The sequence below is a fragment of the Dipodomys spectabilis genome, unplaced genomic scaffold, assembly GCF_019054845.1.
Source record: "Dipodomys spectabilis isolate Male_0828 unplaced genomic scaffold, ASM1905484v1 ptg000043l, whole genome shotgun sequence".
Taxonomy (NCBI): Eukaryota; Metazoa; Chordata; class Mammalia; order Rodentia; family Heteromyidae; genus Dipodomys; species Dipodomys spectabilis.
The window spans coordinates 35,531,496-35,603,164 of record NW_024870720.1 but is presented as its reverse complement, the minus strand read 5'-3'; the positions used below and the strand labels follow the sequence as shown (position 1 = coordinate 35,603,164).

The 71,669-nt window shown below is 40.9% G+C and overlaps 2 protein-coding genes across 4 annotated transcripts; one reads left to right on the top strand and one right to left on the bottom strand.

The window, feature by feature from the left end:
- Window positions 1-16,661: 16,661 nt before the first annotated feature.
- On the bottom strand, window positions 16,662-45,477 carry Enoph1 (enolase-phosphatase 1). Its single transcript, XM_042678498.1, has 6 exons — window positions 45,156-45,477; window positions 30,878-30,979; window positions 29,253-29,455; window positions 27,630-27,762; window positions 24,840-24,963; window positions 16,662-17,696 (listed from the first exon to the last, which is right to left on the bottom strand). The coding sequence occupies exons 1-6, from the start codon at window positions 45,237-45,239 to the stop codon at window positions 17,557-17,559; spliced, it is 786 nt and encodes a 261-aa protein (XP_042534432.1). The 5' UTR covers window positions 45,240-45,477; the 3' UTR covers window positions 16,662-17,556.
- Window positions 45,478-46,289: 812 nt separating this feature from the next.
- On the top strand, window positions 46,290-50,999 carry Hnrnpdl (heterogeneous nuclear ribonucleoprotein D like). 3 transcript variants are annotated; one of them, XR_006147251.1, is made up of 9 exons: window positions 46,290-46,742; window positions 47,523-47,691; window positions 47,787-47,948; window positions 48,294-48,425; window positions 48,536-48,650; window positions 49,060-49,230; window positions 49,498-49,589; window positions 49,954-50,058; window positions 50,752-50,999. XR_006147251.1 is itself a non-coding variant. In XM_042678496.1 (8 exons), exons 1-7 carry the CDS (start codon window positions 46,303-46,305, stop codon window positions 49,566-49,568), a joined length of 1,260 nt encoding a protein of 419 aa, XP_042534430.1. In that variant the 5' UTR covers window positions 46,290-46,302; the 3' UTR covers window positions 49,569-49,589; window positions 50,752-50,999. The 3 variants fall into 3 exon arrangements, 2 of the variants coding, with proteins under 2 accessions (XP_042534430.1, XP_042534431.1); XM_042678496.1 differs by lacking the exon at window positions 49,954-50,058; XM_042678497.1 differs by lacking the exons at window positions 49,060-49,230; window positions 49,954-50,058.
- The last annotated feature ends 20,670 nt before the right edge of the window (window positions 51,000-71,669 follow it).

Sequence of the window (71,669 nt, the reverse complement as noted above, 5' to 3'; positions counted from 1 at the left end):
AAAACCTATGTTAATACTTTAAAGGTTTAATTATTTCTGACAGAGAGGTAAACTGTTACTATCTGTACTATTTGTTTAGTTTTTTATCCTTCATATAAGAAAGTCAAGCTTTCATATCCTGAAATTTGTCATCTACTGGTCATAAATGGAGCTTGGAACACTATTATTTATTTGTCCTTAGGCTCTGTGTCAGGACAGGCTGGGTCTTGCTATGGCAAGATAAAACTAACAAAGTTAAAGTTATTGCTCATACTGGTGTTGATCAGAGTCAGCCAGGAGTCTTGTCTGAGTGACAGAGGCTTCTTCTCATGCTTCCACAACTGCTCGCAGCCCAGAACATGGGACAGATTGCTTACTGGCCCTTAAAGTGGTAAGTATTACTCAGCTTACATTTCATTGGCTAGGGCATGGACAACTATTACTTGGCTTACATTTCATTGGTTAAGTCAAATCACATGGCCACATCTAAAAGTGATTTAAAAAAAAAAAAAAAGCATTTGTAAGCAGCCTAATGACTGCTCACAGGATTCCTCCAAGCTTCTTTGGTCAGTGTCATCCCTTGAGGTGGGAGCTCCAAAGAGTCATCAAGAAGAACATCAAGGAGAATGGGGGAAAGGGCCCATCTATGGGGCCAATATCATTCACTTCCTCACCTTCATAAGAAGCACCTCACATTCTGACTGTCCCTCTCCACATCTACCTGCCTGAAACATTTCTCCTAGGACATCTCACCCAATTCTTTACATTGCTTGCTAGACCACATCCTCCCTGACCCTAACATGGGAGTGCCCCTCTCTCCCCCCAGCTCAGACCTTGGAACTGTTCTTGCTTATCTACAGTCTCTAGATGATGTCTTCCAGAGCTCTAATTTTAAATTTTCCCATGTGCTGACCTTTCCCAAGTTCTCTAGCCCAGATCTTTACTCTAACTGCCAAACTGGACAAGTGTCTACCTTCATGATCCCTGCAGTGGCACAGGTCACATGTTTAGCCATCTGATATCTTTCAAACTGTCTGCTCAGACTGAACTCGTTCTTCTTTTACATGCCACATCTGATCTGCTATACCTTCCAAAAGTACTATGATTGTCTATCGCCACCATCTGGTCCAAGTCAAGACCATCTCCCCTGAATTTTTATAATAAATAACCTACAGAAATTGCTTCCATCATTTGTTCTCTTCACTCTGTCCTCAAGACATATATCAAAATGATCTAGTTAAAAAGCTATATGGGGGCTGGATGTAGCTTTGCTAGGCAAAGCACTTGCCTAGCAAAGGCAATGTCCTGGGTTTGATTCCCAGTACCAAATAAAAAACAAACAAAAAGCTATATGAGAGCTGGAGGTATGGCTCAAGTGGTGGACCACCTACCTAGCAAGCACAAAGCCCTCAGTTCAAACTCCAGTCAGAAAGAGAAAGGAAGGAAGGACGGAAGGAAGGAAGGAAGGAAGGAAGGAAGGAAGGAAGGAAGGAAGGAAGGAAGGAAGGAAGGAAGGAAGGAGGGAGAGAGGGAGGGAGAGAGGGAGGGAGGGAGGGAGGGGAGAGAAAGTAAAGGAAGAAAGAAGGAAAGAAAGAAAAAAGCAAGCTAAATTATCAATGGCTTCCCTTTACTTAGACTAAAAATTCAAATCATTAAAATGCTCTCTAAGGCTAGTAAGCCCCGATTTCACACCTTTCCTTCTCTCCCATCTCTCAGCCTTCTCTCCCATCTCTCAGCCTCCTCCTTCTCCTCCTCCTCCTCCTCCTCCTCCTTCTCCTCCTCCTCCTCCTCCTCCTCCTCCTCTTCCTCTTTCTTCCTTCTTCTCCTCCTCCTTCTCCTCCTTCTCCTTCTTCTCCTTCTTCTTCTTCTTTCTTTCTTCTTCTTCTTCTTTTGTCTATTGTGGGACCTGAACTCAGCCTGGGCACTGTCCCTCAGCTCTTCAGTTCAAGGCTAGACCACTTGAGCTGCAGTGCCACTTCCGGCCTTTTCTGTTTATGTGGTGCTGAGGAATCGAACCCAGGGCCTCAAGCATGCAAGGCAAGCGCTCTACCACTCTACCACTGAGCCATTCCTTCCAGCTTCCCCTCCTGTTGTTTCTATCTCTCATCTTCTCTTACTTTAATGCTATGAAGCTTCCGAATTCTCAGGTTCAGCCTCTCCAAATTTACCCTAGCACCTTCTTTATACCTTTATTATATTCTCAGGTGTTTGGGGGAAAACAATAACCAAAAACATGGCCTTGAAATCAGTTAAAATTCCAATATACATAACACTGTACATTTTATTTACTTGTTTTGACACTGAAGCTGTCTTCATCCCTAAAATGCAAATTCAATAAGGGCAAGGATTTTGATCTACTTGGCATCTAGAAAAGTGTGTGGCAAAAAGGTATGGAGTCAAAAAATGTTTTTCTAAAATAAAGCTGAGGTGATAGTTCATGCCTGTAATTCTAACATTCTAGAAGTTGAAGCAGAAAAGAAGATCAAGTGTTCCAAGCCAGTGTGAGGCACATAGTGAGGCCCAGTCTCAAAGAATGTAACAGAAATATTATACAAAAGTAACAGAAAATATTACATAAAATTTATAAAGGCTTATTAGAATATGGCATGTTAATATGTTTATCAGCATCTATAAAATGTGACATCAATGTATTAAGAATAATTCATGTATAAACTGGGCATAGTGGTGTAATACCTGTAATCCCAGAACTCAAGAGGCTGAAGAAGGAGGATCAAAAGTTCTAGGGCAAGCTGGGTGATGGTGGTTCACACCTATAATCCTAGCTACTCAAGAAACTGAGATCTGAGGGACCAGGTTTGAAGCCAGCCTGGGCAGGAAAGTTCATAAGACTCTGTTATCTCCAATTAGCCACCCCAAAACTGGAAGTGGAGCTATGGCTCAAAGTGGGAGAGTACTAGCCTTGAGCAAAAAAGCTCAAGGGCAGAGCCCAGACCCTGAGTTTAAGCCTCACAACCGTTAAAAAGAAAAAAGAAAAAAAAAATCCAGGGCAGCCTGGGTTACTCTATATGAAAAACAGACAAACAAAAGAAAAACATATCTGAAATAATTGACTATAGAATGCACCTGTGCCTTTATCTAAGTTTAGTCAGATTTGAACAACTCAACATTTTAGCTATTTAAGAAATACTACTATACAGTCAGGAATTGTCCTGCTTTCCTAACAAGCAACTTTCTGTGTCTCAAAGTGAAAGTTCTAGATTCTTAGGATGTCTGCAGCCGCCAGTACCTTGTCAAATACCAAATTCTAAACAAGAAGTAGCCTTATATAAACTCAGTCAGCATCTGATTTCCTCTTTTTTCCTTTTATTTTTTATTGTTATAGTAGAATTGATATGCAGAAGGGTTACAGTTACATGAATCAGGTAATGGGTAATGTATACAATTCTTTTTGAACCAATTCTTTTTGAACCATGTATGTAGCTTCAAATAAAATCATGGGAATAACTGAGTCCTTATCTGAGGAAAAAAAAATATTTCATGCTTCACTTTTTTTCCAGTTAGCATACATTAGTTGTACTAAGTGGGTTTCATTGTGACACTTCCACACATGTGTATAATGTACCCCACTCAACCTCATCTCCTCACTCTATCTCCCATCTTAGTTCCCTTTCTCAAACAATTTCAACAGGTTTCTTTGTTCTGTTTCCATAGATACAAACAAATTCCTTGCACTATATTCATTCTCATTCACACCTCCCCTTGTTAGCCTAACCTCTTCACGCTGGTAACCCCCTCATCAAAGAAATGGGTCTATAGTTCCTTTCTTTTATGAGTCCCTGCCTGGTTTTGGGATGAGGGTTATAATGGTTTTATAGAGCGAGTTTGGTAGTGAACTTTCCCTTTCAATTTCATTGAAGAGTTGAAGGAGTATTGTGTGAGTTCTGCTTTGAAGGCCTTGTAAAGTTCCGATGTAAATTCATCCAGTCCTGGGCTTTTCTTAGATGGGAGGTCTCTTATTGCTGTTTCTATTTCAATGCTTGATATGGGCCTGTTAAGGTTTAACTCATCTTGGTTTAGTTTTGGCATGTTGATATTTGCTAGGAAATTGTCCATTTCTTCCAGGTTCTCAAACTTATTAGCATAAAGGTTTGAGAAGTATTCCCTTATAATGTTCTGGATCTTGGTTTTCTGTGTGGTGATGTTTCCATTCTCATCTCTCAGTTGGTTTATTTGGGTGTGTTCTCTTCTTTTTCTGGTAAGTTTTGCTAAGGGTCTGTCAATTTTGTTAATTTTTTTGAAGAACCAACTCTGTTTTGTTGATTCTTTCTATACTTTTTTAGATTCTAATTTGTTTAATTCTGATTTAATTTTAATTATTTCTTTCCGTCTAGTGGATTGGAGTTTAGCTTGCTGCTCTTTTTCAAGGAGGCTCAGGTGTCTCATTAAATTGTTGGTTTCAAATTTCTCCGATTTGTTGATATAGGAACTCAAAGCTATAAACTTGCCTTTGCTATGTCCCAGAGGAGCTGGTAATTTTTGTGTTCATTTTTGTTGAATATCATGAACATTGGAACTTACTTTCTAATCTCTTCCATGACTCACTGGTGATTCAACAGTGTGTTGTTCAGTCTCCATATGTTACATACAGGGCTTTCTTTGGTGGCTTTTGGTCTTGAGTTCTAATTTTATTCCCTTGTGGTCTGAGAGAATGCAGAGCATAACTTCAATGTTTCTGAATTTGGACAAGTTTGTTTTGTAACCTAAAATGTAGTCTATTTCAGAAAATGTTTCATGTGTTGCTGAGAAAAACATGTATTCTGATGCAGCTGGGTGAAATATTCGGTAGATGTCTGTTAAATCTAGTTGATCTATGCAGTTGTTTAGATCTGCGGTTTCTCTGTTGAGTTTTTGCCAAATTGACCTATGTAGTGGGGATAGTGGTGTGTTAAAATCCCCAACAATTAATGTCTTTGGACTCTATGTGAGATTTGAGGGAAAGTATTATTTCTTGGATGAATTTGGGTGCTCCATTGTTTGGTGAATAGATATTTAGAATTATAATATCTTCCTGAAGGAGAGATCCCTTAATTAGTATGTAGCGACCTTCTTTATCTCTTCTCACTAATTTTAATTTGAAGTCTATTTTATCTGATATTAGGATTGCAACTCCTGCCAGTTTATGGGGGCAATTTGCTTGGTAGATGTTATTCCAGCCTTTCACTTTCAGAATGTTTTTATGGGCAAGGTGTGACTCTTGCAGGTAGCAGATAGAAGGATCTTGCTTTTTTTGGGGGGGGGGGGGGAGGGGGTCCGGTCATAGGCCTGAACTCTGGGCCTGGGCGCTGTCCCTCAGCTCTTCAGCTCAAGGCTAGCGCTCTACCACTTGAGCCACAGTGCCACTTCCGGCTTTTTTTCTTTTTGCTTATGTGGTGCTGAGGAATTGAACCCAGGGCCTCATGCATGCAAGGCAAGCGCTCTAGCACTGAGCCACCTTCCCAGCCCGGATCTTGCTTTTTAATCCAACTAGATAGTCTGTCGCTTAATTGAAGAGTTTAGTCCATTAATGTTGAGAGTCAGGACTGAGAGGTGTTTGGTAGTTCCTGCCATGTTATCCACCTTCTTGGGGGCTGCGACAGCTGGGTTCTTCCTATGGTTCTTGGATTCTCAGTTTGGTTGTGGTTTCTTGGCCTTTATTGTGCTCTTGTTGGTTTTCTATGTGTAGGACATCTTTAAGTATCTTTTGTAGGGCTGGTTTGGTGGAGACATATTGTTTCAGTTTTTCTTTGCTATGGAAAGTTTTTATTTGACCCTCTTAAAGGAGAGTTTAGCTGGGTACAGTATTCTTGGTTGATAGTAGTTTGTTTTTTAGGGAAGGGCATACATCATTCCAGGCTCTTCTTGCTTTAATTGTCTCTGCTGGGAAATATGAGGTGATTCTAATTGGTTTCCCTTTATTGATCTTTTCTCCTTGACAGCTTTAAGGATCCTTTCCTTGGTCTGAATTGATCCCGTGTGGATTATAATGTGATGGTGGGATGTCCTATTCTGGTCTGGTCTATTTGGGGTTCTAAAAGCTTCTTGTATCTGAATAGGCCTATCTTTCTGCATGTTTAGGAAGTTCTCTGCTAGGATCCTGTTAAATAAATTTCCTAGACCATTAACTTCTGTCTCTAGGTGCTCCTCTACACCCGTTATCCTCAGATTAGGCCTTCTGATGGTGTCTTGAATGTTGAATAGATCTATCATGTCTCTTGGATTTGTATTGGATAGTTGTATGTTCTTTCTCTATAATATCTAGGCTGTCTTCAGTCCTCGAGATTCAATCTTCTGCATGGTCTAACCCACTGTCAAGACTCAATTTGTTTTTTGATTTCCTTTCCTTCTAATTGTTCAGTTTTAATGGCTTCAAATTCTTTGTTGGAGCTTTGTTTTAGATCTTGTATGAACTCCTTTACTTCCTTAATTTGACGTTCAGTGTTTATTCTCAAGTCACTTAGTTGATTGGTTATGGTTTCCTTGGACTCCCGTTCCTTCTTTTGGGCTCCATTCAGCATTCCCTTTGTGGTCTCCCTGGATTCCTTCAGCTGTCTGTTTATAGATTGCATGAGTGCCTCTATTGATCTTTGTCTATTCTCATCCCGCTCTCGAAATTCCTGTATTACTGAGTAGCTTCCTCACGCTCACACATTTTCTGTATTTCTCTTTCACTCTTCTCAGCCTGCTTGCACAATTCCTGTATTACTCTTTGACTGTTCTCTGCCTGCTCACACAATTCCTGCATTAATCTTTGAATACCTTCCTCAAGCTCATGAGATTCCTGTAGTAATTTTTGGTTAGCGTCAACTTGCTCGTGAAGTTCCTGTATTAAACTTTGGTTTGCCTTGCCTCGCTCCCTATCACACTTGCACTGAGTCCTTTGCAGGTTTTCAATCTTTTCATTCACCATGTTTACCAGTAGTGTTTGTAGAGCTTTTTGGGAACTCTCCTCTGGATTATTCATTAACTGTTCTGTCACCTGATTATCATGAATGGGAGTTGAGATACCTGGGCTTGCCATTTTTCTTGTGTTTCTCCAGCTTGTTCTGCCCATTTGGTATGAAAGTAACACCAATTCTGTGGTAGAACACTATATTAAGGCTAGCATCAACCAGAGTCCTGTATTGCAGTCAAAATGGCTGCAGATATAATCTAGTTTAACAGATTCAATCTATTCAACATCAAACAAATATGGATTAATGAGCTAAGAACATCCAAAAGGGCTTCAGCAAACCAGAAATTATTAGGTTTAGGGAGAATTGTGGGGAAAAATAAGATTAGAGGAATGTGGAGAGGTAAAAGGAGAGTGAATTTAATCTAGTCCTAATCTCAGACAGGGAAATGGATAGGACAGAATGATAGGACAGAGATTTTTAAAAACAAAGAAAAGAAAAAGGAAAAAAATGGAAAAACAAAAATTTAAATTAAAAAATGAAACACTTAAAAATTATGTATGTATAAAGAAATGATATTGTGAAAAGAAAATGATAGGATGAGAGAAGAGGAAAGATAAAAAGGAAAAATGAAAAAATAAAAAAAATTTTTTTTTGTGGCAGTTGTGGGGCTTGAACTCTGGGCCTGGGCACTGTCCCTCAGCTCTTCAGCTCAAGGTGAGCACTCTACCACTTGAGCTACAGTGCCACTTCCGGTTTTCTAGTGGTTTATTGAAGATAGGAGTCTCACGGTCTCTCCTGCCCAGGCTGGCTTTGAACTGCGATCCTCAGATCTCAGCCTCCTGAGTAGCTAGGATTACCGGCTTGATCCACCAGCGCCCGGCTAAAAAATAAAAATTCTTAAAATTGGAATACTTGAAAGTTATATAGGTATAAAGAAATAATACTACTATTAAAGAAGTTAAGCCTAAGAGGTTGTGAATTGAGTGATAAGTTTTTGGATTAAGTATGTACACAATGAGGGATAAGGTCTAATAATCAACATCGGGTATATATCTGGTGATGAGCAGAACAGCAATTAAGTCACACAAAAAAAGAAAGAAAAAGAAGAGAAAAAGAAAAAGAAAGGACCAAAAAGGTCAAAAGAGATTTTTTTTTTAAAAAAGCACACACATACACTCCTAAAATAAAAATTATGCAAGAAAAAATAGAAAACAATTTAAAATAATAATAAATAAGTAGAAAAGAGTTCTTGGATTTTTTTGTGAGGGAGGGGGAGGAGGAAGATCTTGTATCTCCCCTGTGTCTGTACCAGTCTCTTGGTGGTGTTTCTGGTCTGCTTGTGGTGTTTGGTTTTCCTGTGGCTTGATTGGTTTCTTAAGTCAGTTTGTTTGAGCAGGCAGACAGCTCTGCCTTACCCAGGACTTTGTGATCCTCCTCCCAGGCTAATTCAGTGGGAGGGAGATCTGCTTTGAGTATCACAAAAGAGGAATATGGCTGTTTCCTCTAGTTTTGAGATGCTGTGATAAGTCTAGGTTCTGAGTAGGGTTGAGGCCTTTCAGCAAACAGTAGCTTTTCCCTAAGAGGCTAGCTCTGAGACACTCAGAGCCCAGCTTGGAGCCATTCTCAGGGTTTATGTTTACTGAGTTTCAATTGTCTAGGCTGCCATGGGGAGGGGCAGCCTGTGGCTCTGTTTACTCAGTGAAGAAAGTCACTCCTGGGGGGGGGGGGCAGAGTTTCTTCTGCCTGGGTGGGGTGACTTTCCCCTGGGTGGAGCTGAGCCTGGTAGGTCAGGTCAGGTTTCTGTGACCTGCTAATGGCTCCAATTGTTTCCTGCCAAGGCCTGGGTTGGAGCTAGCTGCTGGGCCAGCCTTTGTCAGTATCAAAGATAGAGAGCTCTGGTGGTGGGGGAGGGGCTGCCTTCCCACTGGGAGAAGGAGTGAAGATGTCAGGGATCTACTCATGCCAGACTCTTGGTTCTTGGGCTGCCCCTGTTCCGTTCTTGCTGGTAGTGAGTAGAATCCGATTGCATGCCACATCTGGCACCTTTGTCCTGGACTTTCTCTGTTGGTATGATGGCTGGGGCCACAGCCACTGCAGCTGTGGCTACCGGTAAGTGTTCAGATCTGCCTCCTTGACCAAGCTGCCTGGATTTTCCCTGTCTGGCCAGACTCTCTGTACTGTGATGGCACACTTGGTATGATTCTCTAGCCTAGGACTGTTCACTGGAACACTAAAACTGCTTTCTATGCAAGAGTTTGTTTAGCCTCCAGCTTCTCCTCCACGATCTTCCTCTGGTCTCCTCTTTCATAGACTCTTGTCTGGGGAAATAGAGTGTCAATTTTCTAGTGACCAGGACTTTGGTTATACTCTGATTTATAAGCAATTCCTTCTCACTGTGTCTTCATGTGGAATGGATAGATGCAGGGAGGAGAAAGAAAGAGAGAGAGTTCTGTTGTCTCTTCTAATAAAGCCATGAATCCTATTGGATTAAGGATCTATCTTTATGACTTCAGTTAATCTTTATCTCCTAAATCCTTATGGTCAAAAGTAGTCCCATTGGGGATTAGGGCTTCAACGTATTTCCACAATTTAGTCCATAGAAATCCATAGGAAGGAGGGGCTTACACAGCTTGCCTTTATCTTGACAAACCTATAACTGTACCAATATTCTGACAGCCACTCAGGATCCTTTGTTGCAAACCATCCAAAAGATTTAATGTATAATTAAAGTGAGATTACACTGGATTCCTGTATCCAGTATGGCTGGTGTGCTAAAAGACAGACACACAAGAAGAATTCAATGTGCCATGCAAGTAGAGAATGGAGCAATGCCTTTGTAACTCAGGAAATGTCACAGAATGCCAACCATCATAAACCAGAAGGTCTAGAAGATTCTCTAGTGCCTCTAGAATGAACTGACCCCACCCACACCTTGATTTAGACTTCCAAGATCCACAAATGTGAGGAGAGGATGAGTGTAGGAAAGAACAGCCCCAGGAAACGAATACTGTGGGTATGATACCCAAAACTACAACACCTGGATCAGGTCCTTTGTCTCCATGATTTTTAAGAATTTATGGACAGAGAAGAAGACAGCACAGACTTACTGAAGGAAAAGATGAGCAGAGCTCCTACCAGATGGGAGGGGTTCCAAGGCAGGGTGCTGTCTGGAGTGTATCCTGCATGGATTAATGACTAATGTGTCTCTAGTAGAAAGCTACATGACTCTCATGATTATTAGACAACCTGTGGGTCAGAGCAGTCCCTAGACCCAATCAGAGGCTTCATGTAGCCTGCAGGAGTTCTCCATGTGTTGTTTAGCCTTTTTGACTGGTGGCCTGGTTCCAGCACACAACTCTGGGGTCCAATCACGTTGTTGTTCATGTATAAGTCTTCCAGGGAGCCCAAGGGCTCAAATGTACACACCATTCTTTAAGGCCTTGGTGAAGAACGCAACACTTCTGTGAGAGGTGGTCTTTGCTCTGATTGCCAAGTCAAGACCTTTTTCTGTTCTCAGGTAAATATTAAAAGTCAATATAATTGTTGAGTTTTGGGAGCAAGTTGGGGCTGCCTTTCTGGGGAGGCCAGGGCTTCAAGCCATGGTGGCCTGTCCCGGCTCTCTTCGGGGATGTCCAATCCCTCAATGGGCCAGATCTTGCTCAGGGACCAACTCTAGGCTTGAAGAAAGCTAAGAACATCCAGAGCCTGCTCCAGGTCCAAGAAAAATGTTGCGCTACTGGTAGAAGCTAGTCCCTTGCATTGTGGAGCCAGCCAGGCGGCCACACAGTCTGCTTTGCCCTTTGGTGACCATTGTTTTCTTTACTGAAATGTCTTGCAATAGGTGATAATACTGTTTACTCAAATTTTCATGGAGGAACAAAAAACAACTACCTCTTGAGTGACATCCTGGTCAATTCGTCCCTGAGGAATCCTGCAGGAAAAGAATTGTGTGGCTTCTGAGTTGTTTAAAGGTTTCTGTCATGAAAGAAGCCATGCCTGCCCTGTCTGTTCTTTTTTGTCTGTGTTGCCATCCCAGGGGTGTGATAGGGGCTAGTGGCCATATTGTAATGTCTGGGCTGATTGGGGAGCCCTTCCCACCTGTCCAGCAAGAGACAAGGCTACCACCTCCAAGAGACCTCCATCCCCTTCCTGTACTCCAGGTATAGTGAGAACCACTTCCCACAAATACCACCCTCGGGCTCTGGTAGCACCTACAGCCTAAGCCTGCCACCTCCACTCACAGTCCTTCATAGGAATCGAGCAAGTGGGATGTCTCTGGGCCCTTGTTCCTGCAGCCACCAGCCCTGCATAACTGAATGACGGTTGGTGCTGCAGGCTGCTCAGGCTCTTGTAACTTCCCACACTTGCCTGCTGCTAAGGGGTGGGCCCTGTCCTGTGAACTGACTACCTGTGGAAATGTGATCCATTAGTGTGAACTGCATGTTTAGCAAATGTTAGGTACTGTATTTGAACTGATAAATGTGAATGCTAAAAAAAAAAGGTCAATATAATGTGATTGTTGCTAATCCTTATGTTGTTTTCCTATGTGATTAAATGACACTGCAGACAGCAAGGGTAAATGTATGTTGATGGGCACATAATGTATCACAATAGTAGTAGGAAAGAATGGGGCCATGGGAGCAAAGCCTTATTAAAATTAATTGGCTATTCATCAGAATCAGACTGATATAAATTCATATGTTAACTAGAATCTCCAGAGAATCTACAAAGGAATAATAACTCAAAAACATCAAGAAAAAGACATAGCAAGGGAATTAAAATGGCTTTAGAGGAAATATCTATTTAATACTGAAAGGCAGTAATAAAGGAATTAAGGAATAGAGATGGAAAAAATACAGCTATCAAAAAGCAAAATGATAGTCATAAATTCTTTTCAGTAGTTATTTTAAAAGCAGGTAAACAAACTTCAATTGAAAGGCATCAATTGGACAAATGGATTTTAAAACATAATTCAGTATGTTCTCCACAAGAGACACATTTCAGTTTCAAAGATATAAACAAGTTGGAAGGAAAAGGATGGAAAATATATTCCAGGAAAGCAGAGTTGGCATCACTGTGCTAATATTAGGCAAGACAAACTTTCATACAAAATTTGTTAACATGAGACACAAATGTTATCATGTTAAGGGGTGAATCCATCAAGAAGCTACACAAGTTCTACACATATATACATCCAACCATAAAACACCAAAATACATGAAGCAAAAGTAGACAGGATTGACGGAAGTAGTTTTAACAATATAGAGAATCGATTCATCTACATTCAATAATACAGAGCAACTAGACAGAACATCATCAACAAGGGAATAAAAGGCTCCAACATAAACTAGCAGACCTCCGGTAGTTTACACCTGTAATACTAGCTACTCAGGAGGCGGAGATTTGCAAATCCTGGTTCAAATTCAACCAAGACAGACAAACCTGAGAGACTCTTATCTCCAATTAACCAGCCAAAGTAGCTCAAGTAGCAGAGTGCTAGCCTTGAGCAGAAAAGCCAAGTGAGAGCATAAAGCCCTGATATTTTTTTTTTTTTGGGGGGGGGGGTTGTGGGGCTTGAACTCTGGGCCTGGGCACTGTCCCTCAAGCTCTTCAGCTCAAGGCGAGCACTGTAGAGCGCTCTTGAGCCACAGCACCACTTCTGGTTTTCTGGTGGTGGTTTATTGGAGATAAGAGTCTCATGGACTTTTCCTGCCCAGGCTGGCTTTGAACCGCGATCCTTAGATCTCAGCCTTCTGAGTAGCTAGGACTACAGGCGTGAGCCACTGGCACCTGGCTAAAGCCCTGATGTTAAGCCTCAGTTGGTACTGGCACAAAACAAACAAAAAAACCCCACCAGAACTCAACTAGACCTTATAAAGATTTTTAAAAACTCTAACAGCAGCATAACACACATTTCTTCCCCCTACACAAAGAACATTCTCCACATTAGATCTTATGGTAGGCTATAAATTTTAAAAGATCAAACAATTACTGATGGCTCATTCCTGTAATCCTAACTATTCAAGAGGCTAAGACCTGGAGGACTGACATTCAAGCCAGTTTAGAAAGAAAAGTCTTTAAGATTCCATCTCCAATTAGCCAGCACCAGCTGTGAACAAAACAAGTCAGTACATGGATGAAAATGAACTAAGCAACTCAAGGGCAGCAACGGGAGGAAGGGAATGAGAAAAAAGGGAACAGCCTACACTAAACAAAAGGAAAGAAATAGCAGTAGTGTCAAAGTTTGTAGAATCCATCAGCTTCATAGACCACGATAACAACAATGCACCTTGTGAAGGTTAAAATGTATTTGTGACTTTAACTAAATATCATTATCCCACAATACTGGGAAATTTGGGTAATCAATCTCAATAATTTTTTTTTAAGCCAATGAGTTTGAGACCCCTGAGTTCAACTGTGGAAACAGCATCAAAAATAAATAGTATATTCTTCAAGTAAAATACAGTGAGACCTGAAATCAACAATAAAAGAAACTTTGGAATATTCTAATGTGTGGAAATGAAATGAAGCAATACATTGTTAGAACAGCCTGAGCCTTGGACAAAGTCAAAAGGAAATTAGAAAATACTATAAGATAAAGGAAAAAAATTAGAACAACCAATATACCACATCGATGGGATGTGTTAAAGCAGTGCTCAGAGGGAAATTTACAGCTGCAAGTAGCTTTTATGAACAAGAAGAAAGGCTGGGCATGGTGGTGCATACCTGTGGTCCAGACAGGCAAGACTGAGAGACTGACACCAGTCTAAGAGCCAGAGACCTCATTTCAGAAAACCTAAACAAAAAAGATCCCACAACAATGACCAAACTTTCCACCTTAAGCAAAGAAGAAAAAAAAAGGCAAACTAAACCCAAAGCAAGAAGATAACAAAGACAATATAAACCAAATAGAGAGGATTAACAAAATCAAAACTCAGTTCTTTGAAAAGATCAGCTAAAAGGGCTCCATCTTTTTTTTTGGGGGGGTCCGGACGTGGGGCCGGAACTCTAGGCCTGGGCGCTGTCCCTCAGCTCTTCAGCTCAAGGCTAGCACTCTACCACTTGAGCCACAGTGCCACTTCCGGCTTTTTTTCTTATGTGGTGCTGAGGAATCGAACCCAGGGCCTCGAGCATGCAAGGCAAGTGCTCTACCACTGAGCCACCTTCCCAGCTCCTGGCTCCATCTTTTGACTGCATATTCTCTGGATTTGAACTCTCTTACTTCTGTTCTGACTACTGAGACTACCCTAGGGCCACTGCCAAACTCAACTTCCTCAGTGTTGTTTTGGGACAAGATCTTATTATATAGTCTAGGCTGAGTAGAACGGAAATCCTCCTGTACTGGAGATTCAGGCATGTGCCACCATGCCTGACCTAACTTCCCTGAATTCTTATCAGCTCTTGATGTTGAGTCCTCCCTCCTTTTTGGCTCCCTGGCCTCTCTCTTGGTATCCCTTCCTCCACACCCATCTCTTTTGCTGGCTTCCTTACAGCCCATTGTAGGTGCTTAATAAATACTTAGAATTAATTTGGGTTAAATTTGCAAGGAGACTGAGTTTTTTGTTAGCCTTCAATGTGTTAGTAAATACTGAAAGTTCTTAACTACTAGGTTGAGAACAGTATCACTTCAGATGGTATGAAGGCATGGGTGGTAAAATAGCAAACTGCTCTGGCAAATAATATATTCAGTGTTTGTTCTAATAGGAATGAAAAGAACTGAGAATAAGCCCTATCAAACACTGCTGCTGGAAAAATTACCCCCTAAATCATTTTTTTTCCTTAGCTTCTCAGAGATTAGAGAGGGACGACCATTTTCCCAAAACTACTCACTCGAATAATAGCATGCTCTTGGCTTTTGGCCCCATTTGGTGGGTTGGCATTCAGTAAGGTCTCTGGAGAAACGGCACCATCTGCTGGGCAAGTCGGCTGTGCGTCTGTGTTGATAAGAGGCCAGTGGTTCCAGTTGCTGCCAGTGCAATGCCAGACTTGACAATGAGCCAGCTCTCCTCAAGTCCAAACATGAAGCCTTTCAGTTCCAGAGCTTCAGAACAGACCAGAGATTTCTTCCTCAAACTACCTTGGGAAATTACTGCCATTGTGGAAAGACAACTGAAATAGATCTAGATGAAGATGGATGGGAGCCCGACTTTCAGTCCTTTGTCTCTTGTCTTCTCTGTGCAAGTACGATGCTGAGACTTCATTTTTGGAAATTCCAGAGTTTTTCTGCCTTCTCTTCCTGAGGACCATAATTTATCTGAATTTATCTTCTAATCTATTACCCTCTGGCTTAGGTATTTCCTTCCTCTTCACCAAACCTACTTTGTTTCTTAAGTTCTTCTGAAGACTCTTTACCATCACACTCAATATAGTAAATGGGTTTTATAGACTAAGAAATAATTGTCACTGTTTTCCCCTCTCAAACACTCTGATAAACTGAATCTGAAATAACATTTCCCTAATTCCTCAATTTGTCTTTGTTACTCAGTGTAAATTAGTTTCTCTGAAACTTTTTCCATAATCGACAATAAATGCCTTTCCACCTCCATTCTGTGCTGACAACTCAGCCAAATTCCTTTTTTAGCTCCTGATGTATTATTTACCTCCTTCTTACCCTTCCTTCAGTCAGGCTGTTAGTACACAGCTCAAGCTAGTCTTGACTTCAAGATCCTCCTGCCTCTGCTTTCCACGCGTTGAGATAAAGATGTACACCACCACATCTGACATTTTCTCCTCTTCCTTACTTTTGCAATTAGTCCTTTATTATGATAGTTATGCTCTGTCATCTGTTCATGAATTAGTCCACAAAATGCATGAAGTTGTTCCTTTATTTTCCTTGTGGTTTTACCATCATTACAAATTATTCTCATTTCTACCATTCCACATCAGTTCACTTCATTTTTCTACTCTTGTATATTTTTATAGTATTTCATTTTCTTCTAGATGATAAAAATTAGCCAGGGCTCAGTGGCACACACTTATAATCCTAGGAACTCAGGAGGCTAAGGTCCGGGGGACTGTGATCAAGATCAGTCCGGGCAGAAAAGTCTGAGACTCCGTTTCTAAATTAGGTAGCAAAAGCTAGGGCAGAGATGTGATTCAAGTGGAAGGCACCAGACGAGGAAGTAAGTTGAGCAGGTAAGCCAAGCAAGTATGAGGGCTGAGTTCAACGCCTCCACAAACAGTTACTAAGTTATTTATCTCCTCATCTTTGTACTAGTTTTTTCATTATTCCAAGAATTTCTACAATTATGCCTCTAGGATTCATTAGTTTTTATTAAGTAGAAAAATAATTTCTTTATGTGTGATACAATAAAACATAAGATTCTCAAAAATCCAAGAAATTCTCTTATATGGAATGTTCACTATTGAGTAACCACATAGGAAAGTAACCATATATGTATACGTAATTCAGATGCTAGTCAATGCTTCTCTATTGATGCTTCATTAACATACAAAACACATACTTACCAGACTTCCGCCTCTGTTTCCCTTTCACTTTTGAGGGCATATGATATAAACCACTTCAGAAATCTAGCCAGGTACTTGGCTATATTACAGGTGTAATCCTAGCTGCTCAGAAAGGCTGAGATCTGATCGTCGAAATTTGAAGCCGGCTAAGAGAAGTCTGTGACACTTTCTACCTCCAATTAACCAAAAAAAGCTAGACTGGACATGTGGTTCAAGTGGTTGAGCACTACCATAAGCAAAAAAGCCACTAGAGATAAAGACGCCAAGTTCAAGCTCTGATACCAGCGCGCATGCACACACACACACATACACACAACAATATAAAACTGAAAGAAGAAAACACTTTTTATTAATCACAACATGAAAATGACACATAAACTATTAGAATCCAACTGGGATAAATAATGTTGTTATAAAATTTACATTTTTCACATCCATTTCAGAGAAAAATATTACATATTAGGGCTCTTCTTGGTGTTTCAGATGGACTCCAATAAACCTTTATTCCAAAAATAGTAATTAACATATATTCTCAAACTGCTAAGACCTAGTGAGAAAGGCAGCTATCAAATCTGTGATGGTAACTGGACAGGATTAGAACTGCTTGGTTAAACATTTTACTTGGGCTGCTGCAGCAATGCCCCTTTTCCAGTACAAATGCTGGTGCCTGAGAGTAGGGCCGCATGATCAGCAAGTTTCCTCTGAAGGAACAGACACTTGACAGATCAAGGCTCAACTGACTTTTGGTTCCCAACTGTGCTCTTTCAGAGCACAAACAAATCCCTTTGTCTTTGTATACAAGCAGGCAAACATGAAATGCAGTTGCTATCACCTTTAAACACGAGCAGGGCGGTGAATTACTACTAGGAACTTTTCTAAAGCCCTTCTAGTTTTCACAGGAACAAGGCTGCAGAATCAGTCCGCAAACACAACGTGATCACATCACACCCTTTTAGCAATTTCTTCTATCAGCCACCCTTCAGCTTCCACAAGACTGAAGGGTTATGGGCTCAAACAATTTCTACATGTAATTAAACTTTGTTTTCACTGAACTGAAGACTTCTCTTTTTCACTTATGTGCCCGTGGAAACTGGCACACACCCATATGTACACTTGTTCAGGTGTGTGCATATATAAATTACTTTTACATTAGAATAAAACTAGACATTGAGGGGACAGTCATGTGAACACTTTTGACTTCTTAGAGAACCTGTCTCTATGTGGAAGAGGGCAGGTACAGGTCACTGAAGGAAGTGATGAGGCTATAGTACGTTTTCTCATCATCCGTTAATCCCGGGTTGCCAGGTCTCACCACCACAGCTACATGTACATCGGCCTCCTCGGCAGCACTGGCCTCTGTGAAAAACAAAGTATGCATCAGAAACACCAGACTATGATGTCTGGGGTTTGCATCAAAGTCATGGGGCAGTAAGAACAGAAAAAGTCACTTTGGTCCTGATATTTTGGGGGGTGAGGAAGGGGAGTGCTACTAGTACTGGGGCTTGAACTCAGGGCCTCTGTGCTGTCCTTAAGCCTCTTTGTGCTCCAGGCTAGTGCTCTCCCACTTGGGAGCCACAGCTATACTTCCTATTTTCTGGTAGCTAACTGGATGGAGGTAAGAGTCTCACAGACTTTCCCCCTGCCTGGGCTGGCTTTGAATTTTAATCTTCAGTTCTTAACTTCCTGAGTAGCTACAATTACAGGTGTGAGCCACTGGTGCCTGTCTTGGTCCTGATTTTTGCTAGAATATGGGCACACTGGGGTTGACTATATTATTTTTTTTTTTAATTTCACACCAGAGAGAACAAAAGATGTAACTATACCTGACAGACTACAATGGCAGCATATGCTATGCTTCTGAGCTATATTACGTACACTATGTATAAATGCAGGACAGAGATATATATCCTGCTTCATGTCCTTCCTCCACTCCTACCAAGGACTGAGCTGTTTCCCAAAACACAGGTTGTGGGTAATCTCATCATTTAAATATGTATGGGACAAAGGAATCCTATGATCTAATGCAGTAAAAGCATCTGTTCTCACTTCCAAGCCCCAACATGTCATGCCCCCTGCTTAGATTGCACATCTTTTTGCCTGGAAAATCCAGCTCAAAACATTACATCTTCCAGACTCACTATCATCTTGCATTAAGAGTACCCTGCATACTCCTCTAACACCCAGTATTTACCTCTGTCCCAACAATGGAAATGGGCACATTATTACTTGTTTTTCCCCTCATTACGCTATGAATGCCTTAAGATAAGAGATGGGGATGTGGAGGATAGAGACAGGACTAAATTAAAGTAGGAAGACTATTGCATAAGGTACCACCTTTAATGCTCTTGGATTACATTCCTTTCTTTGTTTTATTACTGTTTAAAAAACAAGGCCTAATGATTTCCATTAAATTATCATTGACTATGTGCCAGGTACTATATAGGACAAGAGAGAGGTAAATTAAACAAAGCTTCTGCCTTTGCAAAGCTCCCATTCTCATCCAAATCTCTGCAGCAACCCTGAAGTAGCTACTGCCATTATCTCCGTTCTATAGATATTATCTCTGTTCTATAGAGCTATCAAGTGGCAGGGCTCAAACTTTGTCAGTCTGATGACAGGACACATGCTGTAGAACAAAGGTTGGAAAGTTATAGCATTTGTAAATAAAGTTAGGGAACACAGGCACACCCAATCATTTCTATATTGCCTATAACTGCATAATACCTCATGGACAGAGTCGAACAGCGGTGACAAGAGACAATATACACTGCAAAAAGTCCTTTATATATAGAAAGAACTTGGCAACTCTCACCACAACCCTGAAGTACGACTCTAAACAAAGTGTGGGCCATGGACCTGCAGTGTGGGAATACAAGCTTGTTGGAAATATATTTCTGGCAATCAAAATCTATCTACTGGATAAGGGACCACATGATTCTTACCAGAGGGTACATTTGGATCTGTCTGGTCGACAGAGGAACAACTCCAGGCAGAAATAAAATATATAGACCCAGGCATCTGTGGTTCGAGTCTAGAGTCCTAGATACTCAGGAGGCTGATCTCTTGAGAATCTCAGTTCAAAGCCAGCCCAAACAGGAAATTCTGAGAGACTCATCTCTAAGTAACTACCCCCCCCCCCAAAAAAAAATAATAAAAAGCTGGAAATGGTGCTGTGGCTCAAAATGGTAGAGCACTAACCTTGAGCAAAAACACCCAGGGACAGTGCCCAGTCCCTGAGTTCAAGCCTTAGGACTTGCACAAAATAAAATAACTAAGTAAAATAGAAAATACAAGTGTAAATGGTGGAAGGATTGAGCAGGTAGAGTGTGGAATGACACAGGTTTGTGATAAGAGAGACATAGTATAACTGAAAAATCTAGAACACATATTCTGTGAAGTGCAGCTTTGGTGTCCAAGTCTCAAGAATTTCTCAACCTTTGGAATAGAGCTGCGGTGTCTGAAGTTACCAAGGGCTGGTGGCATGGCAAGAGTGCCTGCCTAACAAGCACCAAGCCCTGAGTTCAAATCCCATTACCCCTCGTCCCCTCCAAAAATACAAATGGATTGACCAAAGGGTAGCAGTGCTGAGGGAGAAGGTGTTGTTTTATGCCAGTCCTAGGGCTTGAACTCAGGGACTGGGCACTGTCCCTGAAAGTTTGTGCTCAAGGCTAGTGCTCTACCACTTTGAGCCACAGCTCCATTTCCAACTTTTAATTTTTTTTTGGTAATTAGAGATAAGAGTCAATGGGACAAGTCGCTTCATCCATCTTCCAAGTGTCTGTCTATTTTATTCTCTTGTTGGAAAAGGGCAGTTCTGTTCCCAGAGACACGGACAAGGCAAGTGCTAAAGGGTGAGCTTACTCCAATATCCCACCTGACCATCTGAAGCAAAGCTGTTTGTTGCTAGACTACAACCCCAGGATCTCAGCCTTGTTGGGCCACGTTGGTTTTCTAACCTGGACCACAACAGGGCAAGTCTGGCCGTTAAGCATCTATTTGCTCTACTAGAACAAAATTTGAGACAATGAAGTCATGTTTATTAACTTAAAACTCTGCATCTATATCCCTCTCCTTTTTCCAAGAAGGAAAAGCTTTTTAGTTCTTTCTTTCATATTTGGGTATCCTTTAAGTTACAACTTAAGTCTTCTGTTCTGTAGAACTCTGTGGAAGTCTACAAACACAGGACCAAAGATGACAGAAAAGGCAAAGATGACAAGGCAAGCAGCCAGCTACCTGTCCTATGCCAGCTTCAGGTAATCCAAGTTCTAATCTTTCTGTCTAATGAGGTATGGGGCTGGCAGGAACCAATAGGTACCCTATTATGGAGGTCTTAGAAAAGTCAACCTTTTATCTCAGGACAACTTGGGGATTATTTCTATCTCCTGAAGTTAAAAAAAATTCTGGAACTATAACATATAAATGCTTAAGTAAAAAATTCTGAGTTCACAATCACACAAACACACATATACAGTGGCTAAACATGAGAATATGAGCCAGATGCTGGTGACTCACATCTATAACCCCTAGCTACTCAGGGGGCCAGGAACTGAGGATCACAGTTTGAAGAATGTAGTAGGAAAATCTGTGAGGCTCTTATCTCCAATAAACTACCCAAAAAAGGCTGGAAGTTGAGCTGTAGCTCAAGTCTAGCCTAGCTCAGGAATAGCACCCAGGCCTGAGTTCAAGCACCAGTACTAGCATGTGCATATGCAAACATGCACATATGCATACACACACAGAGATGAGAATATGAAGAAACTTAAGCAGTCTTAGGAAAGGATTTTATCTTTTCCTGTTTAACTCACTTTTTAAAAAATTTTTATTTTGTTGTAAAGGCTGATGTACAGTTACCTAAGATACTGAGTACATTTATTTTTGAACACTGTTACCCCGTACCTATTATTATTATTAATAATATAACAAAAATTCAGAGATAGAGCAAGTCTGGGAATTAAAAGCTAAATCATGCCTTGAATCCAAGAATTGACTGGTGGGTTTGGTGTTTTAGCCACAAAACAGATCATAAAATAGCTGAAGAGACATCTACTATCCAAAGTACTAGGGAAGCTGGGAATGTGGCTTGGTGGTAGAGTGCTTGCCCAGTATGCATGAAGCCCTGGGTTCAATTCCTCAGTACCACATAAACAGAAAAGGCCAGAATGGCGCTGTGGCTCAAGTGGTGGAGTACTAGCCTTGAGCAAAAGAAGCTCAGGAACAGTGCCCAAGTCCAGAAATGGCCAACAACAACAACAAAAACAACCACCAAAATGCTAGGGAAGGACTAGGGAACGTAGCTCAGTGGCAAAGAACTTGCCTAACATGTTCAGAGTCCTAGATTCAATCTCCAGCCCTGCAAAAGTGCTAAGAAAATGGAATATACGGTAATTATAGATTTGTTATGTAAATTATTTTAAAAAAGCAATTCAATGATTAAAGTCAGCTAACCTCACCAGAAAAAAGGTTTATTTCCTTTCCTTAGGAGCAAAACATAGTAAACTGTCTACGAATTATTATTCTTTAATAAATATGGCTGACATACCCTAAGCTTACACTGACAGGCAATCTCCCATCTCCCCATCTACTTTCTAAGACCTCCAAGAGTCACCCAAAAGTATATTGAAACTTCAAATCAATGCATTTTATATACAGAAATGATAGGTAAGTCCTGGCTATCATAGTGACACACGCCTGTAACCCCAGCTATGTGTGTGGCAGAGGGAGGAAGATGGTAGTCCAAGGCCAGTCCTGAGCAAAAAGTGAGATCCGATTTGAAAACTAATTAAAGCAAAAAATGCTGGAAGCTCAAATGGTAGTACTGCTTAGTAAGAATGAAGCCCTGAATTCACACACCCATACCACCAAAATAAATCAATAAAGGAAAAGGTAAAAAAGAAGAAAAGGAAAAGAAATCTGATAGCAAATTTTGATAATCCCTTTACAGTTCAGGTGAAATGTCTGTTCCTAAGGCTAATCCTCACTGATGGTGCATCTTACGTGGCCTAGCTACCTAGTTAGTTTTACAATAAACCTTGGCTTGCTTGTGTATCTGCCTCCCCTCCCATGCAATCAGGTAAATTTAGTAGAATAAAGCCCCGAAGATACTTTACAGAAAGCCTTGCAAGTTGAAGCTGACCCAAGCTAGGACATGTGGGAAAGGAGCTGAAACTCATAAACTGCTGAATTCTGAAATCTCAAAGTAATAAATTGCTGTACATTGGTACTGTCTACCAAGATTATAAATCCCAGTCAATTTACCAAGGACTCCACCAGATATTAAGGATTACTGAATGTCTGTCAGTGACTAGTAGAAAATAAGCTTGTTCTACTAGTATTTCCTTGGAAAAACCTATTAAACTTATGAAGGCATTATATGACCTATGTTAATTACGATTAAAAACAGCAGCAGCAGCAGCAGTTTAACAAATTAGTATCTGTCTGTGTACCTCCACGCCTCGTAAATCACAAGGGACCACAAACTGAAAAGGAATACAGTCCATACCCTTCCTCAGGAAAGCACTTACACCAGCGGCCAGGATCATCCTTTGGCATAGGGACAACAGACAGGAAAGGCTAGAAACAGCAGTCTTGTCCACGGACCACTGAAGCAGCCTCCAAGAGACCTAGTGGTCCCAGGGAGCCAGTATATCAGTAAAGCACCCCCAACACGCCTCTTGTCAGTTTGTTGAGAACAGCAGTTCACAAAGCCCTGTTCTGGGGGTAAATGGAATGTGTGATCTCAGTTCCAGAGAAATGGATGATCCAGGTAGAAATGGAAGAAATGTGAAGGAGAGGTAAAAACCAGAGCCTGCCCTGTCTTCCCTACTTCTTCCCCTGTGCTTGTTTCTTCAATCACTTCTCATTCTATAGTTCGCTAGAGGACTCAGATCCTTACCCAAATACTAGAGTATCTATCTGGTCAAAACTACTTCTGAAATCATTTCTATTTCCAAAAAAGTAGGCACACACTATTTCATGCATTCAACCCTTAAAGTAAATATGACACTAGGCCACAGAATGTTTGTTGTTCCGTGGTAAACGCTTGCCTAATATATGTAAGGCTCTGGATTTAATCCCAAGCACCAAAGAAAAAAAATGTACAATGCTAGCAGGGCACCTGTGGCTCACGCCTGTCATCCTAGCTACACAGGAGGCTGGGATCTGAGCATTGTGGTTCAAAGCCAGCTGGGGCAGAAAAGCCCATGAGACTCTTATCTCAAGTAAACCACCAGAAAACCCAAAGTAGTGCTATGGCTCACGTGGTAAGGTGCTAGCCTCGAGCTGAAAAGCTGAGGCACAGTGCCCAGGCCCAGAGTTCAAGCCCCACGACCAACCAAAAAAAAAAAAGTATAACGCTAACATACTGGATGTAAGAGGGCCACACTGGATAAAAAGTGTCATATTTTTAAACATACCATAAAGCCTGAGGTAGACAGATCAAAGTAGGGAGTGGGGACCTCCTACTAACCATAGGCCGAATGACGGACCCAACTGCTTCAACTATTTTAGACTTCACTCTGTGCTCCTCCCCTGTCCTTCTTTTCCAGAGCTATAACTGACTTCACTACTATTAAATACTTTGGTACTGGTTCATAGTGACTTCACCTTCTTAACTGAACAACACCCTGCCTTCATGTCCTGTCTGCATGTTCTTTCTTACAATGATACTGCGAAGTCATCCTGCTTCCTATTCCTGTGACATTAGTGCATATATGAGTATAGTACATATATGTATACATGTACATGCACAGAAGCATGACTGAGGAGTGAAAATATGCAGTCTTTCCAGTATCATCTCCTCACACACTTTCCTTAAGAATTAGTAAATGGAGAAGGGAGGCGGGCCAAGTAGTTTTTTTGTGTGTGCCAATACTAGAACTTGAATTTGGGGTCTGGGTACTGTCCCTTAGTTTTTTCACTCAGGACTGGTGCTCTACCCCTTGAGCCATCTCCATTTCCAGTTTTTTTGTTACTTAATTTGAGAGAACAGTCTCACAGACTTTCCTGTCCAGGCTAGCTTCAAAGCTCTAATCCTCAGGTCCCTGGGGAGCTAGGATTACAGGTGTGAGCAACCAGCACTAGGTTTCATTTTTTTGTTTTATGCAACTATTTTGTCAATGATTCCCACATAAACTTGCTTTTAAAAAAATGTGTTGTAGCCGAGTGCCAGTGGTTCAAACCTGTAATCCTAGCTACTCAGGAGGCTGAGATCTGAGGACTGTGGTTCAAAGCCAGCCCAGGCAGAAAAGTCCCCATGAGATGCTTATCTCCAATTAACCACTCAAAAACTGGAAAAAGCACTCTGGCTCAAGAGGCTCAAGGACAGCACCCAGGCCCCGAGTTGAAGCCCCTGGGAGTAGCTGGGAGTGATGGCTTCTGCCTATAGTGTCAGCTACTCAAGAGATTGAGGTAGGCGATTGCTTGAGCCTAAGAGTTCAAGGCCAACACAGTTAAGACCCTCGTCTCAAAGAAAAATAAAACCACAACAGTCTTGCTACTCACCTAAAGTAACATCTGTCAGAAACAAGATGTTGTTAGTGGAGCATCCAATGCTGTTTGCAATCTTTCGGTAACTTTCACTCTCCACCTTGTGTCCAATCTTGGTATCAAAGTGACCATCAACAAGCTGAACAAAGAAAAGGAGACTAACATTACATATACGCTTGCAAGCCATCAAATTGTTTTAGCAAGCATCTCTTTTCTCTGCAATACACGACCCTCACAGTGACTTTACTCTTTCTGTTAATTTTCACTGAAAACCCATCCAGAGAACTTTATGGAGCTTAGAAAAGTAAATGTAAAGATTTTATGTTACTAAGCTGGCTTGAACCCAGGAATTAGGCTATATCCCTGAGTTTTTGTGGTCAAGGCTAGTAGCTAGCACTCTACCACTTGAGCCACAACACCACTTCCAGCTATTTTGGAGATTAATTGGAAATAAGATACTTTTTGGAGATAAGAGTCTTGCGGACTTTCTTGCCTAGGCTGGCTTCTAACCTTGATCCTAAGATCTCAGCCTTCTGAGCAGCCAGGATTACAGGTGTGTGCCATCAATACCACACTGGTTCTTTTAACTTTTAAAAAGCTCAGACTGGCTTTACTTATTTTCTTTCTCAGTTTGTTTTAATGAAGAATAAATTTTTTATATTAAACTCAGTAAGCAATTATCATATCCTATATAGTTTCATCTTAGAAGAGAAAAGAAGTGTTCCCCTGTATTCAGACAACTGTCTTCACTTCAAGGGATGAATTATTGGCTTAATATTTAATACAGATGACAAAAAGTGGAAAATTCACATGTGACAACCTCCATAGTCCAAGTGTTCTCTGCATATACTAAGGGCTCTAAAGTACTTACTTTAGGGATGAGGATATAGTTCAGTGGTACACCACTTTACTAATATGTGACAAGGCTTTGGGTTCAAGCTCTCGCACCCCCACTCCAACTTAAAAGTCAGTTGGCTGAGTTAGTGTCACATCTCAATATGTTTAATGAGGGGCCCAGTTTTCTTACATAATGATGCTGTTTCTTCCAAATAAAATGCATATCTTTCCACAGTATCAGATAAAAATAAACCTACTAGGTGCTCTGCTGTGTTCAAGATATCTTTACAGGCCTGGGAATGAAGCTCAGTAGTAGAACATTTGCCCAGCAAGTACAGGCTGGGTTTAATCATCAACACCCTACCACCACCAAAAAAAAAAAAAAAAAAAGAAAGAAAAGAAGAAAAAATCTTTATGCATTTCTTAAAACCAATCCTTTTTTGCATCTTAACTAATTTTTATTTTACAACTTTTTTCAAGACACAGTATAAATTTCATTAGCTTCTATAGAAGCTGTAAATACAATACAATGAAAAGTTTTCTTCTTTACTGATTTTAAATAAAGAAGCAGTCTGAGTTTCGTTTAGCTTATTGACTGTCTAGTTTGACAAGGGAGTTGTTTACATGCTGGCTCAGCACTAGCATGTAGAAACATGTATATGTGTTTTTATACATGATAACTGCTTTCCTTCATCAGAATCACTCCAAGTGAATGCTTAAATATAGACTTCTGACCTTGCTCTAGACATGCCAATTTAGATCATTTAAGAAACAAGGCCCAGAAATCTAACAGTCTCACTATGTGTCCAGGCTTGCCTCAAACTCCTATATAGCCCAGGCTAGTCTTGAACTTAGCCTCTGAGTGCTGAGGTACAGGCCACCACTGCTGGCTTGTAATCTACATTTTAAACAAATTCCCTCGGTGATTCTTATGCACAATTCAAAAATCAGTACCACACAAAACATATTCCATATAAGGTATTCCTCAGTTTTTCTACTTTGTGTATGTGTATATATGCTGGTACTGGAGCTTGAACTTAATGCTTTATTTACATTCTCACTTTTTTTTCTTTGTTTAACCCAAAGCTAGAGCTATACCTCTACTTCTAGCTTTCTGCTGGTTTACTAGAGCTCACAGTTTCTTAGATTTTACTGCTTCAGTTGGATTTGAACCATGATCTTCAGTTCTCAGTCTCCAGAGTAGCTTGCATTACAGGTGTGCTGGCTCCATTTTTTTTTAATAACCAATTTAACACACACACACACACACGAGCACGCACTCAAGTATCTGAATGCTGATTTAGCCTACAACTGTAGTACATTGATTTATCATTGAACCTCATGATTTGATAGTGTCAAAATGAGTAAGCCGGGGCTGGGAAGGTGGCTCAGTGGTAGAGTGCTTGCCTCGCATGCATGAGGCCTTGGGTTCAATTCCTCAGCACCATATAAACAGAAAAAGCCAGAAGTGGCGCTGTGGCTCAAGTGATAGATCATTAGCCTTGAGCTGAAGAGCTGAGGGACAGCACCCAGGCCCAGAGTTCAGGCCCTGTGACCGACAAAAAACAAAACAAAACAAACAAAAACGAGTAAGCCAAGCCAGGCACTGATGGCTCACGCCTGTAATCCTAGCTACTTAGGAGGCTAAGATCTAAGGATCGCAGTTCAAAGCCAGCTGGGGTAGAAAAGTCTGTGAGACTCTTATCTTCACTTAACCACCAGAAAATGAGATGTGTCATTGTGGCTCAAATAGTAGAGTGCTGGCTTTGAGCTGAAGAGCTCAGGAACAGCAACCAGTTCCCATGACTAACAAAAACTAAAAATAAAGGGGCTCTAGGAAGTTGGCTCAGTGGTAGAGTGCTTGCCTCTCATGCATGAGGCAAAAAATAAAGTGACCGACAAAAAATAAAATAAAACCCCAAAAAACAAAACAAAAGAAAAACCTAGTAAGCAAGCCAAGTAACTTACCTCAAGAACATCCCCTTCTGTAGAATGTCCAAATAACAATTTCTGAGCCTCTACACTTCCTGAAGAATAGATGTATACCTTCATCCCAGCCTCTCTCCACTTCCTGACTGCTGGAACCACATCTGCAAAAAGCCTGGAGGGAAGGCAGAAGAGTTAAAAAGCATCTAGCCATATTCCTAGGGCTGGAACACAATGGCACAATACAATGTGTATGTGCTTCTGATCCTATAAAATATTGATCAAAATGAACTCCAAGAAATGGAAACGGGGATTTTTCCTTTGTCAAAAAAGCAAAAGCATAGGAGCCATCTATCTGGGCCCCAGTGGTGACATGAGAAGTACTCCACAAAACTGCAGACTCGTACAGCCTAAAGAATGCCACTGGAGGGGCTGGGAAGGTGGCTCAGTGGTAGAGCGCTTGCCTTGCATGCTCGAGGCCCTGGGTTCGATTCCTCAGCACCACATAAGCAAAAAGAAAAAAGCCGGAAGTGGCGCTGTGGCTCAAGTGGTAGAGCGCTAGCCTTGAGCTGAAGAGCTGAGGGACAGCGCCCAGGCCCAGAGTTCAGGCCCCACGACCAGATCCAAAAAAAAAAGAATGTCACTGGAGCACCTGGATCCCAGCAATCAGAAGCAACAATCACTTTTTGAGAATAAAAAGGAATTAGCAGAAAAGGGATAAAATAAGGAGATTTTTTCAATTTCAAGGAACTCAAAAGACCAAATGATAGTAATAATGTATTACTATACAATCTTTGACATTACTCATAAGAAAATGCTTATTTGTGTCCACTGTAGTTTAAGAAAACATGGAAATGCTGTTGGCAAAGTATGGGCCAAATATTTTTTTTTAAGTCTAAGAGCGCAAAGCTAGAAATGAAATCACTGATTAGCTAGAAAACAAATGCATTTACTTAAGGACTACAAAAACCTGCAGTTTTACTGCAAAGAAAACAACTTAGAGCTGGGTGTTGGTGGCTTATGCCAGTAGTCCTAGCTACTCAGGAAGCTGAAATCTGAGGATCTCCATTTAAAGCTAACCAGGGCAATTAAACACCAATCAAACACCAAAAAAGCAAGAGATAGAGTTGTGACTCAAGTGATACCATGCTAGCATTGGGAAAAACAAAACTCAGGAGCAGAGCCCAAGCCCTTAGTTCTACAGCACATGCGCGCTGTAACACACACACACCCACCCACACACACCCACCCCCCCTCCCCACACACACACAGCGTCTTAGGGAACAAATGATTTTCAATCAGCAAATAGTTTATGGTTTTCAATTCCTGAACCTCATTTAGTTGCTTTTATCAATTCTACGGTATCGCCCATATTTAGGGAGAAATTAATATCATAAGGATATAACAAAAGTATGAAGAATTTAAGATGTAGAACCAGTCCAATTTTAATTGTTTGGTGGCAATTCTGTGATTTGAATTCAGCTAGAAAGGCACTTTTACATTCAAGCTATACCCCCAGTCCTTTTTGCTGTGGTTTTGTTTTTGTTAGAATAAAAACAATGATCCTATCTCTTATATTAATCCTGTGACTTATAAGGGAGAGGGAGGATGAAGGAGAAGCATCTTTGAATTTGGGAGCTGCTGAACTGTCACTTAAGCACTTACTCTGCTTTTATGTGTCCTGCTGTGAATGCTGCCCTCCACATGTGGCCCTGCAGCTGTTTGAGAGCGGTGGTCTTTCGGTCCAGAGACATCTGCCAGAATACATTATCTACCACAGCCTGGATTATCTGTTGTAGATCATCCACCCCATTCCCAGATGCTGCAGGGATTGGAACTGCCCCTTCCAGATGGGTGTCTTCTTCAGCCTTTAAGTCATAAACAAAACAAAGTTTATTTCTTGTCAATTTTTTTAAAAGGATGTTAAAAATGAGATCACCCAAACCAGGCAGATCAGTTTTCTCCAATTATATTAGACCTACCCTAGAACTGTTACCAAAGGTTCCAAAAAGAATGACACCAAAAAGAAATGCTCATACCTGTAATTCTAGCATCTTGGGAGGCTGAGATGGGTTAGGATAGTGGTTCAAGACCAGACCAAGCATAAAATAGTTCCTTCTCAATGAAGAGCTAGACACAGTTGTGTGTACCTGTTAACTTAGCTATTGGGAAGCTTAACATTGGTGGATCACATCCAGATGCACATCTAAACAGGAAGTGAGATACTAATTCAAATTAGTGAGCAAAATTCAGCAGCAAGAGCACTTGTCTAGCAAGCATGAGGGCCAGAGTTCAAACTCCAGTACTGCCAAGGAAAAAAAAAAGGAATTTTATAATTGGTACGTTTACATACCTAAGCTGAAATTAAAATCAAGAGGCATATTTTATGTGAAAAAGCATATAACAAGATATGGTTAATGCACTCATAAAGATCAATAAACCAGGATTTTAAGAAACTAATAATTTTCTCTTTAACTGAAAAAATGGGAAACATAGAATTGGTTTATGGCTAAAATTCAATGGAAAAAGCTAATGCAGTAACAGAACTGGTTTATATTCAGCCTCTCCATTTTTTGCAAAAACCCTAACAATGTAATTACAGGCATGAGTCTCCTGTAGCTGAGATCAGAGGATCATGATTTGAGATAAGCCTGGCAAAACAGTTCAAGTGACCCCTCCTCAACCAACAACTAGACACAGTGGAACAGCATTAGTGCTACATGTCTTTGCCATTGAAGCAAATTGAATAAGAAAATCAACAGGAGTTCCATCAAACACAGAACGTGGATGACGGACTGAGGAATTTGGGAGGAGGTGTAGAGGCAGAATGACACAAAGGAGACAAAGTTGGTTCTGAAGGCTGGGCCAGGAGAGAGCTAGGTGAGAATTCTGGAGGGGTTTGGGGGTCTAAGGACCCAGGAGCACTGTAAAAGAGGACTGTGAAGGCTCATATCATGAGCCATGAGAGTGGAAAATGACAAGGAGCTGTCAGTGACATTAATAAAACATGTAATGAGACTGCATATAACCTCTGTATTCCAGGCAGAAAAGGTTTAATTTTACAAGATGCTTTTATGCAATTTAAACAGCTCCTGGGTGAGGCAACTCTATAAACAAGGAACTGTTATAACTTGGTTGTTTAATTATGTACCCTGAATTCCAAAGCAGGCAAGTCACTTCAACTTCTAGCCCCTGGGAATCTGATTACAACATGCTCAGTGCATGTTCCACGTCTGTAGGCATCCTCTATGCTAATGATTCTAGGGGATGTGAAAGAAAAAAGTCCCAACCTGTTTCCTTAACAGACTGACATCCTGCTGGCACTCCTCCTCTTCCCAGTGTGTTTGTAGATATTCTTTCACATTTTCTTTGATGTAAGGAAATAAAATGTCCTGGACAAGAGAAAGAAAAATAATGGATGAGAGCTTGGTTTTGTGACTTACACAACACAACAGATCCAATTCTTATATAATCTCATCTTAAATAACTGTAACAAATTAATTAACGGAATGCTTAATGAAAATTGCTGCCGTGGTTATTAGTAGGGCAGAAACAAATGAACCAGACCAGGAGATGGCAAACAACCCACACACCAAATGTGGTCTTGCATTTGTTAACAATGCTCTACTGAAACACATCCATGCTCATTTATTTGCAGCTACATTGGGCCCACAATGGCAGAGTTGAGGATTTGGACCAAGACTATGTAGCCCACAAAGGTTCACATTTATTTGCTACTAGGCTATTCACAGGCTGTCAACTCCTCAAATGTACTACTAGACCACAGATCCTTGACATGGATGGGTCTTGTTTCCATAGCACACTACACATAACTCAAATTATCTGCTAAAAGAATAATACCAATTCAGAACTAATGTTTGAAAAAAGAATCTGATCACCACAATTTGTTCTTGGTATTCAGACATTCATTCTTGGTATTTGACTGTCTACAGAAATTGATATGTAAAACAGTTCAGTATCAACCTGCCAGTAACCCATGTATTAAGAACATGATTTCTCATTAGCCAGTTTAATTTATTTATTTGGTGCTGTGGACTGAACCTAGGTGTTTTACCAATGAGCTACACCTTCAGGCCCTCTTTGGTCAAAAAGTTTACATTTCTGGCAAGGCCCCAGTAGCTCACAAGTACACTTCTAGTTATTCAGGAGGGCGATATTTGAAGGATTGAAGTTCAAAGCCAGCTAGGGCAGAATTCACACAGCTCCATCTTTTAAAAAAACGAAACAAAAAAACAGGAAAAAAAAGCCAGTCTAGAATAAAGAGGAGGGGGAAAATGAAGACAAGAATCCAATGTACAGCCTACAAAATTAAGAAGGGAAGGAGTAGGTAGGATGGCTGAGAATGTTGAAAGGAGTGAAACCGATCAAGATATAAAATTCATAGATTCATAAAATGCTTTGTTAAATGGCAACTCCTTTTTACAACTACTTTTTTAAAAAATTTAAGCCAGTCTAGAGGTGTGGTTCAAATGAATAGAGTATCAGCCAAGCCATGAGCAAACCAAACCAGAATGCAAAGCTGGGTTCAAACTCCAGTACTACCCAAAACACACAGACTGTATATACATATATATAAACACATGTTATGTATAAACACATACATGTTATATATATGTAATATACATGTATGTGTTATATATAATATATATATTACATAGCACTTAAAAACTAACATTTTTAAGTTACATCTGAGATACTTATCAACATGAATATAAACTCTAATGTATAAGTACCATTCTAATACAGAAGAGATTATTCAGGACCTCAGATTTAAGTATGATGATGTATTTCTTTAAACCAGGACCTGAAACCTAGTATCAAAATTCATCTTGGTGGTGGAAACATACCATTATAGAAACCTTTATTTTTGCCAATTCAAAATATTGTACAATTGAAACAAGCTAGTTCTGATCCTCTATCCTACACTTGCTTCTTTCTTAACTAGTTATCTTCTTCCCGTGCCCCAACTCACAGCAACTAAAATCCCTCCTGGAGTATAGTGATCCTCTTAAGAGATGAAGTAGTCGAAAGTTATAAAAAGGTTATAAAAAAAATAAATGTAATCTGAGTCTCATATCTGACATCCAGCTTCTAAGAAGCTTCTAAGAAGCTGGATGGTTCTAAGAAGAACTCAAGAAGCACCTTGAAATCATTTCCAGGTCCTTATCTTCTGTTGGAAAGACTTTTGTTGAATGCAGACTCGAAGTAGCAACCCAGGCTGGGGTCAGACTTCTGCCTCTTGCTAGCTATCTTCAGGAAACTTATACTCACTGGGCCAATTTTTCTTCCCTGGCTATACAGGGAATCATCCCTGGCTGCACAGGCAATCATCGACATCATTAGAGATAGTCTATGGGAAAATGCTAAACTGTCACTTAGTATATTCTTTAAGACAGTCCTTTAAAGTGGACTAGGCTCCTCTATAGCTCTAGTAACAAATAATAGCAGGGAACCCAGAACATCAACCACAAACTCACTTATGTTGATCAGCTCTGTGCTCCTGTGACAAAACACCTGAGATGATAACACTTAATGGAAGTAAAGCATATTTTAGCTCAGAGGTTCGGGTACACAAGATCACTTGGCTCAGTGACTTGGGGACTGTGGCAAGGTGTATATGGCACTCTCGCAGCCAGGAAGCAAAGATAGAAGAAAAGGCCAGGGTCCCCAAATCCCCTCTTCAAGGGCATGTGCCCAATGACATTTCCTCCAAATACAAAGCTTCTACCACCTCCTGGTAGTGTATCAGACAGGAACCAAGCCTTCAACACATAAGGCTATGGGGGCCAGTTAAGATCTAAACCCTAACAATATAATCACATGACTAAAGCTTACCAAGTGCCAGACACTTGTCAAAGAACTCACAGATTAAAGGATTCAAGGTTTCAGACAACTCTGAACTTCTGAAGAAAGCTTCAGAAGTTGGACATTACAATTACTGATCATCCAATAAAGTTCTGTACTGAGTAAACACATAAAAGCAATATAGCCAAAGCTTAGTAAAATAGCTAAACATCTAGAATATTTGTATTACTTGGGACCAACAATTTAGGTTGTTCTATTTTAGTGCAAGTGTTATATAACATAGCATAAAAGCACATAGTACAATTAATAAATTGTGAAATTTTTATCCCATCTTTTAACACACTTATCAAATTTCTTTCTAAATAAGATAAATACAATGCCTTTAGGTTCCTTCTAAAAATGCCAATAATTATATCATTGCCTAGCATGTATTACGATATTCATATGCATGCTCTATAACACACTTTTCAAAGTACTAGGACTGAGGCCTGGCATGTATCAGGCCTTGGGCTCCATCCTTAACTCTTTAATAAAAGAATAAGAAAAAGAAGCTAGCATTTATTATACAATCCTTCCAGTGAACACTTCACCGTAATAATTGTAATTTACTTCAGTTATAATCTATTTATAGACCATTTCAAAATCCTGTAGTATAAAAAAAGAGCTACAACTAACCATGTATTCAACAAATCTATCTTCCAGGGCACCTAAGGGGAAGGAAAGTAGTACGTATAACAAAAAGAGGAATAAGTGGAGAGTGTTTGCCTTTCAAGGACTGTGATTAAATTCCTCTAAACAATGAAGGGGATACTATGCAAACAGCAATTTCTATCACTCTTCAAAGCTCAATAGCAGCTTTCAGAAAGAGGTTTATTAAGTACTGCAAAGGTTTTTGGTTTATTTGTCGGTCGTGGGGCCTGAACTCGGCCTGGATGCTGTCCCTCAGCTCTTTAGCTCAAGGCTAGCACTCTAGCACTAGAGCCACAGCACCACTCCCAGCTTTTTCTGCTTATGTGGTGCTGAGGAATCAAACCCAGGGCCTCATGTATGCAAGGCAAGCACTCTACCACTGAACCACCTTCCTAGCCCCGCTGCAAAAGTTTTTAAGATCTGGAAGGGGAGGGCAGAGTTGGGGAGGTGAGGAGGAAAGGGAGGGTAGGGGAAAAACAAAGGAGGGGGTAACAATGCTGGATAGGAAATAGAATCATTGCCTTGCTCGTGTTAACTGTAACCCCTCTGTACAGTATCTTTACAATAAAAAATACATATATTAGAAGTTTTTAAGATCCATAAATGTTTAGAATGTTTAGATCCTCATAAATGTTTAGAAGTCAAAATACAGATGTTCTTTTTGGTCAAGTAGTTATATCAATGAGAAAATCATAGAATTAATATAAATAAAATTGTTTTGTAATATTCACTTAAGTTCCCTTTGAAGAAAATGGGTAATAAAAGATTTTCCCCAAAGAACAATACTTCAAAGTACACCTATTTAAAGACATGATTTTAAGTCTTCAAAGGGAATGAAACCACTCAGCACACGATTCATAGTATTGAAGACCTTAAATAATACAAAGGCAGTATTAGTGAGCTACTATTTCATTAACTCCAGAGAATAAAAAGCAAAGGAAAATTAAAGTGGCTTAATGGTTCTTAAAAATAAATCATATTCTCAGCTGGAGGCCAGTGAGTCACTTCTGTAATTCTACCTACTCAGGAGGCTGAGATTGGAGGATCACCATTCAAAGCCAGCTCAGGCAGGAAAGTTTGTGAGACTCTTAACCAATTAACTACCAAAAAGCCAGAAGTGGAGCTGTGGCTCATGATATAGGGCGCGAACCTTGAGCAAAAAAGCACAGGGACAGCACCCAGACCCTGAGTTCAAACCCCAGGACTGGCACACATAATAATGATAAGTAAATAGATAAATAATACCACTCATTCACATCTATAATCACAGCTACTTAAGACCCTGAAATCTGAAGATCCTGATTCATAGCCCTCAGGAGCAGATAATCCTCAACATTCTTAATTCACCAGCAAAAGTGTGTAAGTGGTGGTATGACTCAAGTGACAGAGCACCAGCCTTGAATGAGAAAGCCCACCAGCCTTGAATGAGAAAGCCAAGTGAGAACATGAGGCCCTAAATTCAAGCCCCAGATAGACAGACAGACAGACAGATCATATTTTCTAAGAAATAAAAGAGGTTACAAAGCAAACTGTTGAACAAAATAGTATTTCCAGGTATAAAGAAACAAAATCCAAAGGTTCTTTCTCTCTGGGTCAAGACGCTACAAGGAAAAGATATATAAACTTACCAGGTGAACCATGTTTCCAGCCCTTTTTGCTTTATTTTTAGCAAGAATTCAAGTCCCAGGACCAGCATGCACATATGCACAATAATAATAATGATAAATTAAATTTTTTAAAAACTTCAATTCACTCCAAAACTAAGTAATTTGTATTTTTAATTTATATTGGTCATGCCTGCTGTAATTCTGGCAATGTACATGACCAAAAACTGTTAGATCACCACTGTAAAGAGTCGAAGTCAGAAGTGGGGGGAAAACCTGCAGAGGTACAAGTCCTGACATGAAGAATAGAGCTGACAGCACTGAGGAGAGAGCAGCAGTGAAACATGGAAGGAACTCACAACCAACTGTGATGATCCCACAGCACATCTCTCCAGGCTTCAAATACTCCTAGGAGAAATTAATTGGTTGCCAACATTCACTAAATGATTCTAGCTGGGAATGCTTTCTGTTCTAGAAATCAGAAAATCCTATGACTCTGAAAACAACTGATAATTAAAACCATTCATTGTGGGCTGGGAATGTGGCTTAGTGGTAGAGTGCTTGCCTAGCATGCATGAAGCCCTGGGTTCAATTCCTTAGGACCACATACACAGAAAAACCCGGAAGTGGTGCTGTGGCTCAAGGAGTAGAGAGCTAGCCTTGAGCTGAAGGATAGTGCCCAAGCCTTGAGTTCATGCTCCAAAACTGGCAAAAGCAAAAACAACATCAACATCAACAACATTCATTGCTTTTCCTTATCAGGAGTAACCTGACATAGCAACAGGCTAAACAGAAAACAGTACCTCTCAAACCAAGAAACTCTTAAAATACCCTGGATTGCTGGTATTGTATCATTCATACTTACATGAATCACATACACATTGAATTTTAATTAATAGTCTCACCAATCTGTCTACTCTTCTACCCAGTGAAGGTAATTCAGTGCCCAGTGTCTCTTACAGGGTGAAAAACTCAGTGTGAGGCCAACGGTGACATCATGTTCATTTTCATCACCTACGCCCTAAACAACCTCATCTGATACTCAAGGGGAAAAAACAGAGGAAAAACTGGCTGAATCTGATTTACCTGAAGATGGACAGTCTCCAAAGAGAATGAACTTCTTAAGGGCACTTCAATGGTAATTTCCAGCAATATTTGACTTTCAAAGTAAAACTACTGGGGAATCAAACACTCAAAGAAAAGCTCAATTTAATTTCAAAGTATCAACAAAAGGTAATGTGAGCAGGTCCAGTAGGCCACACCTATAATCCTAGATTCTAAGGAGCTAGAGATGTGAGAATCAAAGTTCTAAACTAGCCTAGACAGACAAATCCAAGATTCTCATCTCCAATTAACAAATAAAAAGCCAAAAGTGGGATGGGCATATGGCTTAGTGGTAAGAGTGCTTGCACAGCATACATGAAGCCCTGGGTTCGTTTCCTCATAAACAGGAAAGGCTGGAAGTGGCACTGTGACTCAACTGATGGAGTACAAGCCTTGAGCAAAAGAAGCTCAGGGACAGTGCCCAGGCCCTGAGTTCAAGCCCCAGGACTGGCAAAAAAAGAGCAGAAATGGGGACATGACTCAAGTGGTAGAGCTCTAGAGGAGGCATGAGGCCCTTGAGTTCAAGCCCCAGTACTAGCACGAGTGCTCATGAGTACACATGCATGCACAAATGCACACATGTAAGAGAAAGATTCCTCTTTTCTCCATTTTGGGGAGAGTCATAAACCTGCTTCTTTGTAGTTTTGTGTTCATATTTCCAGAAGAATTTTAAAGTTATGTTGTCATTTAGTAATTTTGGCTCTTAAGGAAACTGAACTGATAGATTTATTTTTTATTTTTTTGCCAGTGCTGGGGCTTGAATTCAGGGCCTGGGCACTGTCCCTGAGTTTCTTTTGCTCAAAGCTAGTACTCCACCATTTGAGCCACAGCACCACTTCTGGCTTGTCCCGACCCGCAGGACTTCAACCAGGGCAGTGAACCTAAGCGAGAAGGAATGAAGGGACAAGAGACACGAAGAAGGACAGCAAGACAAGGATTCTGATCAAGCTGCCAAATTTTATTTTTCACACAGGGATATTTATATGCTTAGAATAAGGAAGCTTTTTCATTGGGCGTAGCAGCTGCAGGATGCTTGCTTAGGGCAATGTGAAAAGGTGGTCGATAGCAGCTACCTGGTCTTTGTTTGGGGCAGGATGCAAAGACCAAATTCTGTAAATAGCCTTGAGAGATGTTCCAGCGAGATAGTCAAGCTTATCATGCAGAGAGACTCCCTGCAGGGCTCTCAACACTGGCTTTTTCTGTTTATGTGGTACTGAGGAAGTGAACCCAGGGCTTCAAGCATGTTAGGCAAATACTCTACTACCACTAAGCCACTTTTCCAGCAAATTGATACGATTTCTTGGAAGTAGTCCTGTTCTTCAGTCTAGGAACATGATATATTTTCTCTTCATTATGTGTCCTTTTATGACTTTCAGCAATAATTTTATTGTCACAGATTTCAATACAAAATTCTGTCAAAGGGCTGGGAAGGTGGCTCAGTGGTAGAGCGCTTGCCTTGCATGCCTGAGGCCCTGGGTTCGATTCCTCAGCACCACATAAGCAAAAAGAAAAAAGTCGAAACTGGCACTGTGGCTCAAGTGGTAGAGCTCTAGCCTTGAGCTGAAGAGCTGAGGGACAGCGCCCAGGCCCAGAGTTCAGGCCCCATGACCAGACCCAAAAAAAAAAAAAAAAAAAAAATTCTATCAAAATAGCCTGTCCCTGGCATTCACAGACAAATGGACCAGCAGTGAACCTGCACAAATATGAGCAACTGCTTTTTAAATATCTCTATATCTATATAAACATAGATATACAGATATATAGTAAAGGTGATACGCAGAGGGGTTACAGTTACATAAGTCAGCTAATGAGTACATTTCTTTTTTTTTTTGGTCCGGTCATGGGGCCTGAACTCTGGGCCTGGGCGCTGTCCCTCAGCTCTTCAGCTCAAGGCTAGCACTCTACCACTTGAGCCACAGCGCCACTTCCGGCTTTTTTCTTTTTGCTTATGTGGTGCTGAGGAATTGAACCCAGGGCCTCTGGCATGCAAGGCAAGCGCTCTACCACTGAGCCACCTTCCCAGCCCGAGTACATTTCTTTTTGAACTGTGTCACCTCCTCCCTCATCTTCTCCCAGTTTTCCCCTCACCCCACAAAGTGTATAGTTTATTCCCAACATAGTGTCCAGTGACTATCACTGCTGAATTAGTTCACCCCTTGTCCCACTATTTCTGTCTTTCCCTTCTGCTCCCCAAATCATATAAACGTAATATACAAGACAAAGTGTACGTAAATCAAAAACAGGGACAAAAGGGAATAAGCCAAAGCAGGGAGCAGGGCGGGGAGAACCACAAACAGTACAATAAAAAACTCATTTCCATTTCTTGGAGGTCATCTCTAAACACTCATTTTATGAGTCCTTGTGATCTCCTCCTTTATTCTCACTGTGTGAATATTTACAGTACAGTTTAATTATGTCCAAGTGCAAATATTTGTCTTTTACTGTCCACTTGGTTTACTTGTAGATTTATAGGCGCACTCTAATTATTACAAATGAGGGAAACCATGCAGCCTATGTTTCTCTGGGTCTGGCTTATTTTACTTAATATAATTTTTCTAGGTCTTTCCATTTCTTTATAAATAGGGCAATGCCATTCTTTCTGATGGAAGCATAGAATTCCATTGTGTATATACACCACAGTTTCTTGATACATTCATCCACTGATGGGCATCTGGGATGATTTTCTATCTTATAGTAAACAATACTGCAACTAACATGGTTGTGCTGGTGGCTTTAGTGTGGCCTGGTTGTTGTCATTTGGGTAAATGCCCAAGAGTGAGATTGCTGGGTCATAGGGAAACTCTATATTTAGGTTTTTTGTTGTTGTTGTTGTCAGTTTTGGGGCTTGAACTGTGCTTGGGCACTGTCCCTCAGCTCTTCAGCTCAAGGGGAGTGCTCTACCACTTGAGCCACAGCTTGAGCCAGGCTGGCTCTGAACTATGCTCCTCAGATCTTAGGCTCATAAGTAGCTATGATGACAGGCGTGAGCCACTGGCACCCAGCCTATGTTTAGTGTTTTAAGGAACCTCCATACTGTTTTCCAGAGTGGCTGAACAAGTTTACATTCCCACCAACAGTGTAGTAGTGAGCAACTGCTCGCTGACAAAGGAATTTAGAAATAAGAACCAGCAAAGTCCAGCATTACTAAGGTACATTCATATATAAAAGAGGAAACTTTTCCAAGAGAAAGTGCAATACCAGAGGAGCTCTCTTGGCAGGACCTGTCTTTGAACTCAGAGCCTGGCGATCACTAGGCTTCCTTGCTCACAGCTAGTGCTCTACCACTTAAGTCATACTTCTGGCCTTGCTTTTTGTTACTTATTTTGGAGACAAAATCTAGTGGACTTTTCTGCCCAGGCTGATTTCAAACCATGATCCTGTGTATCTCAGCCTCCTGTATAGCTAGGATTACAGATGTGAACCACTAGCACCCAGCCCCATATGAACACAGGTATATGCCACCAACAAAGATTTGAAGTAACTATAACAGTTATAAAATAGAGCTCAGTAAGCACAGAATGGCAATCTAGTAGCTTCTGCTCAAGCAGAAGGGGAAAAAATGCAAATACTTCTATTGGTAGAGTTTGTTTCCAGTGAATCACTAAGTCTTTTTTTTTTTTGGATCCGGTCGTGGGGCCTGAACTCTGGGCTTGGGCGCTGTCCCTCAGCTCTTCAGCTCAAGGCTAGTGCTCTACCACTTGAGCCACAGCGTCACTTCCAGCTTTTTTCTTATGTGGTGTGAGGAATCGAACCCAGGGCCTCAGGCATGCAAGGCAAGCGCTCTACCATTGAGCCAACTTCCCAGCCCTGAACCACTAAGTCTAAGTCTTTATCCTAAGTAACAGCTATCTGAATATGCAGGTATGCAAGCAGCAACTAAGTGTATGTGAGAAGCATTTGAAGGAATTTTCAGATTGTTGAAGTCAAAAGTTAAAAGTGACATATTGTTATTCAGATTTATAGACCTCTCCTTTGTGATCACAGAAAATTTCCTTGTCTGGGCATGGTAGCTCCCAGCTACTCAGGAAACGGAGATCTGAGGATTGTGGTTAGAAGGTAGCCTGGGCAGGAAAGTCCCTGAGACAGTTATTTCTGATTAACTACCAAAAAGCCAGATGAAGAGTTGTGGCAGAGTGCTAGCTTTAAAAAACTAAGTGACAGAACTCAAGACCCTGAATTCAAGCCCTAGCACTAGCACAAAAACAAATATTTGTTTACTAAGCAGTGATTCAGAAAAATAACCCAAAGAATAGCTATATATTAATCACAATCTACACGTACACTTGTCACGGTCTATCACTGGTCAAAGGAAAACAAGAACACAATCTTTGATGCACAGCCTAAATCTCCAACCCTGGTGGTGGTCTTTGCAGGTTCAGGCATGTTTCTGACTTATCCCCTAGGCTGTTCTGTAACTTGTGCCTGCAAGTACTTATCCCACACCACTTCTTATGGAAGATGATGAGGACATGACTAAACTTTTCCTTGAGCTAAGGGATTCAAGGGAATTAGTGGATTCACAATGCAAATTAGCAAAGGTGGTGAAATAAAAAAGATACTTGTTTAATTCCTGTAATACCTTGCCAGAAGGTGTGACATAGGATAAGCTGTAAATAACTTCAAGGAACACTTTTCTTCATGTAGAAACTTTTTCCTAAAAACATAATGAAGCTGGGTGTCAGTGGCTCACACATTGTAATCCTAGCTACTCAGGAAACTGAGATCTGAGAATCACAGTTCAAAGTTAGCCTGGCAGGAAAGTCTATGAGACTTTATCTCCAGTTAACCACCACAAAAACTAAATGGTGCTGTAGCTCAAGTGGTAGAGGGCTAGCTTTGAACACAAAAGCTCAAGGACAATACCCAAGCCCTGAGATCAAGCTCTATGAATGACAACAGCAACAAAAACCCCATAATGAATGCCAGAATTCCAGGACAGTTTCTCAATTCTCTTTTTTTCTGGTTTTCCAGAGTTTCAATTCTATTTTCTATTCTAAGCACATTATTTAATATTGGACCTTATTAGTTTTTAAAAACAAATTCAGGGGAAAAAAGATAATGTAAACTGAATTTGTTTTGTTTTGTTTGATGCTGGCTCTGGGTCTTGAACTCAGAGCCTTGTGCTCTCACTTGGCTTTTTTTGTTCAAGCATTAGGTTTTTTTGCTCTATCTCTTGAGCCATACCCTCACCTTCTTAAAGTTTGTTAATGTGTACTTTTATCTTTTTTTTATTATTTTTATGGCCTTAGTGCCCTCATATCAACTATAATTTAATCAACACATCAGCCAAAGAAAAGTTGTCTCTCTCTCTCTTACACACAAATGTACACACACAGTAGCCCATTGTAAAGGTTAAGTAAGAAAGTAAGACCATTAAAGAGTTTCTGAATAAGATAAATTGAAATCCCAGGCATATGTGGTTCAGCTTTTTACAGCCTTCATAAAATTGTGCATACACCTCAGTTTTCAAGGATGAGTCAAACATTTCTCATGTATACAGTACTCAGCATTTTCCTCCATCATTCCACAGGCAACAGGACAAGTTCACACATCTGACTCTGACTAATAACGCTGACAACACTTTTCAACTCCCATCTCCATGCCTACAACTTTGAAGATATCATTTAATTATCTCTTTAAAATGTGCAAAACAAAATAGCCCTTGAGATTCTCTACTAAGAGTTTCTCTTTCAAGTAAACTCATGAGATGATACTTTTTGTTTGTGCTGGTCCTGGGGGCTTGGACTCAGGGCCTGGGTGCTGTCCTTGTACTTTTTTGCTCAAGGCTAGCCCTCTATCACTTTAGCCACAGCTCCACTTTTCTGGCTTTTAAATGGTAGTTAATTGGAGTAAGAGACTATGGACCTCCCTTCTCCCTGTCCTGGCTGGCTTCAAACCATACAGATGTCAGCTTCATGAGTACCTAGGAGCCTTGCTGAGATGACACTCTTTTAACAGCCACAAAGTATTTATGAATATGGAGACCAGACAGAGGCTTCTGAGAAGTCATGCCAAGAAGACGCCCAGTTCAACATGTTCAGAACCTGCATTTAATGAAATTCTTTTTGCATAATTACCATAAATATCCACAGACCTAACATTCTTATTTGTGTAGTTTCTGAAATACTGGTTTTGATACATTCATGTGCAAAAAAATAATAATAGATTACAAATAGTTAAGGCTGGGGATGGTGGTGCGCTTCTGTAATCTAAGCACTAAGTCAAAAGGATCCTAAATTCCAGGCCAACCCAGGGTACAATCCAAGACCAAAGAATAGCTAGAGGACCAGCTCATGTGGTAGAGAATAGAGTTCAAACCCCAGTAGAGCAAACCAAACAGTAGTAATTAACATTTAACTAAATGCTTAACTATTTATTTATGTTGGAGACAACTACTATGTTGCCCAGGCTGGCTTCCAACTCACAGTCCTCCTATCTCAGCTTTCGGAGTAGCTTACACAAGTGAGAGACTGCTTCAGCAGGGTGCCAGTGGCTCACAACTGTAATCTTAGCTACTCAGGAGGTTGGGATCTGAGGATTGCTATTCGACAGCCCAAGTAGTAGAGTGCTCTTGAGCACAAAAAATGGCTCTGGGACATTGCCCAGGCCAAGTTCAAAGCCCAGGCCAAAGGGGGGGTGAGGGGGGAAGATTCCTTTAATCGTTTTCTCAGAGCACATAATCTAGTGTCAAACTCAAGTAATTGATTTAGGTCACTAGGACATTTTTTTCCCTCAGATTTCAGAATAACTGCCACAAGGATTACAAGAAGTGGCTCAGTCTCTAACAGAAAACATAAGGGAGAAAAAGGCTGGGGAAGAAGATCATGCTGTTATAAAAATGATTTGTATGAGGCATCAATTGAGAATGGCCCATAGTTAAAGTTACATCCCTACTTCTGCTGTCTCCAGATACTGCTGGTCTCCTGAGAAGACAGCAAAACATCAGAGTGAGTAGGCTGCTAACTGTAAATCACAAAAATCAGGAATCTTTATGCTTCTGTTAACAGTTGTTCTATTGCAACAATCAAGTCAATAGATAATAGTTGCTCTATTGCAACAATAAAAAGTTAATCCATTAATAGCATATGAGTGATCCTAAAATTTTCCAGACTTTTCCCAAGTTTGTGATTACAAATTTGGGGATAAAAGGTCTGGGATTTCTTCAGAACTCTCACTAAGGTGACAAGATACAGTGATTCTTCTGTAAAATTTTAAAGTAGTTGACATATCTGGATTTTGAAAAGTGTATATGGACTTTATGCTATAACTTACATACAGAAATTTATTCACAGATCTTGTTAGTTTTTGGGGGTTTTTTTGCCAGTCCTGGGGCTTGAACTCAGGGCCTGGGTGCTGTCCCTGTTCTTTTGCTCAAGGCTGGTACTCTACCACTTGAGCCTCAGCGCCACTTCCAGCCTTTTCTGTTTATGTGGTACTGAGGAATCAAACCCAGGGCTTCATGCATGCTAGGCAAGCATTCTACAACTAAACTACATTTCCAGCTCTACTCACAGATTTTTTTTTTTAAACTAAATTTAAAACTCAGGCTGCCTAGTTGCTTGGTGAATGAATTTTTCCCCTACATCTCTTGACCTCTACAGAAGCATCTGTAGATAACACTTTATCTATCTTTATTCAGATAGGCAAACAGAAAACAACAAAAACAAAACAAAATGCCTGCTGCACGACAAAGCTGTAAGCCTGTGAATTAGGTCTGCACAAGTGTTCATTAACCAGAGGCATGCTTAGGATAAAAGCGTCAAGCTTGTATGACTTTCTAAGGAAAATAAACGTAATCTAGAGGTGGCCTATGGGTCCAGAAATCAGTGCTGTGGACCAGAGCACAGATGAGGAAAATGAAGTGTGCAGTTCGGCTCCTAGCAGGGGTGGGAAGTCGAAGAGCAATCTTTCTAGTGCAACGTCCTAGGCTATTTTGAGAGCTTAGAACTCAAAAGGCACAGAATCGAGGCTGTCATCTTGGCTGGGGGAGCAACAGGGAGCCCATCTGCCAGGCGATGGACGCCCGCATCACCCCCACCTCGCTCCTGCTGACCTGGCCCCGTCAGTCTTTTCCTTTCAATCACTTCCATTTCTTCCTACCCATCTGCGTGTAACCAGAGCAAGGACGGAGGTGGGAGAAAAGATGGTGCCTGGGGAAGCACGGACGCCACCCTGCGCGCTCCGCAGCCTCGCCACTTCCTCCTCCCCGTTCCACAGGTCCTGGAGCCCACAACGCCTCTCCCAGACCGCGGGCCTCCAAGACAAAGTCCGCAGTCATTAAACAGAATTCGTTTCCAATTGCACCCAAACGCAAACGACTTCTCCGCTCCCTTCCGCCCCTCACCTTTACGAAAGCAATCGGGGTTGTGGTACCTTCGATATCTAGAAGGATCGCAGTGACTTCGGCAGGCACCGAAAGCACGACCATTTCCCTACCGGATGCTACCACGGGAATCGGCCTGCGGGTCGGGAGGGCGAAGGACGGCGCCAGCAGCGCCTCAGAACCTTCCTGGCCTTCAGAAAAGCCCCGCAAACAATACTGAAGCTGGCGGCAGCGAGGGAACCCGGGCGCTCAGGACACAGCACCTCCACGGACGTGCAAGCGGAAAGCCGGCCGCCCAAGGTTCTGCACCGGGAGCAGCGAGGAGCCGCAGGCCCGAACCACGTGGGCAGCGGGTGGGCGGGGCTCTCCGGTTCCGAGGGGGCGGGGCGGGGCAGCCCGGGGCCTCACTGCCGATTGGCCGCCGGTAGGACCCGTACGCGATCCGTCCACTGGGATCTCGCGTGGGCGGGAACAAAGAAGCGAACGCGGGAGCCGCGTGCGCGTGCCTTGCGCAGTCTGGGTGCAGCCAGCGGGAGAGCCGGCCCCCCCCACCCCCCCAGCACGTGCAGACGGGAGCAGCCACCCGAGTGGCGCGCCGGGGACGTGAGTGCCCCTCCCCCGCCCTACGCCTAGACTTTTGAATCTTACAGTAAGCTGACCCCGCCCCCGCCCTCCACCGTGCGGGGCCGGGCTCGCGGCCGCACTCCCTGAGGCGGCGGCGGCGGCCGCGGCGGCGGAAGAGGCGCCCCCGCCCGGAGGGGCCGCCGCGCGCCCGCTTCCTGTGCGGCTGGTTTCTGTTCGCGGGAAACAAACACGCGTGCGCGCGGCGCACGGCCGCGCTCGCCGTCCCGGCCGCTCGCGCCTAGCGCGGTCCTTTTCCTGGAGCAGCCGGCCACGGTGCTAAGCCGACAGCAGCAGCTCCGCCCTGGGGCAGACCGAGGGCGCAAAAGAGCAGGGGGGTGAACGGTAGAGGAGTGGGTCGGATCGGACGCCAGAGACAAAGGCGATTTCCAGGCAAGAGGGACTGTGGTCCTGCCACGGCGCTGCTCGGGATTTCCAGCCCTCCCCGGGGGTTTTCGCCTCCGGTTCTTCCGTCCCAACCCCGCCATCCCTCAACTTCCCCCCCACTCCCCCCCGCGCGACCTCGCTCCTCACCGGGAGGGCCACGATGGAGGTCCCGCCCCGGCTTTCCCATGTGCCGCCGCCGCCATTGTTCCCCTCAGCTCCCGCTCCCTTCGCCTCCCGCAGCCTCTCCCATTGGCGGCCGCGGGCGCCCCGGCAGCTGGCCCCGCTCCTCCCTTCGCTCGCTTCCAGTTCCGCCCGGCAGGGGGCGCGGCGGACCCCGCGCCACGTCACCGCCCAGCCGCCCTCCCGATTGGCGGGCGGGGCGGCTATAAAGGGAGGGCGCAGGCGGCGCCCGGATCTCTTCCGCCGCCATTTTAAATCTAGCTCCATACAACGCTCCGCCGCCGCCGCCAGCCGGACTACGCGCCACCACCCTCCGACCGACCATTCCGCCACCATGGAGGACATGAACGAGTACAGCAACATAGAGGAGTTCGCAGAGGGATCCAAAATCAACGCGAGCAAGAATCAGCAGGATGACGGGTACCCCACGCTTTCCCCCCACCCCCCCAGCTCCTCTCCCTGCCCTGCCCTCCCAAAGCGCACCGCGCGCGCCCTGGTCTCTTCGGGAGCCGCGTGCTGCACCCATTCTCTTCCCGAGTCCACCTTCCGCGTGCCCGCCAGGCTCCACGAAGCTTGGAGGGGAGAGGAAAGGGGAGACGAAGGGGGTGACTCGAGAGCCCCGCGGAGGGTGGGGGAAGGGCGCGGCGGGGTTGGCGGAGGACGGCGGTGTCGCGGTCCCGAGTGCGCAGGCGCCGCGGGGGGGAGGGGCCGCCGCGCCGCTCTCCGCAGCCGCCGCCGCTGCCTCATTGTGTCTTCTGCTCTGCTCCGACGGCTTGCTCGGAGAGTTGGGCAAACTTCGGCCTGGGCACCCGGAGGTACGACTTGGTACCTTGGAGAGCATTACCTAGAACGTTGGCTTTGACAGCTGAGGATCAGAGCGGACCTGAGTCGCGAGGAGTCATTGTAGAAAAGTTGAACTCCCCCCTCCCCCCCCAAAGGAGTCTGGGTAGAACCGTCGCGTGTGATTCTAAGGGCTTTTTAAAACTGTACCTGATGGCAGCCTTGGGAAAGCACTTTGTCGGTTTGAATAAGTAACCTCGAGGTGGTGGAGCTTTGAGATTTGTGATCTGTTTGTATAGTGATAGGTTAAGAGGTTAGATTGAATGTGTAAATTACTCCCTGCTTATTTCAGGGCTGAAGTCTTTTTTTTTTTTTAAAGCTAATGTTAAACTTTTTTAAAAAGCAATTTTTTATCCCTAGTAAAATGTTTATTGGAGGCTTGAGCTGGGATACGAGCAAGAAAGATCTGACAGAGTATTTGTCTCGATTTGGGGAAGTTGTAGACTGCACAATCAAAACAGATCCAGTCACTGGAAGATCAAGAGGATTTGGGTTTGTGCTTTTCAAAGATGCTGCTAGTGTTGATAAGGTAGGAGTGAGTTTTGCGTTGTGCTTCCTTTTTTGTTTCTTGCATATTCTGGGTTTTGTATGTGTCTGCCACCGTAAAATAAATTTGTCTTCTAGGTTTTGGAACTGAAAGAACACAAACTGGATGGCAAATTGATAGATCCTAAAAGGGCCAAAGCTTTGAAAGGCAAAGAACCCCCTAAAAAGGTTTTTGTGGGTGGATTGAGCCCAGATACTTCTGAAGAACAAATTAAAGAATATTTTGGAGCTTTTGGAGAGGTGGGCTGTTTGCTGTGCTTATAAAAAGTTTTCACCCCTGGTCCAATTTCTATTAGAGTTAATAGTTTCACGTGGTAGGATTCATTACTGTCTGGGTGTTTTTCGAGTTACCCTATTCTAAATTTCTCTAATATAATGGTAATTCATAATTAGTGTCTGGACTTAAAGAACTGGTGGAATCTCTTGTAACATGATACTCTAGATACTTAAGTTGTTATGGCTTGGTCATAAAGCTCAGAAATCATTAGAATAACATTGAGGCTTGACAGGTCACGTAGCATTCTAAGACAGGGAGATAACTTTTTGCCACTATTGAATGATCTTGACTATGCATCTTGATTTCAGATTGAAAATATTGAACTTCCCATGGATACAAAAACAAATGAGAGAAGAGGGTTTTGCTTTATCACATATACAGATGAGGAGCCAGTAAAGAAATTGTTAGAAAGCAGATATCATCAAATTGGTTCTGGGAAGGTAAAGCAGTTTAATTACATGAAATGAAAAATTTGAGGGTTTTCTCTATTTGAGAAGGGAAAAATAGTCTTAGAATGTTAGTGAAAAATTCTGTTTGTGTTTATTTGTAGTGTGAGATCAAAGTTGCCCAGCCCAAGGAAGTGTATAGGCAGCAACAGCAACAACAAAAAGGAGGAAGAGGTGCTGCAGCTGGAGGAAGAGGTGGTACTAGGGGTCGTGGCCGAGGTGAGATTTGATTCTTAGGAAATAACCAGTTTAAGCTTTGTTGAAATTAAAGCTATCACAACATGGCAAAAAATGCTACCTTGTTGGGGGTGGGAATGAGCTTACTTAGTTTCACACCTACTGAGATTAGGCACTTTGATAATGACACCACAAACACCACTGCAAGAAGCAACATGGCATGATAGATTTCCTTTGGAGTCCTTGTTTTAAGTAGAAGGGCCTACCCATTTTCATCTTTAATGGTGGTAGGATTAACTGAAACCAAAACAACTGGTAGCTACCCTGCAGTATAAATAACCCATTCCTGCCTTTTAACTTTTGCAGAATAAAGGACAAGAATGTTTTGGGGTTTTTTGTTAGGCTTGGGGGTCAGAAGTTATTGCCTAACAATCATTGTGCATTGTTTCAGGTCAGGGCCAAAACTGGAACCAAGGATTTAATAACTATTATGATCAAGGATATGGAAATTACAATAGTGCCTATGGTGGTGATCAAAACTATAGTGGCTATGGCGGATATGATTATACTGGGTATAACTATGGGAACTATGGATATGGACAGGGATATGCAGACTACAGTGGTAAGAATATTTATCTTAACTTCATAAACCAGTGGTATTAAATGTTAAAAGTAGATTGCCATTTTGAAATTATGTGGCCTTAATTTAAATTATTAAGCATTTCAAATGTATTGCAGTTAAGATGATTATACTAACAATATAATTTATTGTTTCTGACTAGTTCATATGGCTATTGCATGCAGAGTTTTACATATTTGATAGTTTAAGTGTGTGGAACTGCCTTAATAGGAAATTTTCTGAAAAAGTTTTATTTTTCTTTCTAAAAAGGTCAACAGAGCACTTATGGCAAGGCATCTCGAGGTGGTGGCAATCACCAAAATAATTACCAGCCATACTAAGGAGAACGTTAGAGAAAGCAGGTGTGTATAAGAGTACAAGAAATCAGTGGAAGTGTCTTACTTTAAAGATCAATAGACAAATGAAATAAGTAAAAACAATGTAATGTAGCCTGTTTTTACTAAATTGTTAATTTTGTTAATTGCTTTATGAGTCTGTTTTGCCTAAAGTGTCTATAGATCTTTAACTTTTAAAGTCTTACCTCACCTTTTTTAGTATTACAGAAAAACTTAAAAGTTTTTCTGTTTTGTGTACCACAAGGTCTAGAGGAATAATTAAAACTTTTTTAAAACTATTAACAGGTAAAGTACTGAAATGGGTACAACTTAAGGAAAACAAGAATGTTATCTTCTAACTCTGACATTATACCTTGTTTGTACCCGCCAGCGGGAACTTCATTGCAGGCCGTGTGTCACCCTGACCACGTCTATCTCTGGGGGTCGCACGTTGCGGGCAGAGCGCAAGGCATACACCAGAAAACGCTGTCCTGTGGTATGGTCTCTTCCAACTTCATGTACCAGCGTAAAGATTAAAGTGGAAAACTTCAGACTTTGGCTTCTTTTTTAAAAAAAAAAAAAAGATCTTTTTGGAGATTTAAGTGTCATAAACTTAACTTAAATGGTTTTTTACAGGAGTTAAAGTACATAAATGCCTTTTTACAGCTTAATCATTTTGGTCTTCTGTTTAGTGTTGTATTTCAATTGTGGAGCCTCATTTTAAGTGTTCATTCTTTAAGATTTAATGCTTGCTTTTTCTTTTTATAGCTAATAGTGAAATCTACAAAACAAGAACTTGTAAATCTGGGATATAAGTTAAAGATCACATGCAAAGAAAATTAATTTTTTTGTAATACAGTAAACCTATCCAAAATCAATTATTGTTTTAGCATTTTATTTACTTGGTTTACTAGAGATACTTCTAGTAGGCCTTCATCTGTTCAACCTGTGAATATGGGACAGTAGCATTCCCAGATTCTTTTCTGAGTAGTTTTGAATTTGACATCATTTGGAAACTCCAAGTGAGTTTCTCAGCTTTCCGAAATGGATTTTGCTAATGAAAATGCACGTGATCTTTAATTATTGAAGAAAACTATAAAGTGAGGACTTAAAACAATTCATGAAAATGGACCTTTGAAAGCTTGTCAGAATTGCACAAATCTAATTGGTACTTTGTTTTTATTTTTAGGAGATGCTAAAGAAAATCTCACCTTACAGGACTACATTGAAGATTGGTCTTCTGTTGATCTGATAATTTTGTAAAGACTTTCTAGTGTATAAGACACAATTGTGTCCAACTGTATATAGCCGCCAGTTAGTTTTCTTTGTTTTTAGTTTGTCTTTTGCTATGTGTTATGACTCGATGTGGATTTGTTTATACAAACTTTTATTTGTACAATTTCATGTTAAACCTCAAATAAATGCTTCCTTATGTGATTGTTTCTGCGTCAGGTACTACATAGCACTAAAAAATAATTTTAAAGAAGCAATAATTAAGGCAGTTTATTTTGTAGGAAGTTGGCCCATAGGAAGGAACTGTGGTCCTTAACAAGTAGCCACAGTGTTGCTCAGATCCCAATTTTTTTAGGTATATTCTCCATACTCAGGCTTGAATTTTTTTCCCCCCCTGTTAACTAAGATTCAAATAATGTTCTTTTCCTCTCTGGTTATCTGGAGACTATCTTGAAAACTTAAGTCATATTATTGTGGTTAGAAGTTTTGCAGCAGACAGCACTCTTACCACTCAGCCACATTCCCAGCCCTGTTGTATTCTTTTAAGAATAGGACTTTGGGGCTGAGGATGTAGCTGAGTGCCTAGCAGTCCCTAAAAAAAATTTTTACCGACATAGCATGTTCATAGCTCTCTGGCACACCACATGTAACTTCCAGTAATTGCATTGGGTGATCAGTGGTCTGCTGGAAAAATTTGGTTAGTCAACACCATGACTAGTTCATTTAATTATGAAAGTAAGTCTCCAGATGGAAGTTGTAAAAAGCACTATAAAGCTGGTAGAGACAGATACATATGAACTTGTCCGTTATAGTTTGGTCAACAGATTGAGATTTGGGGTACTGGCAGAATGACATAGTTAAGTCACAGCCACCAGCAGATGAACAAAATGTTTCCAAGTTGGCATTTCAAGGAGCTTGTGTTGAGTTCTTAGGGAAAGTCAACACTAGTAACTTTCAGTGCATTTAGTGCATGAATTAAGCATTTCTGTATTCAGACATAGGGAGGAACCATGGGGGGAAAATGCTTAAGTCTTGAGTTTGTTGATTATGAGGTTAAGCATGATGAGTATCATTAAAGCTTACCTTCTGGTGCATCAAAAGTTTTAGGTTTTAAAGTACATTTGGCTGACAGTTTTATTCAGTATAGTTGGACTTGGGAGTTTCCATGTTCCACTATAGGATGCTAGGATTGACATTTGTGTTTACATACAGAAAAGTTGATCTTAGATTACACAGAAGTTGTTAATGCTGATACCTGCTTCTTTATTTTAATCCCTGCAATTTTGTTCCAATGATATATGTACTTGCTAGGCTACCAAGTTGAAATTTCTTTGGCCTTGTTTTGCTACGACCAAGTAACAATGTTGGCTATTGTAAGGAATTGTTTATTTCAACATGGAACCTTAGGGAATAGAAGGGAGATCCATTTCAAGTTGTGTTAGTAGGTGCAGTTATCTAGAGTAGTGAATCTTGTAAGTTCAAATCTATGAGTAGGTGACAAGTTGGCATTAAGATTGTCCTTTTTTTTTTTTTCCTGATCAAATAAAAACTTTTTTAAACTACAAACTTCAATTAAGTCTTGATATGTATGGCACTAAGAAAGAAAATACATTTAAAGATGGCTTACCAAGAATCGAGGGGGTAGTGAGAATATATTTGGTCTTTCATTCAGAGTCTTTGAATTAGAATTTTCAAGACTTTGTCAGTGCATGGGCTGATAAAAAGTTTGAGAAATTGCCAAGCCTATATGAGCTAGGCAGTTACAGTGGATAGCCTCTTACTGAGGTTTAATCCATCACGTTAGAAATAACCTGAGTACTTTGAATATTGAAGTGGGTGGGACTAAGAATGAAATTCTGATGTAACTGACTCAAAGCATTAACCTGAATGTCTTAAATTATGCTTCTTGATTAGTTTTGAACAAGTTCTGTGGCTGTACTCAGAAATAAGTTCCATTAACATGTTACAATTTCATACTCAGTTGCTTTTGCAAGAGTAGGACTATTAAAAGTCAAGATGACTACTAGATACTAACTTGGGTAAGCAGAGCCTTTAATTCATCCTTACATGCTTCTGCATAGTAATGATTATTTACTAAACATAAAATAGGAATTTGAAGTCACTACTTAATAGCAAGATTTGGTTTGTAATAAAAATGTCCACCTGGACATAATTGATAAATTCCTTGACAAAGAATGGCTTTATTAAAGGGCAAACAGTGTACAGATGTCACTAGTCTGTTGACAGGTCTGGCAAAGTGCAGACATTTGGTATAACTTGATTAAATACTCCCCTTTCTTGTTAGTTTTCCTTTTGGTAAAATGTTACTCAAGTATCAAATTTTCATTCTAGGAACCCACTATATTACAAGTGTGTGCTTAGATGTACATGTATGAAAGATAGTTGGCTTTTCAAGTTGCTTAGAGCAACTGCTTTAGGTAACTTGAAAGACAAGGATCTTAACACCTTGGGTATCACCAGTTAGATGCCATGTTCACAGGCCACATAGGTTATGGGAAATCCACAATTGTAAAAGCCATTTGTGCAGTTCAAACTGGTTAAAAGATGCAATCAAGCTTCAATATAACGTGACAGTTTATACATGATTCAAGTTAGCCTTGGCTAGGAGATAGCTCATGGATGTGACAAACCTGATGGATTTCTCCAGGGACCAAAGATAACTTCAAAATGGATGCTTTCTTAGTTGGTCATGAAACTTTGATGGCTGCTATGCTCTGTGAATGGCTGGTTATGAATCTTTGTGCCCCACCTCAGATTTTAGAACACCTAGTAGCAATAGAAATGAAAACACTTATTTTTATCCTACAGAACAAAATAGGCTAACGAACAACAAACAGATTCTTGGATTTGTGTGAGGTACAATAGAAAGAGCCCCAATTAGTACAATTTCTGCTCAGCTGAGTCCAACACTGAATAAGTATTTAGTAAAGGAAATACCAATGTCCCTGAGAAACTCCTGAACCCTGACATGTCAATGAACCTGATGGTGAAGATGAATTTCAAGATCTGATTGTGGTATTCTAAAAGGATTAACTGGGCTAGGAGACAGAAATGATATCTAGTATTGTTTCCAATGATAAGGAAAATCTCAACCCGTCTCTTCCAAAATGGTATGCATTTTTACATACTTTCAGTATGCAGCTCTAGGTAATATTAATGGAATTGGAACAAAAATCAACCTCACTTTGTGGAGCTCACAATAATGGGGCATGTGCTAGTTCAGTTGAGATATTCACATAGTTGGAAAATTTCTTAATAAGATGACTTCTAAACTTAGGCACCTAGACAAAAAGTAAAGGTACAATACAAAGGCCTAAGAATAAAGTGTTTAAAAGTCAAGGACCACTGTTAACAGAAAGGAGAATTCGTGCTGTCAAAGCTGATTTGGGCAAAATCATTTGACCCTGTGCACAGGAAAACAAAACAAAAACAAACCTTGGACAAAAAGTTGTGAAATGTTTAATTGGTTGTGTCAGTTAAGAAGAATGACAAACCAATTGTAGAGGACAACTGAACAATATCAGTAAGCAATAAATGTGGATCCAACTGGAAGGAATTGGAACAGTCTTAAAAGGCATATTTCCAAGGTAATACTAGGAAATTGATTTCACAGTTCACTAGGTACACATAGGTAGCTATAAGGTTTTTACTTTTTGGTGCTGAAAATATAGCTTCTAGTACTAATAAAGTTTACAAAAATGTAAAAAACTGGCATACTGTTGAATGCAATCTATCTACATTTTAGCAGAAGTTAAGCATCCCCAATGTCCATATCAATGCAGGATTGAAATGAAACTTTGTTTCAATAAACCTTCAATAGAGTATATACCATTGAACCTGTCTGAAAGTTCTTCAGAACATTAACAAAATCAAAAACAAAAACTGCATGGTCATGGGGCTGGGAAGGTGGCTCAGTGGTAGAGCGCTTGCCTTGCATGCTTGAGGCCCTGGGTTCGATTCCTCAGCACCACCAAGCAAAAAGAAAAAAGCCAGAAGTGGCACTGTGGCTCAAGTGGTAGAGCACTAGCCTTGAGCTGAAGAGCTGAGGGACAGTGCCCAGGCCCAGAGTTCAGGCCCCATGACTGGACCCCAAAAAAAAAACTGCATGGTCAGCTGGGCGCCAGTGGCTCACACCTGTAATCCTAGCTACTCACAAGGCTGAGATCTTAGATTGCATTTCAAAGCCAGCCCAGACAGGAATGTCCGAGAGACTCTTCAACCATAAGTGGCACTGTGGCTCAAGTGGTAGAGCACTAGCCTTGAGCTGAAGAGCTCTGGGACACCCAGGCCAAGTTCAAGACCCACATCTGACTACACACACACAATGCATGGTTATCTCATTAGATACAGAAAAATCATTACAGAATGCAAACTTCCTCCCATGATAAAAGCTCTAGCATAGCTAGGGATGTACCCCAATATAATAATCCTATAGCTGATGTACTAAATAGAGGAAAGCAAATCATTTACTTAAGTAGGGAGCAAGACAATTGTGTCCATATCTCTTATTACTCTTACTCAATATAACACTGGAATACCTAATCAAATAGGGAAGGAAGAAATAAATCAGTTTGGGGTTTTTTTTTAGATAAATGTTACTGTAATGAACAGTGCTTTCCCAATTCTTTCTTCACAGCTTGTCCTTGTTTGAAAATAATATCCTATACTTAAAAGACCCTAAAGACTCCACCAGAATATTGCTAGGTCTGATAAACACTTGGTGAAGTGACAAGATGTAAAACTGAACATACAAGTCAGTAGCTTGAGCTGCAAGTAGATCAGATAGGACACTTGCCTAGCAAGCATAAGGTCCTGAGTTTAAACACCAGTGCCACCAAGGAAAAAGAATAGCCTTTCTATATACCAACAATTAACAAGCTAAGAAACAAAAAAAAATTCTTTATTTAATTTATTTCCTCAAATAAAAACAATACCTAGGAATAAACAATGAGTTGAATGATCTCTACAGTGAAAACGTTTTAAGACCTTGAGAAGGGGCTGGAAGGTGGCTCAGTGGTAGAGTGCTTGCCTTGCATACATGCGGCCCTGGGTTCGATTCCTCAGCACTACATAAGCAGAAAAAGCTGGACGTGGTGCTGTGGCTCAAGTGGTAGAGCATTAGCCTTGAGCTGAAGAGCTGAGGGACAGTGCCCTGACAGACAAGGAAAAAAAAAAAAAAAAAGACCTTGTGAAGACACCAAAGCCAGCCCACATTCTTAGCCTGATATAATTAATATCATGCAAATGGCTACTTAAAGTAATCTATTGATTTGTTGTGATTTCAATCAAAATCCTAATGCCATTCTTAAAGGAAGCAGTTCTAAAATGCATAATGAACTGTACAAGATCCCAGATAGCAAGAGTAATACTGAACAAAAAGGAAAAATGGGGGTATCACAATACTATCATTAAATTATATTACAGAGCCATGGTAATGAAACAGCATAGTATTGGCACAAAAATAGACACAAATACCAGTGGAACAGAATTGAAATCCCAGGAATAAAACCACAAGGATACAGCTGATTTTTTTTTTGTCTGTTGGTCGTGGGGCTTGAACTCAAAACCAACTAATTTTTTACAAAGGAGCCAAAACATACACAGAGAAAAGACAGTCTCTTTGACAAATAGCTTGTGAAAACTAGTTATCTACATGTAGAAGACAGAAAGAATATCCCTCTATAAAAATCTTTCAAGACAAATCAAAGAACTTAATCTAAGAAATTTTGAGACTACTACAAGAAAACTCTGGAAGATATAGGCATAGGTAATTATTTTCTGAATAGAACTCTTAATAATTCAGCAAAGATTGACAAATGGGATTACATTAAATTAAAAAGGTTCTATACATCAAAGGAAACAATTACAAGAATGGAGAGACAAACCACCTAATAGGAGAAAATCTTTGCCAGCTATTCATTGGATAAAGGATTAATATCCAGAATACACAATAAGCTCAAAAAATTAAACACCAACCAGGTGCTGGTGACTCATGTTTATAAACCTTACTAAATCAGGAGGCTGAGATTTTAGGATTAATCCTCTAAGTCTCTAAGCCCTGCTGACAAATCCTTGAAACTCTTACCTTCAATTAAGCAACAAAAAGCTGGAACTGGAAGCATGGGTCAAGTGACAGAGCACAAGCTGTGAGCAAAAAAGCTGAATAAGAGCATGAGGCCTAGAGTTCAAGCCTCAGTACCAACACAAACAACAAAATATAATAATAAATTAACAGCCAGATGCCAGTGGCTCTGTAATCCCCCTAGCTACTTAAGAGGCTGAGATCTAAGGCTCACAGTTTGAAGCCACAGGGCAGAAAGTCAAAGAGACTCTTATCTCCAATTATGCAAGAAAGCTGTGGCTCAAGTGGTAGAGTTCCAGTTAGCCTTGAGCAGGGACAGAGCCTAAGCCCTGTGTTCAAGCCCCAGGGTGGCACAAACATTAACAATAATCCAAAGAATACATAATTCAGTAAATGGGCAAGTGAACTGGACAGTTCTTAGAAATACATGTGGCTGAAAAATACATGAAAAAGTGCTCAACATCTTTACCCATAAAGGAAATGCAAATCTAATCAAAAGGATATTGAGATTTCATCTCAGCAGATTAAGTATTAAAAAGGAAAAAATAAGGGGGAGGAAAGAGATAGTGGGAGAACAACAAGGGAAGGTGTAACAATGCTTGGCAAGAAATGAACTCACTGCTTTCTCATGTAACTAATCCCTCTGTACAACATCTTTACAATAAAATTAAAATTAAATTTTAAAAAAATCAAAAAAAGAAAAAAACAAAATTCTGGTACGGATACAGGGAAAAAAAAGAACTCCTATGTACTATTAATTGGAATATAAATTAGTGTAACTTTTATGGAAATCAGTAGGGAGGTTCGTCGAAAAGTTAAAATAGCCACACACTGGTGACTCATGCCTGTAATCCTAGCTACTCAGGTGATCTGAGGATCACAGTTCAAAGCCAGCACAGAGAGACCAGTTTGTGAGGCTCATCACCAATTAATCACTTTCCTGGAAACTGGAAAGTGGCACCGTGGCTCAAAGTGGTAGAGCATTAGTTTTTAGCAAAACTGCTCAGGGACAGCACCCAAGCCCTAAGTTCAACTCTCACTACCAACAACAACAACAAAAAAAATAGACTTGACCTTTTGACTCTGATACACCACTCTTGAGCATGTATCTGAAGAAATGTAAGTCAACAGACCAAAGAGAAGCCTGCATATATCACTATTCACAATAGCCAAATTATGACACATCAGTTCAGGTGTTCATCAAAACATGAACAAATAAAATATAGCATATATACACAAAGAGTATTAATCAGTCAATAATGAAGAATGAAATCAGATTGTAAGAAAATTGATGGAACTGGATCATCATGCTGAGCCAAGTAAACCAACACAGACAGCCAAATTCTGAAACTTTTAATTCACATGTGGAATCTAGATCTAAAATTATAATAGTATATTTTATATACTATTTATATATTTATTATATAGTATATATTTTATACTAGTTATATGTATAAAAGGGAAATTATATTGGGGGGATCAGGAGGAAAGTGTGAGAAGGAGAGGCACTGATTGGTGAAGACTGAAGTACTTCAAATACATATGTACATATGCATATGTGTATACATTAAGAATGCATAATGATGGGGAAACAAAGGAGGAAGCTACAATGCTTGATAAGAAATGTACTCATTATCTTGCCCATGTAATTGTAACCCCTCTGTACAGTATAAAAAAAAATGTTTCAAAAAAAAAAGAATGCATAATGAGGGCTGGGAAGGTGGCTCAGTGGTAGAGATCTTGCCTTGCATGCATGAGGTCCTGGGTTCGATTCCTCAGCACCACATAAACAAAAAGAAAAAAGATGGAAGTGACGCTGTGGTTCAAGTGGTAGAGTGCTAGCCTTGAGCTGAAGAGCTGAGGGACAGCGCCCAGGCCCAGAGTTTAGGCCCCACGAACGGACCAAAAAAAAAAAAAAGAATGCATAATGAAACCCACTAAACTATTTGAAAAAAGGAAGAAGAAGAAAGTAAATTAAGGGAATGAGAGCATTTGATGGTCAGTTGGAGATGGAGTCTGGGAGACTTATCTGTCCTAGCTGGCTTCAAACCATGATCTTCCAGATCTGAATCTCCTTAGGTAGCAAGGTTTATAAGAATTAACCACTATGGAAAGAATTTGAAAACTTAAAAGCACTAAAGCACTAAAAAGACAAAGAGAAATTTACCTGACAAAAATCTAGAAACAAGCTGGGTCCTGGTGGCTCATGCCTGTATCCTAGCTACTCAGGAGGCTGAGATCTGAGGATCAAGGTTCAGTCTGGGCAAGAAGTCCATGAAACTTTTATCTCCAATTAACCACCAGAAAAACCAGAAGTGGAGCTATGGCTCAAAGTGGTAGATAACAACTAGCACTGAGCAAAAAAAATTCAGGGACAGTGCCCAGGCCCTGAGTTCAAGCCCCACAACCAACCAAAAAAAAAAAAAAATCTAGAGACTACTGCATGGAAATATCATAATGAACCCCCTCCTTTGAAAACTTACACATATGTGATTTTTGTTTGTTTCTTTGGTATGTTCTTCCCCCACGGTATACCTATTTTCACTGTATTTGATTCTGGTGCCTTGCATCTTGTATATATACATTTTTCTAATTTGGGCAGGGGAAGGGAAATAACAAAATGCTTAAATAAGGATATAGGCTGACCTATTGTAACAATGAGATATACAAGACACTATGTTGAAAACCAATTATACAACTTTATTGGTGGGGGTGGAGGGTGTGGGACGGAGGGGGGTAGTGGGGTGGATGGAAGGAATGGTAGGGGAAAAACAAAGAAGGAAGTAACAATGCTCGATAGGAAATCTAGTCATTACCTTTACTCATGTAACTGTAACCCCTCTTACAGTTTTTTTTTGGGGGGGTTCCGGTCGTGGGGCCTGAACTCTGGGCCTGGGCGCTGTCCCTCAGCTCTTCAGCTCAAGACTAGTACTCTACCACTTGAGCCACAGAACCACTACTGGCTTTTTTCTTTTTGCTTATGTGGTGCTGAGGAATCGAACCCAGGGCCTCATGCATGCAAGGCAACTGCTCTACCACTGAGCCACCTTCTCAGCCCTCTGTACAGTATTTTTACAATTAAAAAAAAATTTAAAAACTTACACATGCAATTTTTTTTTTTAATCTAGAAGGAAGCTGGGCACTGGTGGCTCACTGCTGTAATCCTACCTACTCAGGAAGTGGAGACCTGAGGATTATGGTTCAAAGCCAGCCTGAATAGGAAAGTCCATGAGACTCTTAAATCCAATAAACTTCCAAAAAGCTGGAAGTGGAGTTGTGATTCAAATGGTAGAGTGCGAGCTTACCACTCAGAGACAGCACCCTCATCCTGAGTTCAAGCCCCAAGACTGGCAGCACTAAAAAGAAGCAAGACAGTGTATCTCAGTCATTTCTGCTACTTGGGAAGCTCAGACAGGAAGGCTGAAAATTTGAGGCCAGACTCTCCCTGTCTCAAAATAGCTTGTACATGCAAAGTCCTAAATTCAATGCCCAGTACTGCATAAAGAATACTCCAGCTGGACACTTGTAGTTTACACCTGTAGTCCCAGCTACTTGGAAGGCTGAGATTGGAAGGATCTGAAAAAAGATCCAAAAGGTTTACAAGAGCCATCCTCAATCCATTGCTAGGTGTGGTGTTGCAAGGCTGTCTTCTAGTTATACTGGGAAACCTGGAATAAGGATCAAAGATCATGGCCTAGACACATTCCCCCCAGGCAGGAATCCCTTGGGGATTTTGGAGTGAATAAAAGAAAACAAAATTGATCATTCAAGTCCTGGAAATAACAGAGATGTTTAGCCTTTTCAGATTATCTATCTTGATTGAGATGAGTTAGCTAACTCCAACTGTCTTTCATGCTTGCATTATTATAACAAAAGATTCCCCTATCTTTCATGCTTGTATTATTATAACAAAAGATTCCCCTATCTGTCATAGAGAAGTCTGTCTGAAGTCAATGTTTTTTGCTTTTGTTGTTCTCCTTTTTTTGTCCCCTAACCACTTGCAATGTTGAGGATGGAAAGCAGGGCCTTGATCATGCTAGGCAAGCACTCTAAGTCTGAGCTATTATCTCCAGCTCTCAGGAAGAGCAGAAGGAGGGAAAATCCAAGGGGAAGAGAACCCTTTCTTTTTTCTTTTTTTTTATGAGGAGGGAAGGGAAGAGTAGAGGGAAAAACATGCACCTCTGCATGTGCCTGTCAGAGCATTTTCAGAGACAACTAGTTCATGACTCTAACCTAAAGAATGGTTCATCTATCAATGAATTCAAGATCTGATAGACTAGAGAGGTGATGGGCTGTGGAAAGTGGATGTGATTGGAGGAAGTACATCACTGGGGCATGCCTTTGGAAGATATACTTTCTCCTCAACTCCTTCCTTTCTTTTCCTGCTTTCTAGCCACCATGAGATAAGCAACTTCACTTCTTCATGGCTTTCTGCTTCACTGTGGTTCCCCAAAAACTGAACCAGGCTGGCAACTATAGGCTGAAACCTTTAAAAGTGTAAGTCACATGCTAATTAGAATGAATAAAGAAATACAAGTATGGAGAAGAAGAAATTTTGGGTCCAGTCATGGGGCCTGAACTCTGGGCCTGGGCGCTGTCCCTCAGCTCTTCAGCTCAAGGCTAGCGCTCTGCCACTTGAGCCACAGCGCCACTTCCGGCTTTTTTTTTCTTTTTGCTTATGTGGTACTGGGGAATCGAACCCAGGGCCTCAAGGCAAGCGTGTTATACCACTGAGCCACCTTCCCAGCCCTGAAGAAGAAATTTTAAAAGGGTATTTTATATTGAGATAATAACGTTAGACTAACAAAAGAGACAAAATAGTGTTCTGGATTCCAGATCATTTTTACAAAATCAACATTATTATATAATAGCAATAGTAATCAAAATGTATACACTTAATCATTAGCTTATAAACTTAACTCTATAAACAAACTGCATATCCTAATCAAAACTGTATAAACTAAGTCAAAATCAACTTTTTTTCTTTAAACTGTCTTAGGTATTTGTCTTAGTGATAAAAAAAAATCTCACTAACACAACTAGTTATTAGATAACTAATAGAGTTACATGTTAAACCATCATGAAGATGCATCCATCCAAGTTTAACTATGAAACATGCATGCAAGCCAGACGCTGGTGGCGTATACCTGTAATCCCATCTATTCAGGAGGCTGAGGTCTGAGGATCACAATTCAAAGACAGCTCAGGCAAGAAAGTCTGAGTCTCTTAATTCTAATTAACCACCAGAAAACTGGGAGTGGTACTGTGGCTCAAAGTGATAGAGCACTAGCCTTGAGCTGAAGAGCTCAGCCCAAGCCCAGAGTTTAAAGCCCCACCACCGATCAAAAAAAAAAGAAAGAAAGAAAGAAAGAAAGAAACATGCATGTAGAATATCCCATTTCTTTAACAAGCAAATAATATGAGTAGAGAGTAAAAGTGACTCTGAGACATATGGTAAACAACATTTATTATGGTAAGAATTTAAAGTGAAATCCATTCTTTTGACATTGTGTAGGTTTTATTAAAAAAAAAAAAAAAAAAAGGAAACTACCTTCCCTTGTTCTTCCCTTGTGAGTTTTAGTGAGAAGCAGAGCATCACATAAAACAGGAGATTAAAAATCACTTTCCCAGGCTTCGTTACAAGCAGAACACAAACATGTGATGTCAGGTTTATCAATTGACCTTCTTCTGTACTGAATGTTGAGCTAAGTGTTGGTAAATCAAAGCAGCAGGAATTTACCAGGGCATTGGTGGCTAACACCTGTAATACTAGCTACTTAGGAAGCTGAGACAGGGAGGGCTGCAGTTCGATGCCTGTCCAGGCAGAAGTTCTGAGTAACTCTATCTCCAACTAACTGGCAAAATTCAGGCTGAAAGTGTGGCTCAAATCATAGAGTACCAGCTGGGAGCAAGCAACCCAAGAAAGTAAGGGGCCCTAAAGTCAAGGCCTAATACTGATTTTTATATACATATATATATATTTAAATATATATTTATTCTTTACAGCAGGAATTTTATGGAATCAACACTGGAATAGTAACCATTTTTCAGGAGAAGCAGAGACTCTGCCAGAATTACCCAGGAACTAGGACTGATGATGTCAGTGTTGAAAACAGCAGTATCTGTAGTAAAGAGCAGTAGCAGTACTGCTATTGAGTCTTTAATGGAGCCAATTTAGTGTGTGATTTTGAATGACATTTTCCAAGTATGGTTTACAAATCCTTTGAGAACCTGAGATACCAAAATTACATCTATTTTTAGCTAAAAAAAAAAAAACCCATGGGGAGGTGGAATAAACATTTAATAAACACAGCAATTAGAAGCATTTTTATTAGAGCATAGTAGGGACATATGAAAATCTGTTCATAAAAGCAATGAGGACAAATGACAAAAATGGCCAAAATTAACATTTCTGTTTACTAGAAACTAAAGTCTTGCAATAAGTACAAATATCGACCTTGTTTTTTAAAATGGTTTATTTTCACCAAGAACAATAAACTTTGTCACACTTAAGTTCTACTACTCCCTTGCAGCCTTGAAAATAAGACTCGCAACTAGAGTAGTATGAAAACCAGATGCTTAGGAACCATTGGGACAAAACAGGTTTGATGCTTCCCTGAAACCCCACTGCTAAAGAACTGCAGCTCTTGTTGTTGCTGCAGTTGCTGGTCCTGAGGCTTGAACTCCAGGCCTGGGCACTGCCCCTGATCATTTTTTTGCTCAAGGCTCTAGCACTTTGAGCCACAGCTCCACTTCTGGCTTTTTTGGTGGTTAATTGGAGATAACAGAGTCTCATGAACTTTCCTACCTAGACCGGCTTTGAACTGTGATCCTCAGCTCTCAGCCTCCTGAGTAGCTAGGATTATAGGTGTGAACCACTGGTGCCCAACAGAATTGCAGCTCTTCAACCAACCTGGAAACTCAATAAAAAGTTCCCTATCCTCAAGTTTTCTTTATTTCACACAACTCAGAGCTCATTCTACACAGAAAGGCCAAATCCTTAGGTCTTTTTGCCAAAACATTCAGTGGCAATTATTTAACCTACCACCTGTCTGAGGTGGAAATACAAGTTGGGGCTGATGAAAGGCTGATATGAAAGAGAAAAAAAACCTGGGGAATAATTCAGGCATTAAAAAGCTTCAACATAGAGGCTGAGATGTGAAGACTGCAGTTTGAATTAACTATGCAAAAAGTCTAGAAGTGGAGGGCTGGGAAGGTGGCTCAGTGGTAGAGTGCTTGCCTTGCATGCATGAGGTCCTAGGTTCGATTCCTCAACACCACATAAGCAAAAAGAAAAAATCTGGAAGTGGTGCTGTGGCTCAAGTGGTAGAGCACTAGCCTTGAGCTGAAGAGCTGGCTGAGGGACAGCGTTCAGGCCCCAGGACTGGACCCCCCCCCCCCCCAAAAAAGTCTAGAAGTGGAGCTGTGGCTCAAGTGATAGAGTGTTAGCTAGGTTTGAACACAAAAGCTCAGGGACAGCACCCAGACCCTGAGTACAAGCCGGCAAAAAAAACCAAACCAAACCAAACCCAAAGCTTCAGTCAATGGGGTGGGTCAGAAGGCCACATGCACAGGCAGAGTTAAATACATGCCCAGAAAACAGCTGTCATTTACCTCTCTCCGCTGGCTTACCTTGACTCTCTAAACAAGCAAGAAGAGAGAATGAAGGTAGAGCAGTCACCTGCTGAAGAATCAAAGGCATTGTTATGGTTTGAGCATAAACTGTTATAAACTGCCCCTTCCCCTCCACAGGATCATGTGTTGGACATTTGGTGTCCAGGTAGTGGCACTATTTTAGGAGATGCTGGATGCTTTAGGAGGTGAGGCTGAGCTGGGGGAGACTGGTCTCAGGGAGGGCATATATTTGGTAGCTGCATCTTGTCCTGGGCTTTTTGTCTCTCACTGCTATTTAGCATGATGTAAGGTACGCTGTACGGCCACATCCTCCTCACCACCATGATGAACTGAAACATCTGAGTATGTAAGCTAAAATGAATCCCTTCTCTTTTAGGTTGTTAGGTAGTTTAACAAAGAGACAAAAAAAGAAAAAGTAACACAGAAATTTGGTACCAGAGAACTGCTGTGCCTAAATATGACTGTGTGCTTCTTAGGCCTTTGGAACTAGTTTGTGGGTGGACTTTGGAAAAGTCTAGAGAAGCAGGCTAGATAAAGTTTAGGAACCTTAAAATGCTGTAAGCAGAGCTTAATGAGTGGGATTTTGTGGGAACTCAGAAGACCAGAATACTGATGAAGAACCTGGCTATATTTTAACTATGTGCCAGGATGTTGTTTAGAGGTTTTGGGCTCAATAATCCACCAGAATAAATTCCAAGAAGCCCAGCATCTAGGTTATGGTTGGTTTTTTTTTAGCCAGGGTTACAGTGAGAATTGAGAACAAAAAGCACAGCAGAAATTATTGAAAACAGTGCAGTTTTATCAGAAAAGCCTGGGCAAACTTGGGAGTAAGGAAGGCCAAGATCCAAAAGCCAAACACATTATGTTTTTGCTCATTTATGGAAGCTAGACCTAAAAGATATATTCATATATAAATACATACATACGTGTGTGTGTGTGTGTGTGTGTGTGTGTGTGTGTGTAGGTCTATATATGATAAACCCATACACAGAGAACATAATTGTAACTATGAGACTATTTGTTGTATAAGGGGTTGGTGAAAGCCCTTTCACAATTAATGTGTACTAAAAAATGAATGGCGGAGAAATAAACAGGTTTTGATGGGCAAATATCAATAGGTAGGAGGAGGGAGAATGGAAGAGGTAAATGAGAACAAATAAAGTGAAAGTACTTCATGTAGGAAAATAGGATAATGAAATCTGCTGAAATTGTTTTAAGAAGGAGTAAGGTGAAGAATACGGAGTGGGACTTTGAGGAGGTAAATTGTATCCATGTATGGAAAAGAAACCATGAACCCCTTGTATAATAATGAAATAAAATGAATAATAATAAAAATAATAAAAATGAAATAAAAACACCAAACCCTTGGCATAGGGACAATAAAAGATGCCTTAGAGCATCAGTGGAATTGTCCAGACCCCATCTATGACAGACTGAGGGATATAGAAGAACAAACTCAATTGACTTTCCCTTAAGAAAACAGCACTTCAGGAGTGACTTACTCTCACTGGGCTACTGGACATGTAAGGCGTTGTGTACGTAGAATTCATTTTGCCATGCTTCACCCTCCAGACACTCAGAAGTCTTTGCAGCCATGGTCCATGGAAGCCTGGCTACTGCTTAAGCTGGCTGCAGACCTTGGCTTCATCTAGTGGTGCTTGTTTTATGGACATGCAAAATGCAAGAGTTAATGGGTTATGCTAATTTCCACCCAGATTTCAAAGGGAGGTGTGGAAGGCCAGGCAATATGTGACAGGTGGAATCTCTGTAGGCAGCCCACAAAAGGGCAACATGTGAATCTGTTAGTATGGAGCCTCATTATGGAGACCACAGAATGTTGAGATACCAGCAATGTGAAATGTCTGCTGAAGAAAGCTGCAGTCAGTGAACAAAGCCAGCCTAAGACAGAGGCTCTGCAAGCTACAGCTGGTCACACCATATGGCTATGACTGCCTAAGACTATTAGAACTCATATTACACCAGGAGCTTGGGATGCTGAACATGGATTGTAGGATTTACTGAGTTTTAGCTTTGCGATGGTCCAACCTTTTATCATTATTTTCCTATTCCCCCCTTTTGGAATTTGTGACATTGTATCTTGAGAGTACATAACTTATATTTTGACTTTATAAAAGGGTCCCATAACGAAGAGTTGACAGATTCAAAAGGTATTTTTAATTTGAACTTTTAAATGATTCTGAAACTGTTAAGATTTTGGGGACTCTTAAATCTTAAAGATGTACTATATGGATTTTTGTGTATGTGTGCCTGTGGCTTGAACTCAAGGTCTCGTATTCTCACTTGAGGTTGGTGTTCTACCACTTGAGCCACATCTCTGGTTCTGGCTTTTTTTGCTAATTAACTGGAAACAAGAGTCTTGAGGACTTTACTGCCTGGGCTGTCTCTAAATATAGATCCTCAGATCTCAGCCTCATGAATGGCCAGCATTATAGGTGTGAGCCACTGGTGCCTGGCTCTAAATGAATTTTTGCACTATAAAAATGACCATGAGTCACCAGTGGCTCACACCTGTAATCCTAGCTACTCAGGAGGCTGAGATCTGAAGATCATAGTTCAAAGCCAGCACAGGCAAGGAAAGTCCATGAGACTCTTATCTCCAGTTAACCCCAGAAAACCAGAAGTGGCACTGTGGCTCAAAGTGGTAGAGCGCTTGCCTTGAGCTGAAGAGCTCAGGGACAAAGGCCCAAGCCCTACAACTGGAAAAACAAACAAACAAACAAACAACAAGGAAACCCATGAATCTTTGGGGCCTGAGAGAGGATGTTTTGCTTTGATTAGGAAGTTGCGTTCCCCAGAGGCTCTTGTGTTGAATCCTTGGTCCTTACTTAGGTGGTCTAGCTACTTTCTGAAGTGCTGGAAACTGTCGGGGGTGGGGCCAAGGTAGAGAAAGTAGGTCATTAAGAGTATATTCCCAAAGGCTATGTCTTGTTCCACCCACACCCATAACTCTCTGCTTTCTGTCTGCTATGAGGTGAGCTGCTCTGCCCTGACATTTCCTTTCCACTATGATGGCCTGAAATGTCCAAAACCTGAGCTAAATTAAATGATTCCTCTCATAAGTGTTCATGTCATGTATTTTGTTACGACAAAACGCTTAAGAGAGCTCCCCTGCACAGGTTTGGTGAAATTTCTTCAAGGGAAACTGAATTAAGCATTTAAGAATACATTATTTGCCGGGTGCTGGTGGCTCACACCTGTAATCTAGCTACTCAGGAGGCTGAGATCTGAGGATCACGGTTCAAAGCCAGCTCTAGCAGGAAAGTCCCTGAGACTCTGATCTCCAATAAACCACCAGAAAACTGGAAGTGGTGCTGTGGCTCAAGTGGTAGAGGGCTTGTCTTGAGCTGAAGAGGACAGCAGAATTCAAGCACCATGACCAACCAAAAAAACAAAACAAAACAATATTATTTAACACTGACACAATTCAAGCTTTAGACAATAGAATTTCATTTTCAGTGAAGAGTAAAATGACCAAGTAATACATTAAGAAAGAAACAAAAAATGGGAACAGCACTGTAAACTATCTATTCTCATAGATACCTACAGAACACTTTTCTCAACAACAGCAGAATGCACATTGTTTTCAAGGGCATGTTTTTTGCAATATTATTCATCATGAGCCATATGCTAGATCTTGAAACATACCTTAATATATACTTAAAAATTAGATCATACGATTATGAGGCACTAAATTCAAACCCCATTACCACTAAAATAAATAAGAAATTTAAAAACTCATAGAAATAACTGTCTCTATTCACAGTGGAATAAATCAAAACTCAATTACAAAAAGAAGTATGGAAGATTTACAAGTATGGGGATATTAACATGTCATAAAGAGTCAGAAGGTAAAATGGAGTGACAAAGGGTAAACAAATGCAGTGCAGCCATAGTACTCAGTGGATACTGTTGAAAATTAACTATACAATTTGTGGATGGAGATGGGAGGGAAAAGTTGGGAGAGTGTGAGAGAAGGTGTGTAACATTGTCCAAAAAACAAAAACGTATTTTTTACTTGACTTACTTTACTCTGTACATCATCTTTATAATAGCAATGAAAAATAATTTCAGAGTCCATAAGCAAAAAAATAAAATAAAAAGAGAGAAATTAGGAAATTGAGATAAATTAAAAAGGAAGACAGCAACTGGGCGCCAGTGGCTCACTCCTGTAATCCTAACTACTCAGGAGGCTGAGATCCAAGGATCATGGTTCAAAGATAGCCGGGGCAGTAAAGTCTGTGAGCCTTTTATGCCCAATTAATCACCAGAAAACTGGAAGTGTTGCTGTGGCTCAAAGTGGTGAGCAGTAACCTTGAGCAAAGGATTTCAGGGACAGTGCCCAGGCCCTGAGTTCAAGCACTATAACCAATAGCAACAATAACAAAAAGGTCAAATAAATAACATTTCACATTAAAAGCAGGAAGAGAAAGAGCAAAGCAAACCATAAGCTAGAAGAAAGAATGAAATAACAAGGGTCGAAGTGGAAATGAATGAAACAGAGAATATAAGAAACAATGGGGAAAACACAAAAAAACAAACCAGAAACTGGCTTTTAAAAAATAAAACTGACAAAATTTTTAGTGACATTAACTCATGAGAGAAGATTCAAATAGCTAAAAGTAAGACATTAACATAAACTTTACAGAAATAACAAGGTTAATAAGAGAATACAAGGAACAAATCCATACTAACAAATTAGATAACCTAAATGAAATAGGGAAATTTCAAGAAGAAAACTATTAAATTGAAATTGAAAATCTGACTTGAGAGGTTGAATTAATCATAAAAACAAAAGCAAAAATCAACAATAACAAAACCATCTTACCATGACAAGATGCTTTACTGATTATTCTTTTTCTGGTTTGTGTGTGTGTGTGTGCATGTGTGCGTGTGTGCGTGTGTGTGTGTGTGTGTACTGGGGCTTGAACACTGGGGCTTGCTTGCTTTTTTCCAGAAAATCTGGTACTTCTCCACATGTCCATTCTGGCTTTTTGTTGGTTATTTGGAGATAAAAGTCTCACAGAGGGCTGGGAAGGTGGCTCAGTGGTAGAGTGCTTACCTTGCATGCATGAGGCCCTGGGTTCAATTCCTCAGCACCACATAAGCAGAAAAAGCTGAAAGTGGTGCTGGAGCAAGAGGTAGATCGCTAGCCTTGAGCTGAAGAGCTGACAGACAGCGCCCAGCCGAGTTCAGGCCTCACAACTGACCAAAAAAAACCCCCAAAATGAAAAAGTCTCACGGACTTTCATGCCTGGGCAGGCTTTAAACTATGGTACTCAGATCTCTGTCTCTTCCAAGCATAAGCCACCAGAGCCAGACTCACTGATGAATTTTAACAAAGTGTTTGAATAAATAGCAGTGATACTTTTTTTTTTTTTTTGTCGGCCCTGGGGCTTGAACTCTGGGCCTGGATGCTGTCCCTGAGCTCTTTAGCTCAAGGCTAGCACTCTACCACTTGAGCCACAGTGCCCACTTCAGGCATTTTCTGTTTATGTGGTGCTGAGGAATCGAACCCATGGCCTCATGCATGTGAAGCAAGCACTCTACCACTAAGCCATCTTCCCAGTCCTAGTAGTGATACTTTACAAATACTTCAAATTGAGAAGAAACACTTCCTAACATTGAGCTCAGTGTTATTCTGATATGAAAAGTCTGACAAAGATATGATAAGAAAACAAAATATATTTGTATGAGACAGATACTGATTTTATACAAATGTATATACAAAAAAACATGATCAAACGATCATCTTTCCATCAAATCCAAGATATATGAATCCAGCAATACATAAAAGGATTATGACTAAGTAGTGTTTTTTCCTGGAATGCAAAACTGGTTTAACATATGAAAATCCCCACATTAATAGTATGAAGAAAAACCACAATAAACTTAATAGATACAGAAAAAGCACTTGACAAGGTCCTTAACTTTGCTTTAAGAGCACTTGACAAACTAGGTATGAAAAGTGTTCACAAAAGAAGATAATTTTATGCTTATTGCCACGTTGCTCTCCACAATGAATATTTCACAGGCTATTTACACAAATTTTGAGCTCATTTAATTTTGTTTTACTTCTTCTTTTTTTTTTTTTTTGGGTCCGGTCATGGGGCCTGAACTCTGGACCTGGGTGCTGTCCCTCAGCTCTTCAGCTCAAGGCTAGCGCTCTACCACTTGAGCCACAGCACCACTTCCAGCTTTTTTCTTTTTGCTTATGTGGTCCTGAGGAATCGAACCCAGGGCCTTGAGCATGCAAGGCAAGTGCTCTACCACTGAGCCACCTTCCCAGCCCATTAATTTTGTTTTACTTCTAAGCATTGGTCTTGACGACTTTTAAACCAACATTCTAGGGTACTTTCTGATTTAGTCTGCTTACATTTTAATAATACTGAACTAATTAACAGTTTCTAAGATGCAAAAGGAGTTACTGAACTTAAAATTTGTCACAATGATGTTGTAATTCTTTTGGCTGAATCATTCAGAACATTTCTTTTTTTTTTTTTTTTTTTTCGGTCGGTCATGGGGCTTGAACTCTGGGCCTGGGTGCTGTCCCTCAGCTCTTCAGCTCAAGGCGAGCGCTCTACCACTTGAGCTACAGCGCCACTTCCGGTTTTCTGGTGGTTTATTGGAGATAGGAGTCTCACGGTCTCTCCTGCCCGGGCTGGCTTTGAACCGCGATCCTCAGATCTCAGCCTCCTGAGTAGCTAGGATTACAGGCGTGAGCCACCAGCGCCCGGCTTCATTCAGAACATTTCATATACCATCATTTGTTCTTCATATTAGCCATAGTGTGGACAGTTATTATATCATTAAAAACAACTAAGTAAATGAAAAAATTAGGTTAGCAACATATTACACCTAGTAGTACAATGGAAAGTTTTTGAATGATTAAAAGGGATAATTTCCTTTCACATATATTTCCAAGAAAGAGATGCAAATGATCAATCTTTTATCAAATTAAAAACAAATATTACTATTAGGAACGATAGCAAATAAATATGACTACCCCAGTGCCAGTGGCTAATACCTGTAATTCTAGCTGTGGTTCAAAGTCAGCACAGGAAGGAAAGGCTGTGAGACTCTTATCTCCAATTAGCCATCTGAAAACTGGAAGCAGA

What these genes read in the sequence shown, in the direction of transcription:
- Enoph1 (XM_042678498.1), bottom strand. Translation starts at nt 45,239, where the DNA reads ATGGTCGTGCTTTCGGTGCCTGCCGAAGTCACTGCGATCCTTCTAGAT. An exon ending in CAGAAGGGGATGTTCTTGAG is followed by an intron (nt 24,964 to 27,629) that starts GTAAGTTACTTG and finishes TTCTTTGTTCAG; the next exon opens with CTTGTTGATGGTCACTTTGA. An exon ending in TCTGACAGATGTTACTTTAG is followed by an intron (nt 17,697 to 24,839) that starts GTGAGTAGCAAG and finishes TGTTTTTCACAG; the next exon opens with AGGCCAGTGCTGCCGAGGAG.
- Hnrnpdl (XM_042678496.1), top strand. Translation starts at nt 46,303, where the DNA reads ATGGAGGTCCCGCCCCGGCTTTCCCATGTGCCGCCGCCGCCATTGTTC. An exon ending in ATGCTGCTAGTGTTGATAAG is followed by an intron (nt 47,692 to 47,786) that starts GTAGGAGTGAGT and finishes TTTGTCTTCTAG; the next exon opens with GTTTTGGAACTGAAAGAACA. An exon ending in ATTTTGGAGCTTTTGGAGAG is followed by an intron (nt 47,949 to 48,293) that starts GTGGGCTGTTTG and finishes TCTTGATTTCAG; the next exon opens with ATTGAAAATATTGAACTTCC.